Source organism: Anoplopoma fimbria, chromosome 12 (assembly GCF_027596085.1).
Source record: "Anoplopoma fimbria isolate UVic2021 breed Golden Eagle Sablefish chromosome 12, Afim_UVic_2022, whole genome shotgun sequence".
In the NCBI taxonomy this organism is placed as follows: Eukaryota; Metazoa; Chordata; class Actinopteri; order Perciformes; family Anoplopomatidae; genus Anoplopoma; species Anoplopoma fimbria.
The window spans coordinates 2,869,355-2,941,443 of record NC_072460.1 but is presented as its reverse complement, the minus strand read 5'-3'; the positions used below and the strand labels follow the sequence as shown (position 1 = coordinate 2,941,443).

At 40.0% G+C, this 72,089-nt stretch overlaps 3 protein-coding genes across 6 annotated transcripts in view; all 3 read left to right on the top strand.

Moving 5' to 3' along the window:
* mib2 (MIB E3 ubiquitin protein ligase 2) overlaps nucleotides 1–17,588 on the top strand; it is a 41,311-nt gene extending 23,723 nt beyond the window's left edge. For all 3 annotated transcript variants that reach the window (XM_054608843.1, XM_054608842.1, XM_054608841.1), the window contains 11 exons: nucleotides 341–503; nucleotides 1,162–1,295; nucleotides 2,520–2,668; nucleotides 3,205–3,361; nucleotides 4,457–4,611; nucleotides 10,707–10,833; nucleotides 10,972–11,232; nucleotides 13,993–14,171; nucleotides 14,428–14,621; nucleotides 14,902–14,967; nucleotides 15,636–17,588. In XM_054608843.1, coding sequence (XP_054464818.1) covers nucleotides 341–503; nucleotides 1,162–1,295; nucleotides 2,520–2,668; nucleotides 3,205–3,361; nucleotides 4,457–4,611; nucleotides 10,707–10,833; nucleotides 10,972–11,232; nucleotides 13,993–14,171; nucleotides 14,428–14,621; nucleotides 14,902–14,967; nucleotides 15,636–15,877 — 1,827 coding nt within the window. In that variant the 3' untranslated portion in view covers nucleotides 15,878–17,588. The remainder of the gene's footprint in view (nucleotides 1–340; nucleotides 504–1,161; nucleotides 1,296–2,519; nucleotides 2,669–3,204; nucleotides 3,362–4,456; nucleotides 4,612–10,706; nucleotides 10,834–10,971; nucleotides 11,233–13,992; nucleotides 14,172–14,427; nucleotides 14,622–14,901; nucleotides 14,968–15,635) is intronic.
* A 35,604-nt stretch (nucleotides 17,589–53,192) lies between these two features.
* ttll10 (tubulin tyrosine ligase-like family, member 10) lies at nucleotides 53,193–60,990 on the top strand. The gene is made up of 12 exons (XM_054608611.1): nucleotides 53,193–53,505; nucleotides 53,695–53,851; nucleotides 54,155–54,273; nucleotides 54,431–54,551; nucleotides 55,897–55,982; nucleotides 57,252–57,438; nucleotides 57,604–57,775; nucleotides 58,420–58,560; nucleotides 59,787–59,903; nucleotides 60,005–60,098; nucleotides 60,326–60,511; nucleotides 60,851–60,990. The coding sequence occupies exons 1-12, from the start codon at nucleotides 53,193–53,195 to the stop codon at nucleotides 60,988–60,990; spliced, it is 1,833 nt and encodes a 610-aa protein (XP_054464586.1).
* Nucleotides 60,991–63,938: 2,948 nt separating this feature from the next.
* On the top strand, nucleotides 63,939–71,862 carry LOC129100200 (pleckstrin homology domain-containing family N member 1). Of its 2 annotated transcripts, XM_054609773.1 has the most exons (12): nucleotides 63,939–63,988; nucleotides 64,300–64,560; nucleotides 66,594–66,726; nucleotides 67,417–67,563; nucleotides 67,873–67,959; nucleotides 68,492–68,579; nucleotides 68,654–68,790; nucleotides 68,893–69,039; nucleotides 69,834–69,920; nucleotides 70,153–70,228; nucleotides 70,346–70,422; nucleotides 71,355–71,862. In XM_054609773.1, the coding sequence occupies exons 2-12, from the start codon at nucleotides 64,466–64,468 to the stop codon at nucleotides 71,475–71,477; spliced, it is 1,197 nt and encodes a 398-aa protein (XP_054465748.1). In that variant the 5' UTR covers nucleotides 63,939–63,988; nucleotides 64,300–64,465; the 3' UTR covers nucleotides 71,478–71,862. The 2 variants fall into 2 exon arrangements, with proteins under 2 accessions (XP_054465748.1, XP_054465749.1); XM_054609774.1 differs by lacking the exon at nucleotides 63,939–63,988 and having other exon boundaries at nucleotides 64,133–64,560; nucleotides 66,594–66,702.
* The last annotated feature ends 227 nt before the right edge of the window (nucleotides 71,863–72,089 follow it).

Sequence of the window (72,089 nt, the reverse complement as noted above, 5' to 3'; positions counted from 1 at the left end):
TTCAGGTTACCCCCTGTCTGTGTGCATGATGTAAACCATGTCACAGGTAAAGTCTTCGTTTGGCAGACCTCCCTCTGAATTAAAAAAGTGATCTACTTCCTGAAAACTGGGCTTACATCAGGATGTATAAAGTTTAGAGGCACTTCCTCAAATGTGGCCTGGTCATTTACCTAGAGAGGCACAGAGATTGCTCCTGTAAACCCTGATGGATCATTTTTTCCCGCTCGTAGTTTTTTTTTTATTTCACCATGTCAGCCTTCTTCCTTGTTTTTTAACTTCTTAAAAGGCCCTTTCTCACAGACCCATGCCACATCCACCTTACTTACTGTTGCTCTCCTAGGTGCTTGGCCAGGCCGGAAAGGTGTTGAAAGTATATGCGGATGGTGACCTACGGGTGGCGTTTGGAGGCCAGACGTGGACATTCAACCCAGCGTGCCTCTCGGCCCAGACCGTGGAGGTGGACGCCAACCTCATGACAGCCGAGAACCCCAACGAATCTGGAAGTAAGCCGAGACGAGGGGGCCCATCTCTAAAACTCCAGCTCCAACTTTACCTTCTGCGTGCATTCGTTCGTTCTCCCCTGCACTCATTGCAGCTCTGTCTCTGCTTCTGCATGCTTTCACATACAGGCTGCAACTGTGGTATTCATGTCCACCGGCATTCCCTGTCTGTCTTTTTTTCAGCAGTGTGTTTACGAGGGTGTCACTTCTTGAAATGTTCTTCTCCATATCATGTCATGATCCTGCATGTTTACAGCGAGAGGCTTTTACAGCACAGCAGACATTTGTCAGCGTGTCAGAAGTTCCCAGCAGTCTCCTAATCATGACTAAATCTCTTCTGTGCATGTGTTCACCTCAGCGGTCGTGAGTGAGTGTGTGCGTGTGTGTGTGTGTTTGTGAATGTGTGTGTGGTCAGATTGAACTGCATGGAGGTGCATTTTGACCCATTCCTGTGGTTTGAGCTCATCTTTGACAAGCCCATTAACCCGTGTGTCTGCTGTTTTAACCATCTGTTAAGCTTTGCGCCACCATTTCTAATTTTGTTCTCATTGGACCGATTACGATGAATTATACTTATTTTTCTCTCTCTTGTCTGTCCCCTTTTCACAACCTTTCCCTTCTCCCTTTACCCCACTCTCCATCTGCCTATGTGTCTGTTCAGGTACTGTCATCTCAGTGTTGGAGAAGCTGCTGTCTCAGTCCCCAGAGCAGGACAACCCCAGCCGGCTGGTCATTGAGGCAGCACACGGCAGTGCCAACAAAGTGCGGGAGTTGGTGCTGAAGTATCCTGACAAGGTTAGTGCAGCACTCCTTCTCTTTGCTGCAGTCCATTGCCCGTTCCAAGAGCTTTTTCCACCAGGACACCAAGACTAGGGGAGGGGAATTTAAGGGCCAGACTGACTTATCTTAGTGAACCAGATAAGGGGAGGGCTCGCTGTACACTGACATTAGCCTGTCTGTTCGAAGAAAATAACGACTCTAGAATGTTCAAATTTACCCAAACAACTATAATATCTCTAAAAACTCTATTGACTTTGTGCTGTCACTACAGGGAATATCAGTGAGTCCTATATTAAAATATTAGTCTATAGTTTCTCTCATATATATATATATATATATATATATAGCTTTTAATTTACTATGTTTACACATATAATGAACAGAGAAATGACATGGATAGTCAGATTTGAGTTGTAATAAGTAATAGTTGGTCTGTTATTAATTGTATAAATTGATTTCTCATAATTCCGTTGGCTTGTTTGGTTAAGAAGCTCAAGACTGATTGTTAAAACAAAAAGGTGGGAGAGCAAGAGAGTGATCAGTGACTGAGCCAACTGAAGGTATGAGAAAGAGAACTGAGATAACTATGACAATTTAGGGATGCTACTACATAAAATGGTGAAAATGATAAAATTGTATTATGTCACTCCTGTTAAATAGATTTTCAAACAAACATAGCTTGTTATAATCATGGTGGTAGAACCAGAGTCTGGCCAGAGCACATGTGTGCAACCACAGTTTGAACTCAATGCTAATTAAGCTAAAATGAATCACGCTAATTTGGGTCAGCAACCTAAGTGAAGTATGATTATTTTTCTAAAACATAAATATATAGACTGTATTTATCAACCATCATTACACATAATGTACTTAATACATTGCTTTTACTTACTGTGGGTTTACAACACATGTTCTTATTGCCTTTCCATATGACTTATGACATTATATAATGTATAATATTGTCTGACATGTTTGTTTTTAAGTGAGAAAAGTAACAATGTGTTGATCAATTAAATAAAATATATTTTTTAGTCCTTGTTTTGTTACATTCTACACAAGCACATTTCTACTAAGCGATGACTGCACTACACTACTTATTAGGATTACGTATGAAGAGTATGACGAACGTTGTTGTCGCTCATGCTCAGATTATTCTCAGCCAGTCTATGTTTAGCTCTGTTAGTGTCTCGGCTGTCGCCGCCTCTAATGAACCTTCAACTGCGGTTGTGTTCCTGGCAGGTGGATATAAAGAACCAGGGCAAGACTGCACTGCAGGTTGCAGCTCACCAAGGCCACATGGAGGTGGTGAAGGCCCTGCTGCAGGCCAACAGCTCCATCGAGGTCAAGGATGAAGATGGAGACACAGCATTGCACTACACTGCCTTCGGGTAAGGACACACACACACTTTTCCTGCTCACAATTGACAAAGGTGCATCACACACACACACAGAAGTTGCAGCTCTGCTCCTTGTGGATTTAGGAAGGAGACTGACAGATGTACAGAAGAGCTCTTGCCTGTCTTTCCTTGTTATGTGATAATCCCTTCACAGAAGTGACAGCATTAAGTGCTGCACTAATCAGTCAGCTATATCTCCTCCTCTCACCACATTAACACATGCTCAGGAAGTCTCTTCTAGAATCTACTCTTGTTGTTAAATAACGTTGTTGGCTTGCAGCAGTGGTACGCCATTCTAACAAAATGGCAGGGTTTAAAAAAGGATATTTGTGGGACTTAGCCTGCAAACCTTTGAGCTTTGTGTAGCTCCCAGTAGGTTTTCAGAATAAGCCTTTGAGATTTGATGTACTGGTTTAAATTAATTTAATGGAACGCACTTTACAGACATGAAAGAATCACTAAACTCAAGTGGATGACAGTGAGGATTAATCTGCATATGTGTCTTTTTCTGTTTATTGTTGATGTAGTAATCAGGCAGAGATCACACGGCTGCTATTGAGCAAGGGGGCAAATGTCAACCTCCTAAACAACTCCATGTGCACGGCGCTCCACATTGCCGTCAACAAGGGCTTCACGGACGTGGTGCGAGTGCTGACTGAACATTCAGCTGACGTCAATCTCCAGGTGAGAGGGCCTAGTATATCAAAAATAATTTGTTGCCCTACAGCCGCAGTGAAGATTTTTGTGTGTGGAGTTCTGTTGTAGTTTAAGTAGCGGTACAGCGTACCATTGGCTTTGCAGACATGAAATGATTTGTCAGTTGCTCACATCGTTGTCTTGTGTGATAAGAGAGTACGGTTCTTTTGAGACAATAGCCCACATGAATGATGACACAGTCACACTTTAATGATTTATATGCTAAAATAGGCTGAGAAGTGTTAGTTGATTTTGCCGACAGTAATACACAATTTGCACAAATACGCTTTTATAGACAAATCTAAACAAAGAAACTAAATCAAAACATCCGAAAAAAGAAAAATACTTGTGCAACAAAGTCAATGTTTCAGGGATCCAGTTATATTAATTAAGTCCAAAATATGTGTGTTTAAAAAAAAAAATATATATTCCTACAAGCCCTTATCATGCCCCTCCCCAGCTCAGTCACTGGTTAGGAGGAGTGCGCTCATGACTTAGTAGCCACCAAGTAGCCAGTGGTCAACCATTGAGTGAGCATCTGTGTAGCCAACAGTGACAGTCATTCTCTATACAGAAGTCATGAGCCACTCACATATTGTCCTTCCAAGCAGATTAAAACACTCACACATACAAACATTTATGGTGTTTGACTGTGACCCTGCTTCTTTTCAGCCCTCATACTCATTCAGGCAATTTAGTGTCTCTTTAAAAGCATTTTCCAGATGGTCTGACGTGCCTGCAAACAGGCCCCGAATCCACTAACAACATTGTTTTTCTGCTTGAGTTGTGTGGCTACTCAGTAGAAAATATGGTGTAGCAGCCGACAGTATGTTTTTGTTTGTGCCATATATTAGGAGAATGGACTGTAAGATCCATCACATTAATATAGACACAAAATTACAATAAACAGTCTAGATTTCAGGATTACAACAAAGTATTTTAGTACAAAGAAAATGAGTAAGGTAGCTATGCTTATATACACTTTATTTTCCAATATATGCTGCAAACACATGTATGGTGGGTTTAATGAAAAACCTATAAAATGTTAAACAACAACCCAAAAAATGTTTCTCACCCAATCAGGATTCATATGGGGACACACCGCTCCATGACGCCATTGCTAAAGATTTCCGCAACATCATCGAGATCCTGGTCTTGGTGCCCAACATTGACTTCACACAGCAGAACCACAGAGGCTTCAACCTGCTGCACCATGCTGCCCTCAAAGGAAACAAACTGTGAGTAGAGATCATGTCCAAAACTTTGTCCACGTATGTTTCAAATCTTTGTTTTCACTCAAGCGCCACACTAATTATAAGATTGACATTAAATATTGAAACCCAAACATTTTGGTAAAAAAATCTTCAATATAGTTGGGATTTTCTTGGACATGTCATCTCGCAGTATTAGGGGAAGTGCATTTTATGGTACTTATGTAATGGCTCTAACATTCAGCCTTGGTGGACCCATATGACTGACCATAAAAAATGGCCAAAGGAGGAACAGTCTTATTTTAATATATTTTTGAACGGATTCAGTGAGATAACCAGAATCATCAGTGTTATTTCCAACATGTTTTTAAAGACACAAATCTGCACAGTCTCCAATATTATGAGCTTGTTAGCCAATCAGTATGGACTTATGACAGCCATGTTTTCTGGGTGTGTACTCCCCAAATCTAGCTTGCCATCAAGCATATGTGCACCAGATACATCCAACTTGCTCTAAGATGCGTAGGGAAAAAGATCCAGTCCCTGTACAGAGTGTGATGTTTGTTCTTTTCAGTCTGCTCACTTGTTCTCAGTGTCTTGGTAGTTTGAATGCACTTATCTGCCTGGGAAATGATGGTTAATGGGCGTGTGTGTGGGAATCTCTCCTGTGTGTTCAAATGAGGACTCGCAGGTCAACTCTCAACACTATCCGTTACAGATAGCGAGCTCATCTCCCACACAGCTTCTACTGCCGTCAGCAAGCCGGCAGTCAATATCAGGCAAAAATTGCAACATTTACTTTTGCACCGTGGTTCCCTACACATCGACTTGTCCTTAGAATTTGTCCCAAACTGCATTCTGTGTAGTCATTTTTAGCTACGCAGAACCAGGGATTCATGATTGGACAAAGGGTAAAAAAGATCTAAACAAACTGTGAACAGTGAACCAGATCAGTTTTCCCAGGAAAGACCTACTCATCACAGCAGTCGTGAAAGCTTTCATGACTTGGCGAGATGTTGTGTCACTGCTGTGATAAAGAGCTTATTGAGAGCGAGAAGGGGAACACATCCATATTTAATGAATATATAAAAAATTAATTCCTCCAAAAAACTGCTCCCTGTATTGTTTTACACACTGAAATTGAGTCCCTCCCCCAGTGACACCCATAGAATGCTGGTGAAACATCAGCTCAGCTATTTTACTCGACACTGAGGTGCTTGGGGCTAAACATCCAGGCTGCCTCACTGACACCTGTCACAAAGGCTCCATTGTCTCCAGACTGTGTTGGTTTTTGGCTAGTTAACTCTGGAGGTGCTTAATCACAAGCTGAGCCTTGAGGCCACGCTGACCAGGCAGGCGAAAAGCATTCAAAGGTAGAGAGAACAAACCAAAAGGGAAGTTATCCAAGTTCTCAGAGGCAGCATTGGTAAACTGAAAATCTAAATGTTACATATCAGCTCATACAAATTATATAATTTATATTTTTTTTATTCCATGACTCAAACCAACCTCAACAGCTGTGCAGTTTGTCTTTCGATATGTTATTCATAGTGTTTAAATTGTGCACTGTGCAGATATAATACATGCATTACTGCAACTGCCCTGATTTAATTTAAGCTGTAACATATTGCATTTTTTTTTATTATTATATATTTTTTTGCAATTTTAAGCAGTACAATCAAATCATTACAGTGAAATGCTTTGAAAACGACATTAACAGGATTTCTTTGCAACGAAAAAATGAACAAGATAATAAGTCTCCTCACCGGCCGAAGCAACTACTTGGAGTGGATTCTTTTCACAGTTCACCAAGTCTGCCTGGCCATGATGAGGATTACTGCTTCTTTGCTCCAGGGCTTTTACGACCTCATATGAACTCTCCTTCCAAAATTATAACAAAACCATGTAATGGAAAATTGTCCCTGGCTCTATTTAAAGAGGTACCATGAAAGACAGAAAGCAGAAATGAAAAACACAAGCATCACCATAAATGTCCACCCTTTTAATGTTTCATTTAGAGATTTTTTTGCATTTTATGTGCTTTTTTTAATTTTATGTGTATTGTTGGATAATATCTTGGAAATGTATATTCCAAAGAGTGGGAGCACTGTTTCTGTCATTTCTGAGTAGATCACTATAACTTGGTCCTGTGGTTATTTGCCTGCAGACTCTCCATTATCTACTTATTCCAGTCTGTCAAGTACTAAACCAGCGAAAAATAACCTTAAGTCAGTCCATTTTTCTCGTCACAGGAAAGCTTTGAAGTGCTAAATTCTGCCCTCCCAACTTCACCTCCCCTTGACCCACATTTCTACGTCACTCCCTAACCAGCCCGCTCCGAGCTCACATTTTACTCACCTTGAAAATGATCCTACTAAATATTTAATCTCTGGACAGCCCTGTACATCACTGCAGTATGTGGACAAATGTCAACCGAGCAGAGGGGGGGAAATAAAACAAGCAGTAACAGAAAAGTGAGAGAGGAAAAAGAACGGAAGTGGAAGCCGCGGTAGACAGTTGCTTAATAAATGTCCAATCTGTTCTGGCAAGTGTCATATGTGCAGTGCTGGGAGTTTAGGCTGCGCTCCCCGGCATTCATTTAGCTTGACATCAGCTGCTGCGCCGAGAGGAGAGACAGAGGATTTACAGTGTTCAGCCTTGGCTTGGTTCACCAGTTCTATCATTTATCATCAGCAGGCCTCCATTCATACAGCACAAGTGATGTGTGTTTGTCGTATGTATTCCTGGTTTGCTCTGGAATTGCAAATTTTAATGTTGAGTTTGAATGTGTGCTGGCATTAGATTGAGGGTATATCTGCTATTTGAGATGAGATTAATTAAGATCCTTTGTGGAGTAAATTTAAAAAAAAGTTCCCCTAGTTGGTCAGTTGATGAGTGAAGATTTACTGTCCTCCGCTTTAAAAGAAAAAGATCATCCATAAAATAAGATTTTTTGTTTTGTTTAATGCAGCACCGTTTGGAGTTCCCGTCAGCAGCTGTGGCTCTCCTGTTGTTTTTTGTGACAGAAAGACGAGAATGTTTTGCTTATTATCGTATTTATTTATTGTGAGGAAATGGAAAAAGGGCTAGAGGCCAAGTTCACAAACAGTCATGGGAAAGAAAAGAAACAAGGCAAGCAGCCAGATTTCCTCTGGAGTTTTCAATTTGACAGAAGAGGCAAATAGATAGTTAGGATAGGGGGGTTAGTCTGTTGTTACTTACCTGGCTTTCTCCATCCTTTCTAGTTATCTAATTTCTTTGTGGCTTCTTTGTTTTCCTTTTTGTCCCCAGTTTCTATTTATTCCTTTCTGGCGTTAAATTGTGCCTTTTGACACACACCGGATAGATTTCACAGCATACTTACTCTCAGTGGTAAATATACATAAAAACCTTTATTTTTAATTTCTTTTGCCACCTCAAGAGTCAAATAAATTACTTTTCAGGGTACATTTCTTTTTCTTTTATCAAACTTTGATCAAGAAGCAAGTTGCAAACGAGCATTATGCAAACTCCCAAAAATAACCCAATGATGACTCCAGTCTCCAGAGAAAGTCGTTACCAGCGTGCCCGAGATGGTGTGTGTGAAGGCATGTTTGTACAAAACTGCCCCAAAACCTCAGCCCAAGTCTGAATATTCATGAACACACAGGAGTAACGATTATGGAAAAAAATGCAGAGAAATGAGGCATAGTGGGTGTAAAGGGGACACAACTGACACGGCTGAGGGGGCGAGCTCTTTATCTAACCAAGGTGATATTTCCCTCTATCAATACCTTCACCACACACACATTTACACACACACACCCACAGAGCTGCATTGCAGGTACAAATGACCTCCAACACAATGCCCCCCCCTCAACAGCCTTCATCATCAGTAATCCACCCAGAGGAGATCTCGACCATACGTGACTCTACATGTAACAAAGCAGCCTGTTCTTTCGGCTTACAGGCACTCGGCAATGCATTTGAAATGTTTCAGCAATCTGCTGCTAATGAGCCTGTAAACATTGTAATTGGTTAGTAATCATAATTAAAAATGCATTAAAACTGCCCCTTTTTACTCTGATGCAAAAATAATTGCGATTCTCATGTTCCCCGTACAGTACTGGGAGCATTTGTGCAGTGTAATATAATTATGACACTTTCTGGATGCATCATTTAAGGGAGTTGGTGTGTTGATGAGCAGAGATGGCTCAATTAGTTTCAGTGCATCTGTCATTCAGTCTATGATTTTGTTGTTGTCTAAGGTTGTAGTCAAGCTTCAGAAATTATCCCTTTGAATCACAAAAAAACTGTTGTTTTATTGATTTTTAGTTAGCCAATTGTTAAATATTAAAGATTTGTGTTTCAGGTAGAGATTTTCTTTTAACTTGCAGTAAAACTTAGAATAAAAGTTAAATAGTACGTAGTAATAGAAGGATAGTTACAAATTAGTGATATGGAGATGCTAGGTAGAGATGGAACGATGAAAGATTAAATACACGAGTGGCATGAGAAAAGCTGTCGATCTCGCTGTCATGGTAGAGGAGAAAAACAGTAACTTTTTAAAATAACATTACATAATGAGGCAACCTTAATTCTGAGGAACATTTGCATACAAGGCAAAAATAAGAAAATAATAGATTTAGTTTTGGCGTAGGTCATCTCTGTCCCAGCTGTAACGTTTGCTTAAGTAGGAATACATATTGTAAGTATTGCATTGTGTTCTGTTTCATAGTAATTGGCTTTTTATTGCTGTATTTTCTATGAAGTAGCTTGTATACATCATTAGTTAGTCAATGGTTATTGATGTTCTGCTTGATTTTTGCATGCTGGTTACTGAGCGATGTATTGACATCCTCTAGCTGTGTTGTGTTCTTTATTAACTTAGTTATTATTTAACTAGGGGGTAATAAGGAGCTTTCTTTCTGTTGAGTTATGAGAGTCAAAAAGTTAATGTTTAAAGCAATGAGCATCCCTTGTGTGTTGTCCATCAGTCGGCTTCATTCTGATCTGAAAAACAAAACAAAAAACTTAACCACATCCTCATCTATCAGCATCAGCAACACCAGTGTTTCAAAACTGTGAATCCCAGCGTCATTAGAATTAGCTTAGCATCAATAAAGTAAAGGTTGGGTCACGCCAGCTTCCTGGGTGCTGGCTAAGGCTGTCAGCTCCAATTTCACATCTCATAAAGCAGACTCAGCTACCGAGCAGGGGACGAGTCAACGGTGCAGCCCAGCCCCACGCTGCAGAATCATACCTCTGTGTGAATCACAACATAATAATAGTTGTAATAGTCTTACTTCACTGAATGTGGTGTCAACCTCCAGAGAGCCCCTCACATTAAAGATGACACGCTGTTATCTGACAAAACTAGATGGATGCCAAAGAGGATGGTTCAAATGTTTGACCTGGAAAGGGTTTAATGTTCCCAGTTGCCTGAGCAGTGTGGTGTTGATCTTGGTGTTCTGTCCATATTACAGCACACTGGTTTAGTAATGAATATGATGATGGCAAGCTTTAAGGATGATGGCGATCTTCTATCATTTAAAGCTTAAAGGAACAATTTAGGTGTAACACTTAAGATACGGGAGCATTAAAGAAAGGGTTAGCTGTACATCAGGAGGCCAGTCGGCGGTGTTTATTGAGAACTGGCTGCCTATTGTGCCTGTTGAGTGTTTTCTTGTTTTATCGGCTTGTTAACAGCTCTGCAACAGCTGCGTCTCTGTCCAAGCTCGTGTCAAGTCCACTGTGGCACAGGATGATGCAAGCTTCATATTCTGAGAGGTCTATACAGTGTGCAGTGTTGTCGTTGTATATGCACTGTCACTGTGTCTGATGATGAGCTTAAATCAACATGTGTGTATGAAAGTGGCTTCTTAAATATTTCTGTGGCATCACATTTAATCAGACAACATTTATAATCACCTCAACAATCAATATCAGAGTATTTTGTATTACTACTGGGCATTAGGCAGTTCTTTCTGGTAACTGTAACATTCAGCAGCCTCAATTCTTTTTATGTAAGAGATGATTCAGTAAAAACCACTGGGGCCACTGTTCTTATTTTAATCCATGAGCCTTGAAGAGTGTTGTCCACTCTGCCTAATTGAGTTTTATGTTGTTTGTCGTGGCGGCAGGGCCACGGAGAAGATCCTGGCCAGAGCGCGGCAGCTGGTGGACGTTAAGAAGGAGGACGGCTTCTCCGCGCTGCATCTGGCCTCCCTCAACAACCACCGGGATGTCGCCGAGATCCTCGTCAAGGAGGTGAGCTCGAGACGGGAGCACATCACAGTCCTTGTAAAACTGTTTCTGATACGTCTGTTCTCTACTAAATACAGGATTAGCACGGACAGTATGCACCCACCACTGTTTTATACATCCAATTCACCTCCACTTTAACAGGGACGCTGCGACATCAACATCCGCAACAACCGGAACCAGACGCCGCTGCAGCTGGCCGTCACGCAGGGCCACGCCGACCTGGTGCAGATGCTGGTGTCTGAGGGCGCCGACGTCAACATGGAGGACGAGGACGGCGACACGGCCATGCACGTGGCCCTCTCTCGCCCGCAGCTGGCCAATGTTATGCTCAGCCCCGCCGTGGGAACCGGCAGCACCGAGGAGAGCAGCGAAGGTTGCTCCTCCGCATCGCTCCACTGCAGGGTGAGAACCGATGAGGAGGTGGCATGTTGTTGACTTCTTACTTATTTTTTTGTTTCAAAGTATTATTATTTATTTTAAGAGGAGCAACTAGAGTGGGATTAAGAAAACAACTTTTCACAAACCAGTAACTTTTGTCAGGGTTTGAGGACGATCGTACGTTCATGCACACTCGCCAATACAGCACTTTGTTTTATCTGGTGATTTAAAAAAGAAAGGAAGCTTTACAACCTAACTACTCTTCACCAAGCTTGCTGACAATATGTCTGCCCACACTTACAGGCCACAGCAAATACCACTCATTTTATTTATCCATTCAGGATTCTTAAATGATATTTTGCTGTGATTGTTGTCAATACTCCACTCATAATAGGACGGAGCTATAATGTAACTACAGCTGTTGACCATGGAATTCTTGGTATTGTTGGGACCGAATGAGCTGGAGAAGAACAACACAACTTTCAAAAGACGTGATCACAGTGAAAATATATGAACTGAGGGTTAAATACTTGAGATTGGTGAGAGGGTTGCTATAAACAGAAGAGACGGTTGCTCAAGAGAAAATCCACAACATATAAAGAACCAAAGGAGTACATAAACATCCAAAGAGGTGTAAATATAGACTGAATGAGGGGTAAATAGACACTAAAACGAGGGGTAGATTAGGACTGAAGGAGGGGAAAACAGGATTAATGCAGTCTTAAGAAGATACAAACAGGCTCATAGTAGAGTAAATAAAGACTTAAGGGTTGAGAGGGTTGAGAGCAGACCTAATATTGAAGCAGGGAGGGAATAGTAAACAAAAACAGAGAGAAGTGATGTAAAGGTATTTGTTTATAGTCTGAGTGATCGAATTAGGATAAAGGGGTTAGTTGGCTTTACCAGGTAAATGAAGGGATGAATGGGTAAGAGGAGGGAAAAGGGGTCAGGTGGGATTACTTAAAGGTGAAGGTTAACTGAGGAGAAAGGACTTTGCTTTGTTGTGTAAACAGGGCAGGATAGAGGGGTTAACTGAGGAGAAAGTCCTCAGATAGGAGTGCACAAAGGGAGCACGCGGCACAGCTCCGTTTCCTGGAGAAGAAAAACCCCCAACATCTAAAAAAAGAATTGTACATCTTAATAAGAACCAGATTACGTTTTTAAGTCTCATCATTGAAGATTTATTTTCTTAGAAATAAAGGTTACCTCATCTTTGATTTTAATCTCTTATCGCTGTTTTAAAAGTAAGTACTGGCAAGAGACCGAGAACGATGGTGTAATGAATGGAAAGAGGAAGTACTGAAAGATTAAGAAGGGAAGAGGGCCCACTTAGTGGCAATATATAGATTTGGCAAAGATGGAGCTCTAGATAAGATGTCTGGGATACATTTAGGCGTTGAAAGTTGTAAACACACCATGCCATTTTTTCCCCCTCAGAGGATGTCTAGAATTTGCATGTCTTGAACCCAGCCATTAAAGGCATGTGGTATCATTAATAGGCCTCCCTCTAGTATGTCTAACCTTAATGTGGCACTTTGACATTTTGAATTGTAGTCTGTTTTTTTTCTGTTAAATTATTTTATGGGGGAGGAGGAGCCCATGCATCACCACTGCACTCAACAACAACTACAAATGGGAATGGTTAATATCAATAATGGAAAGCTAGGATACTGCTATTGCTGACAGATAGACAGTTATTTAAATTAAGCTCAACACAGCCTTGAATGAAACTGAAAGACGCTGTGATTGTGACAGAATTAATAGATTTTTTGGGGCCACTTGGGGAGAGCACAACAAGCTGTAGCTGTAACAGTACACTGAACAGTAACACTTGAATGTGTGAGCACACAGCACACATAGAGGAGCATTATAGCAACATTATCTCAGAGGTGTGCTTCAGGTGACCTGGTGAACGTCAGCCCAATATTCACCTTTTGTTTTACTCTGCGTCTGTTTCCCACAACTCCTGAGGAAAATATCTGGTTCTTCAGCTGCTAAATACTTCACTATGTTAAACAGCTAGATGCAAACTGTGTCTGGCTGCTGTTTGTTGCTGAGCAGGTTGTGTACAGGGGGCGAATCTAAGCTTTTTCGCGGTAAAGTTGTAGGTCATAAAACCAGAAACAAAGAGCTGAAAGTTGCTAAGGTGCATTGAAGAGCTGAGGGGACCTTAAATAATAAAGTAATCTAACCCATAGAGAAAAGAATCTGGGCACTACACGTCTGTTTTGCTAGTTTCAGAGCAATTTACTCCCAATAACTAGTTTAATATTCCTCATTAAGAGTCCTTGCTTTGTGCAGAACCTTTTATATGACTGTTACATTAGTTGGGGTTGACATCATTGCACCAATGAAGAATGTCCTTTCCAGTCTACATGACCGCAAACACTGCAGCTCCACTCAACATCCTGGGCACCTGCCAAGGCCCCCCCCCCCCCCCCCACACACACACACACAGAAATGCACACACACACACCCATGAAGGTGGCTAGACTTAAGTGCTCAGGGCTGTTCTGGCCACTGTCAGTAGATGAGTTATAGGGGGAGTTCTTCAGTGCTGATTAGATTTGGATTTATATATCAGCCTTAGGTAGATTGCACTGGTTTTACTACCATTTCCTTTTTTTGTTGCTCACTATCAGCTCTGTCCCTGACATAAAAGTAACTTCTACCATTTCCACAAGATCAGTCCTTAGCCTCAGCAAGAGTACATGTTTGCAACTTATTCTCTCTTCCTCTGTCTTTTCCTCCCTCTCTTCCCATCACCAACATGTGTATCCACAGCTGAGCGCCTCAGGTCTTTTGGGGACCACCGAGCTGAGCGTTGGCACAGCCATTGCTTGTTTTCTAGCGCAGGAAGGGGCTGACATCAACTACGCCAACCACAAGGGAAAGAGTCCCCTAGACCTGGTGGCCGACGGCCCCATGCAGCAGCTCATCAAGAGCTTCTCGGAGAAACACAGGTAGGTGTCTGTAAAAGCAGTGATAACCTTTATAATGCCTTAGGTTAATGTTACTAAATATGACGAATTGTTAAACCAAAGAGTAGATTTTTAAGGCCATGTTAATACTGTATTTTTACATGCAAAGTAACTATGAATTTAAAGATGAAGAGAAATCCGCTTCCACAGAAAAAGTGTTGTTGTGTGGGATTCACTTTAGAGACAAGACAAACTGAACTTTAGGTATTGTGCGTAACAGCTGTGTGTTGCTTCTCAGGTTGCAGCGTCTGCAGGCCATCACATGTGGGCAGGGCCTGAGCAGCGCCAGCCTGCGGCGGGTCCACACCACGCCGAACACCATGACCAACCTGGTTCTTCCCACACCGCCGGGGCCCAGCGAATGCCTCATCTGCTCCGAGCTGGCTCTGCTGGTTCTCTTCTGCCCCTGCCAGCACAGCGTGGCCTGTGAAGGTGGGTGGAGACTGGAGTTAGTGGAGGAACTCTGTGATGGCCATCGTTGATGATGAGGCCACCTGCAGAAAAGGGCCACACTGTTATCGATAGGCAGATTATGGTTTTGTGTATCACGAGAAAAACATAGATAACAGCCTTTTTCATATTTAAAAAAAATCTGAATATTTCTCCACTGTTTCCTTCATTTTCTATCTTGGATTTAAGTAAAAAAATGTCTGTGGTATTCTCTTTAAATGTACTCTGTGTCTCCTTGCTGACCTGGTTCTTTTCTAAACAGAGTGCGCCCATCGAATGAAGAAATGCATCAAATGCCAAGTCACAATCACCAAGAAAATTAGACAAGGTAAGAATAATCCTCTCTTTATGGTTATCTGGGATATTTTAATAGGAAAATGATACGATGGAACATTTTCAGACAAAACAATAAAGGTCTTCTATATAAACAGAAATACTCCAAGTATTAGGGATTTAACAGATTTAATTTCTGGATTTGTTTTTGTAAATACAGCAAACTTTTTAATATTGCAATTTATTATCTGCATGTATTGTATTTTTCTTTTATTGAAACCAGGATTAAATTGTGCTTTCAGTGTTATGACTGACGAAATATTTATTCAAAATGTTTTTTTTTTTAAGGTTTTAAAGTCACATATACACTCAGGTTTTAAAGTCACATATACACATACAATCTGTCTGTATTAGCAGTGATTGCTTGTCTTGAGGTGTCAATGAGACTCAGCTTTGGATGGAAGATTAGAGCAGCTGTGGTTATTGAGAAGAAGCCATCAATTAAATTGTCAGCCATTTTCAGCCATGCTACATCTATTGTCACTTGCTGTAGTATGCAGCATTATTATTTTTTGACCAGTGGCACGGTGAAACAGCTATTAAATCAGGAAACAATCACCTGTAGATGTATTGTCTAGGTCTGTTAACTCAGTTCCTCATTGCTTTGTCCCTCATTGCTTTGTCATCATCCATGTTTATGACCCTCCCCTCCCCCCTCCACAGACCAAACGGAGGTGGAATGCAGCCCCGGCACCGAGAACTCGGAGCAGCACAACCTGCTCGAGCAGCTGCAGTCTCGCTACCGCCAGATGGAGGAGCGGATCACCTGCCCCATCTGCATCGACAACCACATCAAGCTGGTCTTCCAGTGCGGACACGCCTCCTGCATCGACTGCAGCGCCGCGCTCAAGACCTGCCCCATCTGCCGGCAGACCATCCGCGAGCGCATCCAGCTATTCGTCTGAACAAACCCAAAGAGGATGTCCAGGGGAGGGGGGGGTGGGCCTGGAGAGAAGAGTGGGCTGGGAGGGGCCAGCTGTTACCTTTTGACCCAGTGACCTACACCTGCTCATCCCTCCCTCCTCTCCCCCCCTAATCAAACACTTGCTCAGCCCATAGGTTGCTTTACCATAAGACGCTGTGTTACACCGCTGAGAGTCCACTGTTTGTTACATTTTGAGTAGTTTCCCTCTCGAGCAGCGCCGCCAGAAATATGTCGTTAACGTTAACTTAATTTTTCAACGTCAGATCACAGCGAGCCCGACAGGAAGCAGACGAGGCAAAGTTGCGAGGCGCTGCTGCCTCTTTGAGTACTTTGATCGGTAAGCCGGGAGAAAAAGGTCCCCCCACCTCCTCTTTTCCTCACTCCCGCCCAGCCTCCACCTCCTGTAATCTGTCCTATCTTTGCTGCTTTAAGTGGATGTCTGTTACCCATCATCCTCTCTGGCTGTCTGGCCTCCTCTGTTTACAAGGCTGCGCAGAATCAGTCCCCGTCCTCTCGCCCCTCAGCCTGTCCTGTGAATTCTGTTTGCTCTCATTTGTACCAGTCTCTTAATAATCAGTGTTAGTCTCTGCAGAGGGAGTTGGTATAACTAAAGGCTCTCTATATAGTCCCCGACCACTCGCCTGTATGCAAGGGGAAATACACACTATATATGCATGAATATATGCATATTGTAAAGCTGAAAATGACTGTGTTATCATGGGTGATTTGTCGATGTTGTTTTATTTCTCTCTGGTTACATTTGTGGTTTTTTAATGTAGCGATCAGTACAGGTTTTTATTTATGTGTGAAAGGTGGTATTACTTAGTAATGTCCTTTTTTTTCAGTTGATGTTTGCTTGGCAAAAATGTTTTTTGTTTCTACTGAACTTCACCCCCAAGCCTATGTCCTCTACTCAGGGTATCAAATCAATGAAAGCACTTGTGATATCCATAACAGGTTAAAGAGTCCCCCCCCAACACACACACACACACACACACACACACACACACACACACACACACACACACACACACACACACACACACACACACACACACACACACACACACACACACACACACACACACACACACAACATTACAGAGCTACAGTGTATCAGATCATTTTACTGGAGGATCACAGAAAGAAATGCTCATAAAGGTGTGCAGTAGTGACTCCAAATTCACTTTATCAACCCTCAAAGTTTCATTGTCATCAGTGTAATGAATGTTTGTAGATGAGTTTCTGCAACAAAACTGTCATTTTCCTCCCAAAAACTCAAAGCAATGTCCTTGAAGCATCCAAGTCAGCTTTAAAGCATTGTGTTGGTCGGCCTGTTTGCGTCTGAAGGCCACAGTTTTTCTCATCTGACTGGTGTAGAGACCCCAACAAGCAGCGGATACTCATGTTTTGTTATTTACCCACCAGATGCATTGTAAGATATAGAATCAGAAGGGCAAAACATGACATTGTTTTGTTGCACCTCTAGTTCAACGTCTACTTTCCCAAATGGACTCATTTCAAAAGACCCCGCCACCTTTTTCTCCTCTGGAGTTCTGGATTGTACATCATCTTCATCCTTTCTAATGTGTCGGTGTGTTTTCTTGAAGGGCTTATGCATATGAAAAAAAAAAAAAAATCCTATCTATTTTAATTGTTATTTAATTTTTATTTTCTATAATAAACTTCCAGAGACAGGAGTTTTTTTTTTTGTTGTCTTCTTTAGATCCCAAATTTTGGGAGAGCCAATGTTTAAGATGTACATTTGAATGTCGGGGGAAGAAAAATGTATCCTGTCTCACTCTGCCTTTTTTTTTTTATGTGTAAAGAAAAAAAAAAAGATGTAAGAGAAGCAGCTGGAGAGACTGAGACATGTTTTACCACAAGTTTTAATTTGAGGAAAGAACTTCTACATCTGTGCCAAATCGCATGAGGATGTGCATGGGCATGCACGCCCGAATTTATCTAGACGCACTATGCTAAACCCCTCGGAGCTCAAGTGAGGGTTCAATTAATCCAGCAGTGTGAAGTCAACTAAAAGCAAACATTGATATTTTATTTAGTTCAAAGTAAGAAGCGTTATCTCAGCACACTCAGTTACTGGTGTTAGAAGTTGAGCTAATGGTGTTAGCCTCCTAACTTTAGCTGTAGTGCTCTGAACCTCCTCATGTTCTCACTGACGACTGACGCGACCATCACTTTCAAAATATGATCAGTCCCATATTGTTTGGAGCTTTTTACAAGTATATATATATTTATATTTTGTGAGACATTATCAATCAAGGGACACGTTTCTTACAGAAATTGAGACCTTCTTAAGGATTGTCCATTGGTGTCCTAAGTTTGATGGGTTTCCAGACAAAGGCAATAATGTTTTAGAAAAAGGGGAAGATGTTTGAGTTCTTTCTTTTTCTCCCCCTTAAGGAGGTCTCTGTGAGGGCGGGAAACACATTTATGTACAAAAATACAAAGCAGCAAATGTTACTATTGGTGTTTGTACAGTTCAGCTCTTGGAGTTCTGATGTTGGCCTTACTGTCCATTCCTCCTCTGTTGATGTTTTTTCAGTTGTATTCTGTACAAAAATATTTTGCAATAAATATGGAACTGTTTTATAAGGACTTACAAGGATTGTAGTGTTTTTCTTTTCTTTCTTTTAATTATTACATTTTTTCAAGGTATACTGAAGTCAAATTTTGAAATTGTCTCATAAATGAAGGCCACTGCATTCAAAAGTAAGAAACAGATCAGATGTTTCACTGAAGATTTAGTCCCAATATAGAGAGATTTTATATGTTGAATAAATCTTGAACAATTGTAAGTGTGATGATAATTGTCAATAATGTTCCTTTACAGTCATGTTTTTAATTTTACACTTTAGCATTGTAAGTTAAAAAGTAAGTTAGTGCCTTTACTATACGCATCTTGCGTGTCTCAAGTAATGTAAAGTATTTTCAACTGCAAAATGTTCATAGTTAATTGGTCATGTAACAGAAGTATGAATTTCCTCATATCTCACCATGATGAAGATGTTAAGTAGCTTCTTTCTCACCATTATTACATTCAGGAGGAAGTTATTTTTTTACTTCCTCCAACTGGTGTTTAATTTGACAACACTGCACTTTGAAGTGTTAATAAAATCAAACTATTATAGAGAAACTTTCACCAACTCTAATAATAATAATAACTAATCATTACATTTTACATATTCAAATATAATTTAAAATTTTCTGTCAAATGTCCTTGTTTTGATCTGTTTCTCCTTTGTATATTTTCACTGTTCTTGTTTATCACCTTTTGATGACAGTTGTATACTGACTTAAGCTAATTGATTTCTATTGATAATAATTATAATACAACACCATCATAAAGTCATTTTTAGAGAGTCAGCTCTTCTCTAAAACCCATCTTTTTAAACGTCATATAAAAAAGGTGTTTAAAGGTAAACTGTCCTATTATTTTGTCCACCTCATTTGTGTCAGAGTAGCAGAGCTCGTGTTGACAGGATGTGATGAGACCCCCATCTAGTGGTACATGTAAAATCAAAGTAATGGAAATTATTTCCTGCTGTGAAACCTCAATGATTATAATCTAAAGAAGCAACAAATCACATTATGTAAGAAAACACAAATATTAGTTTTTTTGTAGAGCTGGAAGTCATTTTCAACAGGTAAAGGGAGGAGAGGAACAATGGCACCCCGTTCTCAGGTGTCCTACAGGGGGCACACTGACTCACACATCTCCCTGAGCCTCACCTGGGCTGAGCTTCCTCTCCTGTCTGGTATCTGCATTTACTGCTCTGCTGCCCAGTGCCTTAATCAACACTGACAGGCTTTTGTTCATTACATGCCTTCAACTCACAAGCAGACTTTTTAAATTGAAAAAAAAAGCCAGACTAGAAAGACATGATACATTTTAAATGATTCACAAAGAATGACATATTTCAAGAAATACTTAAGTTGAAATGTTTCAACATTTAGGGGAATGCAATTATTCGCTTTCTTGCTGAGAGTTAGATGAGAAGATACCATTTGTATGTAAGGTTGCTTTTTTGTGCTGTCAATCAATTTCTTGCCAAGAAGATCAGTACGACTTTTACAGAACAGTTACAGAAAAAAGGACTTCATCAGATTACCAATACATTTAGTAAAAATGGGGATTATAAGCAGTTTTTTAAATATATTTTAAAATAAAGAAAGATAAACTACTGTGCACATGTGCAGACATTCAACACTTTATGACACAAGTATCACACAGTTAGTGATGAAATGCTTTAACTGTCTAGAAATGTCACCATTGTTTGTAAGTAAAGCAGGAAACAGGAACAGAATTACAGTATATGGCAAGTTTACACAAAGCAGGACAGTTTGCCAATATTTTCAGTTTATCAAGATTATTATTTTACCGAGAGGCATACCAGCATGATAAAACTGGTTGTAGGAAATGAGCTAACCGCTTCAAATTCCTGATCTGGCAAATGAAATACTAGACAAACCGGGAATTTGCCTGACTTGTAGTGCTCTGTAATGTTCCATTTTCTGCTTTACATACAAAATAATTGCAGAATTTCTGCTTTTTCACTTTCTCTTGTCTTCATTTTCAAATTTGTTAATCCAAAAGTAATGCAAAGTAATCGAGTTACATTTTTAATATTATGATACTTAAGTCTATATTCTTTAACAGTTAATAAGTGATTGTATCCAAACACATTTCAGAAAAAAAAGTAACCCCTCCCAACGCTGGATATAAGATATAAGAGTAAAATATATAACATGTTTTTATATGTGAATTAGAGAGGTAGACTAGCTGGACAAAAGTCTTACAGCTAAAATAAGCTCATTTTGTAGCTTATGTCTGTAGCTTCATATCTACTGTACAAACATGGTTAAAAAGTAGCTCACTGATTAACTATGTTCTCTTTTTGGTTATAAATTTGCGTTCATGTGAAATTATTCAATGTTTCCTTCAGAGCATTACTGTTCACGTATGCAGCATTAGAACTTTGGTTCCTATAATTTCCCAGGAATCCACTGGTTCCTGACTCAACAAGGAAGAGACGACTTCTCTAACATTACTGACAGGGTGTCAAATGTTGATGAGACATTACAAAATAATCATATTTAAAGCTGAGTAAACTGGGCTGGTGTTCTGTCACTTGTTCCTGTATTCTTTCCGAGAAATACATCAAAAATGGATGTAAAGACAATAAGGGGAAATCATTTAGTTTAGAGGTTTTAAATGTCTCACCACATAGTTGCGAAATTATTTCATCGGTGGGAGGAAAACAAAAAAGTGGTTTCGAGGTGGTGTGCCGTATATCTTATGTTCTAACGCTTATAATCCCTTATATCTTTGGTTTTATGTTAATAAGAGAATCATGTAGAGGATGAGCCATTCATTTGAAACATACAAATACCCCATTCATTTGTTTACTTGAGCATACTTCTTATGTAGGTATTAGATCGTTATTTTAAATCATATGTAGCCTAATTTACCCAATGTGCTCTTTGAATGCAAGCTGAATACTCGATTCTGATTGGCTGAAGGGTGTCCATTAATCCCTGATAATGGACACCTTGACAGGCATCCTTAAGGTGTTCTTGAAAGGTTTCTCAACATCTCCAGTGCCTGTTTAGGCATGAACATATTCAATATACTTTTTTTTGGAAAAGTGCTCTGCCAATTTAATTTATTCAGGATCATTTTGGTAATTCTGTATTTCTGTTGTTGCCAATAAATCCTACGACAACATCACAACAAAAATGTAATCGATCCTACAAACAGGTATCTGTGTATCTAGACTGATGTATTTTATTCTTCTTAGCCATAGAGCTCTGTTGTCCTTCAAAAACAATTAAAGATCATCAATGAGCCACACTGTTGCACTGGATGACTTGCACATTACCATGACTTTGGGTATTGTAGTTTATTATTTGGCCTTTTTTTTTTAATTTTTTTTATTTTGTATTTTCCACAGAGAGGGTTGGAATGCATAGACAGACAGACTTAGGACTGTATGATTTTGGTCATTTCATAGAATTTGCTAACAATAAGAAAAATATCGAGCCTTATTCTTTAAAGGTCCCCTGTGTGGTGTTTGACCTCTAAGTGACATGGAGCTGTTTTCCTATGAGTGGGCATGAGTTTTGTTTATCTTCTGTACCAGGACGTTCATGCATGCACGTGCGTGCCCACACAGGTGATGTGATACACAGACCTACAGTACCAATGGTTTCACGTTATTCTACTGATCAATAGGGGGCAGTAAAGCGTCGAGATTTGCTGCAATGTGCCCGCAAAGCAAGGAAAGAAGATGATTGCAGGCTAGTAATGCTGGGAAGTTGCTGTTGCAAATGTGTTAAAGGGTTGGAAATGCATTGAACACGTTTGTTAGACCTCAAATAAACATGTGTTATGTGAGTAACACTGATTGTAAACATAACTTTTGTTTGTTTACAAGAACATTCCACAGAACCCCTTTAATTGATCTCTGCAAGGAAACTGAGCCAGAGAACAGCATCCATAAAGATGATGGAGATTCATCCATGAGGTAGCTCTAAGCAGGATCCACTGTAGCTGACTTGTCCCTGGCCGCCTCAGATACCAGATCGAGGTTGTCGGCAGGTTGAACCTGTTGGTTGGCTCAAACATGATAGCCTGATTAGAGTGAACAGCCAGGTTAAGGTACAGTAAGTTTGAATGTTACATTTGTTTTCCACCTAAGGAACATTAGTCTGTGATAAGAAAATCTGTTAATTTACTTGAAGAAGAGACATGGTTGAATGCTGCGTTATCACAGGTGATAGATGGTAGTGGTTTTATTAAACTGTGTGGTTTGCAGCAACTTGATGTCACACATAACTCCTTTTTCAATGATTTGCTTTAGAATAAGGTTAATGTTTGGTAAAACAACACTAGCGAAGGAAACTGTTATTTATTATTTTATGGTTTGTTTTCACCAAGTCAAATTTTGGACACAAAAAATAAAACCTAATTTTAACAAAGAGAGGATGACTTTGCACTTTTTGCTCATTATGGTGAGCAACATGGAGGTTTAATTAATTATAAGAGATCATTTTATAACTCCTGTTTCCAGCCAAGCACACAAACACCCCCCCAAAAAAAAAAATCAGGAGAGCATTTATATAGTTATACACTATAATTATATGCAGGCAATACTGATTTATGATCAATTAGTATTGCCTTAATCGGATCAATACTATGCATTTACTGAATGCTAAAGACTAACTGTCACAAAGCTGCCTCCAGGTCCGTGACCCCCTGAGAATCAGCTGTTTCTTATTCACAGTAAATTGACTCCTCATTTACTTCTGTAGTTTCATCATTCAACTTTATCAGGTTCAGAGTGGAAAATAAAAATAACACAAGATGACAGGACTTTTCCGTAGCATCGGACTTAGTGAATCAACTCTCTGCAGCAGGAAGAAACCAGCAATTCAAGATGAGGTGGCTTTGTTTACACTGTCACTAAACACCTGTTGTTCCATCAACAAGTTGCGCCGTATCGGTTGTTTTTCACTCCACATTCGAATGAAAAATTACCGGCAGTTGTAGAATTTCTGAGGATTTGCTGATGTGGCTAGTGTGATGAGTGGGAGGTTTGGGTGGAGGGAGATGGTTGCTATTATCTTTTGCATGCAGCAACTGAGTGTTCCCCGAGGGGTCCCAAAGTTTCATCTTACGGCAACTCATCTGAGAGCAAAGAGCAGATGTTGATTATGAAAGTTGGACGTTATTCTTCTTTGAGAATGAAGTCGAACCAGCCAGATAAAAATCTGACAGTTAATAAGACAAAGGGAAAGGAGATGGAGAAGGATCCTCCACCGAAACCCACACAAACAACAGCCTCAAGCCAAACTGTGAGAGAATAATGTGCATCAATTGTCTATTACACTAACTTTATACGCAAAGCTTTATTTAAATGAAAAAATCCAGCTAATTACTATAACAGTTTTATTATGTCTTTGAAGTGTTTCTGCCTCATGGCTTAAGATAGTCGTGCACAAGAGGAATAACAACCAACCCCACGAGCCAACCTACTATATCACCAAAGTACAGCCACACCTTCACCTGAAACATGCAGACATCATACAGTTAGTTTATCAGTGTTGGCACATGACTGTCTTAACTTGATGATTATCGTGGGAATATAGAAACTTTTCAGTCCATAGCCTGTTGTAGACAAAAGGTGCATGGAAGTCCAAAAAATCAATATGCTGCCAAACGCCAGTACCATTTATGACTTTGAGTTAATATTACGTTTTCTATATTTGTATCCCTGCTTTGTCCAGCGATTGACGTCAATTTTTTGTCATTGGACGTTAATGATTAATTACACTCAGGTTTAGGGTGCTTTGTTCTACCCTGTTGTATCCCAATCAGTGTACCGGTACTATAACAAGATCAGGAGGTGAGATGTACAGTAAGCACCTTGTTTTTCTCCATCTCCCTGTGGCTGCAGGCACCTGGTTGCTATGATGGGATTCCCACTGATGCAATATCAGCCAGGCTCAGCTCATCTCTCTGGGTACATGAGCATAGTTTAATTTTGGTCGGATGTGTTTTCGCTCACGATGTACCAGTTATGAAAAGAAGGCGAGGAGCTGGTTTCTTAAACCGCTTTTTGTTTGACAGTGAGTCACCTGGACGGCCGTATTTAATGCACAGCCTTCTTTAAACTCCCTGCAGACCAACCCCACCTTTGTGGTCCTGCTTAACACTTCAATTGCACCCCACACCCCCACCCCCATCCCATAAGATCCTGCCTTCATTGTAGTCTACCTGCTGTCGCCCCGGCCCAGAGTGCCTCTGTTAATGCGGATTTGTTAAGAAGGTGGTCATTACATTTCCTATAGGAGAATACAGCCCATATGTAGAGGAACTAACCACAGCAGATGGGTAAACTTGATGGGAAGCAGGTTAATGAAGGCCTGATGACGCCCAGAAGATGACATGTGTTGCCCTTTCTTCTGAGATTACCAAATTTAAACGAATATATACTGTAGGGATTTAAATAATATCTGATAATGTTTTGTTAAGATTTCCTTTGTGGGGGCATTTGGTTCACATCCCTTTCGTTGAAAATATAACACACTTTAAGAAATGATGCTGTTGCTTTTTAATATACGTTTTCCAGACTTTTGAGTCTAGAGTTGCTGCTGGTCGCCTCTTGTCGGTTTCCTCGTACAAACTGGAGTGGACAAAAGGTGTTGTCTTAGTCATGTCTGCTGCTGAAGCCAGTTTTGCATCTTGGTTTGATTCGAACAAAAGAGGTCAGGAAGTGACCTGAGCACGACAGAGCAGCCTTGTCTCCTGCAGCAGCTACTGCATCCGCTCAGTCAATGCAAAGTTATTTGCATAGGAAAATACAAGTGAAGTCTTTGGAAGTGGAGGTCTACCCATCATTGAAGGATTCAGTTTCTAAACTGAATTTCAACATAGATGTACACAGATACTCTTTCTGTACTTTGCTATGAGGAAGAACATTTGTATATTATGTACATTTACAATACTGTTACATACTACTGTGACTTCTACGACTAGTTTGACTTTATCCATTCTTGTGGCTAAAATTTAAACTTTGAGAGTTTGATGAATATGCCCGTGATATACAAGCGTTACTGTTACTGTAAGTAAAAATAACACTATTAAACAATTGGGGAAATCCAGTATTGCTACTGCTTCCCCAAAACATATGGCTCATATGCTCTGCTGCTGGACACACTCTCATAGAGGCTGACTGATTTGCCTCTGATGCAAATATCAACTGAAGATGTGCTGCAGTGACGATGCAGCTCAGACAGCAGAAAAAAGCTGCTTCAGGCAAAGAGAGAGAGATTTGACTTTCAATGTCAGACAGGGATTTTCAGGAACACCTGGTGAAACTTTACTTCTACTGAATGCCTGGTCTCATTAGGCCTACTCCATGGTAATTTAACCATTATTATTATATTATCACCCCAAATCTGAGATAATTATGGTATCTACACTTATTGTATTATTGGCATTGAAATAGTAAAGTTTGGATAATCTTCACTTTTTAGACATCTGACAGCTATCATAATACAGTTGCTACTTAAGTTTATTAAAGTGATAAACTAGTTATCTAGTGCAAAAAATGAGGCCATTTGGTTTAAGAAATAGTTTCACATAAGTGGAAAAATGCCGACAGTGTTGCTGGCAATAAAACCATAGACTATGTAAATCAATCAGTAGTTTTATTCATCTCGTCTCGCCACTCTCTATGGCGATAGAGATATAGCGATTTGTTTGTTGTCATTGGGAAGAGTAGTTATGGATAGGCTACATGGACCGATGTCATTTTGTAAAAACTGTGGTTCCAAATCCGTAACAGTTTTTAAAACCTTTATCTCCAGGAGTCATAAATGAACAAGTTATATCATGCAATTAAGACAGTTACTTCCAGTCTTTGTGCTGACTTCAGCTAACATTTTGTGTGTGCTGGACACACTCAGATGAGAGTAATATCTTCTTACACACCAACAAGGGTATTTCCCTAAAAGTTGGACTGTTCCTTTAAAGTGCGGTGCCTGTCCCAGGACAGGAAGTAAGTTATGACACCTAGCAATACAGGGAAGACTGTCAAGCACTGTGGGTGTCACACACTTTCGGTGTAAATCATACACGGATGACATTAAGGTTATATATTGATATATATATTGAAATATAACGATCACAATTTGAACCTGTTGGGAGAAGTCACATACACACACACGTGTACATACATGTTCCTTTGAAGTGTGTGTGTATGTTGGCGTGGTCTCTGTCTGCGGTCCCCCCCCCACATGAATAGAGGCGAGTCTTGTGCAGTCGACAGCTGTCTCCTTTGAACGCCCAAAGACAAAAGGCCCTTAAATCCAGGGACCTCCCTCTTTCATGTGTTCATCTGATACGGCTCTTCCTCACCTTACTGTCTCTCCATTCAGCTCTGTGGCCCGAGGCTGCAGCTTGTTTCCACGTTCAACCTCTGGAGTCCATGGATTCATTCGTCGCCTCTGAATGTTTCCGAGAGAGAGAGAGGGAGAGAGAGAAAAAAAGCTTTTAGTTAAGAACAAAGTGCAGCTGGGTGCAGTGCTGCAGTACCATCAGAATGCGTCTTAGCTGCTGGTTTGGTGCTGGTTTGATAAAAATTGTTATAACTAAGACCAAAACTTTATGTTATGGTTATATCCACTCTACACAAAATAAACAACTAATAAATATACAGCAAAGGAAGAGATTATGTGTCTTATGTGTGATTAAATGATTATTTCCTGGGCATATATCCCTCTTTTCCTCAGAAAATGTATCATAAATGTTATGTCATTCCTTTTTAGATAGATTATATGAAGAGAAAACACAATGGCGAGTGTTTGATCTGCTGTTTGGCATTATTAGTTCAGCACAGGGATGGAGCCCCAGGATCACTGGGTTCTACAGGCGGCCCAGAGCAGTTTTTATCCTCCTTAAGTGTTAATCTGGCCATGGTTGTGAGATACAAATATGCACTAGGAAAAAGTTAGAATATCTTAATAAATAGTCAAAATGTGTAAATTATAATGCATCAATTGAAAGAGGAGGCTTGTACTGCAGCCATACACGTTTTTTACTGAACTTCCAACCAATAAATCAAGTACAAAATGTTTTTTCGGGTAACCTCGTAAATGTTTTTTAAATTTCAATCGCTGACTCAGAAACATCTTCTCATGAGTTCGTCCTCTGTGAAGAGGAAGCAACTGGCAGCAAATACTTTAAAGAAAAGTTATGATTTTGGCTTGGGTTACAGAGTTCCACTTAAACAAATCTTTTTCTCAAAATGCCTCCCATACACCTTATGCCCTCTGAGGGGAAAAAAAGCCACAGAAGAAAGCTAAAAATAGTATTTCCCAAAGAAGACTGGGGAGTCTTGGTGGTGTGTGTGATAACCCAGGCTGTCGGCCCTCTGTGTGTCCGACTGCCTCCCATTCACTGAGGGTAATTAGAGAATCTGCAGGGCAGGATCTACTTGTCTCTGTGTGTGTGTGTGTGTGTGTGTGTGTACCACCATGCTGTTGCGTGTGTGTGTGTGTGTGTAGCCTGTGTGTAAGGAGGCTGAGGCCCAACACTGTACCAGGCAAAGGTTTCCACCGGCCTGTTCTTGCATAACTCAGTGAGTGATAACAACGGTGAATTCCTCTCAACACACATCACAGCTGCCAACATCTTTCCCTTTGGTTTTTCCTAGTTCGCATCTAAGTGTGGTCGGTCTCGCAACCCTCGCTGAGCTTGAGAGTACAAGTTGAAGATTCCCTTGCAGCCTGCTTTGCCTCCTAGAGATGGAGAGATTGGGTGATCTTCCGGGGCAGAGGTCACGTTCATCAAGAGGTAGGTCAGCTGGGGTTAAAGCTGAGGGAGTTCCCACATCTATTATCTATCGCTATACCCTCCAACCTGAAGGGAAGGAGACTGCAAATAGAGCATTTGAGATCATGAGAGATGCACAGGCAGGGACTTTGTTGTCAAACTCTGCACATATGTTATCCTTAAGATGCTGGTATGAAGTGTAGTTGGAGGTATCGTGAAGAAAAGATAGAGGTAGATGTTCTATCATGTCAGTGCATACATTTAAGCTGTTTTAATGCAGCATTGGCTGTGTTTTGCTCTCTTTGTCTATTAGGATGTTGACTCATAGCCTCTTCAACACTTGCATCTTCCTGAATGATCAGATTAGTCTCGATAAATGCACTGCTTTGCAAAGTAGGCTGGGTTAGGATTAAAACACCAGCATCACACCAGTATACACTCTGATCGGCAAAATTGACCTGCACCCTCAGGCCTCAACACTCCCTCACCCATCACCGCTCACTCAATGAGCAGCTGGTCTCCATGGCTTCTGCTCTCCCATAGACTCTCTCAACGGACCATATCTTACCTTGCTGCTTCTTTTTGATTGGCTGTGAGGTCTAAATGAACCTGCCTAGTGTTTGGAGACTGCAGTGTTGACAGAGCAGCGCCCAACTGTTGTAAAAAACCCTGGCTGAGCTTTGAGAAAACCGGTGAGCCGAATGTGTTAATGTGTAGCTCCTTTTCAGTGACAGGTCTGCATAACAGGGAGACTCAGGTAATATTCTGGCCTGTGGACTTTGATACTCATTTAATTCATACAACAGAAAGAAATCTGCCATTCATTTACTTGCATTCTGACCCCTATGAATTCTGAGCAGATTCAGGGTCTGTCCTGGATGCATGTATTGAGCAGTGTTCACCTCCAATCTTACTTCCACCTTCCCCTTGATATAAATCAAATATATATCTGTGTTTCATGACTGTAGCAAACTGTCCCAATTCAAACTCCAAAAAGGAGTGTATTTCTGCAAATTCTTGATATCTTGTTCATCAAATATAAAAGTTTATAGATAAAAATATCTATAAACATGTTTCAAAAAAATGTTTCATCATCCAACAGTGAGGAACCTGAGCATTGTCGGCATGAGGAACAAAAACTACAAATGTAACCGAAGTCATTAACTTTATCTGCATAGATAAGATATGCAGCACAAGAGCCAGTCATTTAGCAGCAAGTAACACTTTTCTTTTTGAATTACTTATCAGTGCTTCTCTTTACAGATCGATATGACGTTCTGGTTGGACATAGTTACCTTTTAATAATAAACATAATCAGTTAGAATCTTTACTTTTACTGCTTTCTAAGGTGTCTTTTCTGATATTCTCCTCCCTTGAATCACTTTGTCCTCTGAGTGTGTAGGTTGGAGATCTTGTTATCTCTCTGCTTAGGTCAGATGTATATTTTGGCCATGGCCATCAGCATTACCCAGAACACTAAATTATTCTGAGCTATGAATCTAATTTAATTGCAACCTTTTGACATTGCTCAGCAGTAATTTACTGCCAACAGACAGTGATGAGAAACAATGCTTGTATGGGGGTTTTATATGCTGAGGTTGTGCAGAAACATAAAACACTTTTAACAGCAAAAAGTTGTCAAAAGTGTGATATATGAACAGTATGCATAGAGACAAACAATCTGTTTCTTCCTTCAAGATAATTACATGAAGTAAATGATTATGGCAGTAGCAAAGGATCAATAATAAGCAAGTGGATCCAGTAAAATTAAACAAGAAGAAGGAACAACAAGCTACCACTGATAGACAGTGAGCCAGCCTCACCGCTACGCTAGCTAATGCAGTGTGCACATCCTTTGGTAGGGGCATGGGACAGAGGGGAGAGAGAGGAAAGCTGCAGGATGAGGGCTATATTTCCAAATCGGCCTTTTCTTTTTTTTTTATACCTTTTCCAATAAAACTGCCTACCCTGGGGTACCACTTGAATAACAATATGCTGGAAGGTTATTATAGAATTCTTTCCTTATAATGCCAACAATTGCCCAAAAACTGCCTACCGAGCTTTGAGTACTATGATGGACAAACCCTCTCATATTGAACATGGTGGTTTTAATGAAAGATGCTCCTTCGGGCACATTCAACAGAAGTATTTGCCTCTCAATTTGGCCCTGTTTGTGGGAGCACTTGTTTGGGGTTTGATGTGTTCTACTGGTATCTGCTGCATTGCATCACAATTGTTTTATGGTGAAAGGTTGCTGGGAATTTTTTTCTGACTTGGTGATTGTTTTAGCGAATGATGCAGGAAGAGCTGGGGAGAGTTCTGGGAAATGCAGTAATATGGCAATTACACCAAGGTGCTTCTGTTTATTTGACAATGATAAATTGATTTTTAAAATGCTGCACTCACATGTTTAACCAGATTAAATTTGAGTGACTTCCGGTTTTCTTCAGCCATTACTAAATGTCTGACACAGTCTTTGATTTTGTTTTTGTCATGGCCCTCACCCTGACACACAGAGGTGGAGGAGAGGTACAGTACAGCTGAGGAGTGGAGGAGGGTTGTGCTTCTACCTTGGTAACTGGTCCCAGTGGGCCGCTTCCTTGCCGTCCCTTCACCTGAACCCCGCTTCCCCAGAGAGACTCCACATCACAAACACATCTTGCATCATTAGCAGGACCTGCTGTTACCCTGCAGCCAGAACCCCATGATACACTCTGAGGGAGAGATCAACCGTTACCCGACACGCAGTGGATGAACCGTACATGTGCAAAGACGTAGCTTCACCACTAGCAATAACAGAAATAGTAATAATAGCAATTGCAATTTCTTTAATGCTGCAGGTTACACCGATATTTATTTCCTTTGATGTAAATGGTGTTTTTAACACTACCAGCATCACAGAACCAACTACATTTTGTTTTTAAGCAAAAATGTTCAAAGATATTTCCGATCACTTTAAAATAATCTATGTCAGCATCTTTAATCAGCTGTATGGCCCCTAGAAATTCCACATCATTGCAGTCCACAGTTGTCAGTTTCATGTCCCATTATGGAGTTTTCTCTCAAGATGTATCATTGCCACTGTATTTAAATATCATAACTTATCCTAAAAGTAATGTATTAAGCCATTAATTGTTTGTGTGCAGTTTATAAAGCTCACACAGTCTCACATATCCAGGGCATCTGATAGATGTTAAAAGTTATGAAACGAAACGAAATGTCGACCTAAAGCGTCCGTCACTAGTGGCATATTTCTGCTGGTTGTCAGCAGTTTAACCAAAAAGTCCCTTTTTCTATCCAAATGTTTTTTGAGCCCAGGATAAAATAACTCAGAAATTCACAAGAGATTAAAAAAACATTAGAGCAAAGTCATTAAATAAAAGTAATTAAAAAGTATAATATTTTCCTTTTCCACCACCAGGAACCCACAACCTTTTAGGAACTCTGGGATTTACCTGCATTTAAAATGGAGGATCCTAGGGTCTACATTTAGTTTCTCTGCCATAGTTCCTGCCACCCCCAAGTTTCTGCCACTGAGAGACCACTCAGACTACTTGATTGGTCAAACACAAAGCTTGACGTCGTTGCAAAAAACGTCACGATTCTCTCAGACAGTAAAACTGTACTGCCTGTCAGTAGTGTCAATAATGGGATTAGGAGAGACAATTTCTCATAATGATTAATGATATAAAAAAATTGTGTAGCCAACTTCCCGTCAGTTGACAAGAACAATGTGATGACTGTGTGTTCTTGTTACATCATTAGCAAAGAACTATCTGTCATTGTTCTATTGGTCCAGTCATCATGGTTGTTCAAAGGCGGTGCTAATGTAAATAGGATTGCACAAGAGGGACTTTTTGTTCCAGGGACTACTTAGTTCCCTGGAACAAAATTTTAAATGGTAAATAGTCATCACCAACAAAAATGTATGAAAAATAAGTTTGACCAGGAAAATCCAAAGTGAAAGCAGTACCATGTTTTAGTGCCTGGTAACCGTTCCTTATGAATCAACCTTTATCTTACCAACACTATTCAAAACCATTGAAAATGTTTTGCCATAAACATCTAACCTGACTGACCTGGATGAAAACAGGAGTTCTTTGTCAAGCCAATACTATTATTATAATAACTGTAAATTCACACACGGCCACTGACCTGACTGACTTATCAGCTGTGTGTAGAGATACAGAGAATATCTCCCCATCCAAATTTTTTTTAAAAAGGCTCGAGCAATGGGCGCTCACCTTCTGTTAGTGCCATTCATTATGTTTCATGCCTGGACGAATTCAACATACACACAAACTAAAGCGTATGGCTCTACTTCTGAATATCTAATACCTTAGTAAACACATTACACAGCCAGCTAATTACATGAGACCAAACAGAAAGTCTTTTGGAGGGAGCAGGCAGGTGTGTTTGGAGATGTACACGATCGTAGCGCCTCATAATGCCCTCAAAGTGAACACACACAAACCCTTTAAAGCTTCAACAATGCCACATTTTGCCTTGAGGCGGGCGAGGCTGACATGCTATTTAAAGTAGCTGAATGAATGATGACCTTGAGGTCAGCATTTACGCTCATTTCCTAAACAAACTGCAACGTCTCGGCTGTGAATGACTGAAACTGGACCCATCCGGCAGCTCTGCAGCTGTGTTTGACAGGCAACAAGAGTCAAACTTTAGTGTGTGTGAGAGACGGCTTAAGGCAGACATTCAGAGACATTGAACCTAACCAACAAAGACTTTTTGAAGATTTGCCTCAGCCTCATTTGAAATATCATCATGCACTTCTCCAGTGAACTGTATATGTTTAAAATCCTTAACTGTGTTGTACTCCACCATTATGTTTTGCTCTTATTCTCTTGTGAGAAAATAGTGGGCACACTTTTTTTAAACCTCAATGAAACATAGAAAGTCTTAAAGTGACGACTTAGATAGAAACCATCATGCATTGCACATGACCTGATTACTGTCTAATATTGATATTGACATCATACACATAGAATAATGACCATTTGTACTTCCCACATGTTTAACATTCAGTTTAACACACTCCTGCTTGGGATTTTTTTCTTTTTCTTTTGGAGGTGTGGTGGCTAGCACAGTTGTCTCACAGAAAGAGGGGCCTGGGTTCCATTCCCGCTCCAGACGAGCTTGCTGTGTGGAGTTTGCATGTTCTCCTGTGGCAGCGTGGGTTCTGTCCGGGTTCTCCGCCTTCCTCCGGCAGTCAGAAGTCATGCCGCTTAGGTTAATTGAAGACTCTAAACTGCCCGTAGGTTTGGATGTTGCGTGAATGGTTGTCTGTCTATATATGTGTCAGCCCTGCGATAGTCTGGCGACCTGTCCAGGGTGAAACCTGCCTTCGCCAAATGTCAGCTGGGATGGACTCCAACCCCCCTGCAACCCTAAACAGGTTAAGCGGTTAAAGATAATTGATGTATGGATGGATAATACTAAGTGAATTTGAAATATATATTCAAAAGGATGAGAGTGACAAGATTACATAACTAGTGTCTCATCTTATATACATGACGTCATTTTATTGTTTACCCCTTTTAATAGCGTTTTTTTTATGTTATTGAATCCATCTCTTCTGATCCACACGTATTTTTATCAGCTGCTATGATGACAGAGAGAGTGTGACATGCACCACAGGCCCTGTGTGTAGACTCAAAGTGGGGACATTATGGTTAAATGCACTCCTGGCACTCCTGCTCTTTTTGTTCACTATTTTTTCAAATATTCTTGGGATATATTACAGGAAGCAGAAGATGTATTCAAAAATACTGTTTCCATCAGCTTTTGTCTCTTGTGCCAACCTTTCCTCCTCCACACGAAAAAAAACTAACTTTTTGGTATATTTTGGCAATTGCTAGGGTTTCTGGAATTTTCACTGGTTTCATGCCTCTGTGCCAGCGAAAGCCGTGGCTTGAGGTATTATGTTCTCAGGTCGTCTGTTCGTCCATCCATCCATACGTAAAAGTCACAATGACCTCACAAATTTCTTCAAATTCAGCACAAACATCCGGTTGCACTCAAGGATGAAATGATTTGAATTTGACGGTCAAAGATCACTGGGACCTCACAAAACACATTTTAACTCATTAATTCATATGCTTATTTTTTACACAAATGTCCAATGGGTTAACATTATGAAGTGATAGTATTTTGAACAGATAGAGTGGTTGCCAGATGGCATACGTCCGCAAAGTGGTAATTCATTTTATGTCTGTGATCAATGGTTTTAATATTTTTTTTATGTTAACATTGCCATAGATTAAAAACCCCTGCTAGAATCTTAGTGACATCAAAATAATTACCTCATTCATATAGTGAAGTATGGGGACAGTGTGTGGAGGTCTGAGTGTTTGCCTTCAACACCAGCGTCCTGAATCACATCCTGTTTAAACACGTTGTCAGTGACGATGGTTTTCTTACTGTGATGATAAACTTTCCTTAACAATAACCATTAACCCAGTACTTTTAGTTCCTAATCTTCACGTTAATAAAACATGAAGGAATACTTAATAAAATAATGTTTAAAGTGCATTGTTTTGTACAATATTCACATTGATATGATCTTATGATATCTCTACAGATAAACAAGTATTTTGTTCATGCTAAATAGATGCATTCATATTCACACGATGTATGGATTCTGTATATTACTCCATTTATCTCTTTGCATGTGGATGATGTGAGACTGATCACAGCGGCAGTTTGTTTCTAAACCAGCAGATGAGCCAAACAGGTGTGTTGTGGAATAAGATGCAGTAATAATTGGTATGCCTCACTTTGCTTCCCTATGGCAACTGCCCCATTGGAGATTATGGGATACGACAGCACCATCCACACACACCATCCCGCCCTAAATCCTTCGGGGCCAATTACCCGCTGTTGGTGGCAGGCCGCAAGTCAGAGCACGGCTGGGGCTGCTAGACAGCTTGTGTGCACCCTGCTCCCTTGGTGATTCTCTGGCTTTGTGAAAAGAAATGAGGCTCGTTTCTCATCACAGCCAGGCAAAGATAAAAGTTCAATATCCAATTTTCAATATTGTAATGTAGAAAAAGTGAAACACCTACAGGACTTAGGTATTCCGTATTGTGTTTATCTACCGTAAGGAGGCAAGGGGGCTTGCTGAGGAGGAGCTAATTGGCGAGAGACTTGGTGGAAATCAATGGTTGAGTGCTGATCAGTGTAATGAGGGGCCTTTAAACATCACACCTGGGCTAAATCCTCCAATTTCCTCTAAGACAATGTAAATCTCTGTAATTATCCCATAGGCACCTTAGCAGAAGGGCAGACCAAGCAGACAGGTGGATAAAACAACAGAAAAGACTGAACAGACAGATGCTGCACATTGGCCTCTAATTTGGGAAAACCTACGAGAACAGCAGCTATTGATGGCTAAACATTAGTGTCTTTGACCATTCGGAGACTGTGGATTAATGTAATTCACTATTCACCACTGATGAATGTGTTATAACATATATATATATTAACTTGTTTAATATCCATAATCCATTTAAGTCCATCTGCATACAAACAATGTTCCGATTGGCAGTTGTAATGGTGGTTACAATTTTGGTCTTAGAATATGCAATAAAAACAAGTTTACACAGGTTTTACATGCCCTTCACCAGGGCTTGATAGTGATACTCAAGATCAGTCTTGATCTTGTGACACTTTTTTTTCTTCTGTTTTCTCTGACTTGTTTCTGTAATGTGGATCTGAGTGTTCAGACCTGGCCTTGTGTTGGATTCTAGTCAGTAGTCTTGACCACAGCCCTGCCCCTCATTCGAACTAAATTTCATGAGCAAACAGCACTCACGTAGAACTCTCTTGTGTTTTAAGGAGACATAGTGTGCCCTCAAGGTCACCTCTCGATCTGTGATGATCCGTTGGCTGAGCACCGTAAAAGCTCTGACTTCAGTTAGAGGCCTGAGGGAAGAAATGTGTCCAGGTTTACTAGTCACCTTGGATACTGAATGCAGACTATTGAAGGGCTACATGGAAATGTTGTGCAACAGCACACTGGGAAAGATGAAACAAACACAAGTCATTGTTTTCCTTTTTTCAGTTGACAAGCTCTGGCATTTATCCAGACTGTGCTCCAAACGACTGCTGTCAGGTGACTGTAAAGACATAAACCCTGCTGCCCGGACGCTTGTTAACTTAAACAAGTTTTACAGTGAGCAAGGTTTTACTTGTTACAGTTATTATCCCATCTCACCATTTAATCCCCCAAATGTCTGATTCTGTGAGTACATCCAGTGTACACAGACCCGTTTCAGATTAAAGTGTATGCGTTAAGACAAAAGGGAGGTGAGTTTGGGGAAAGTACATCATAAATCACAGGCCAAATGGCAAATTGCAACAGAAAACGTAAAAAACTTTTTAACAAAGAAAAGCTTAAAGCAAAACACATCTATGTCTATTTTATATGGAGCTTGTTAGGCTTAATATAGAAAGAAAACTAATCCTATTTCTTCCCACAATCTAATAATTTGTGTTCTTGAGTAAAAAGGGAAATTAATAAGGGGGCACTTCAGTCAACCAGAAGTTGAGATACTGAATTCGGAAATGCATAGTAAAAGGGGCTTATAGGGATTGTTATGAACTGTTAGTTTGGATCTCAAACACAACTATAAAACTGTAATAAATGTGAACGAGTGAAGGCAAACGTTATGAAGGTGATCATTTATGCAAAATCAAGAGCAAGAATTATAAATTCGAGAGCATAAAGTATTAAATCGTCTTCATAGAATATTTCTTCGCCTCCATACGACCTCCTCGGCTCTGTTATTTTAGGTTTTTGTACGTTGACTTTGGCAGGTGGGAGTTGGAGCATGTATATGCAGGCAGATGTATTTGCCTCTGGTTGTTAGTGTTTGTTGTCTGAGGCTGTTGGGTCAGTGCTGCTGATGGATGTCTAACACCCTGACTTGCGTGACTAGTCAGCCAGATAGCCATCAGTACCCAAATAAGTTCGGATCAGGCCACTGCCTTTGCTCCAAACCTAATTTGGTATGCAAATGAAAGGCCTAAACAAAGCAAACCTTTCAGAGCAGGGCAATTTACTAACTGCTCCCTTTGAAGAGACTCGGGGTCTAAAAAGCTTATAGGTTTGAATGCCTAAGCACAGACTTTCTATCACTATCGTCTTTTTTCATAAGCACACAGCCTGAATCTGCTCATTGTCCACAGTACAGAACCGAGGCTGAGAATTTAAAGGTAAAACTGTTTGATTGGTGGATAATGAGTGGTTTTATTGTACTTTGGGTCAGTATTTCACAGACTACTGTTTGTTTAACCCAAAGATTCAAACAATCGCTTGCATCCATCTTTGCAAATGTGGTTCTGCAGCAACCTGTGCCACGCCCCTGCTGAAACAGGATACGACTCTGGCATTGTGCTCATTGTGGAGAGACTAATCCCGACAATTACACCTCGAGACCGAAAGTGGCTGCCTCATGAAGCATCCAGCCAAGCCCTGTCCAGGCTTTGGATTAGGCCCCCCCGTTTGCCCCTGGGGGCCAGGAGCCCCTCCAGCCACCCCTTGTCACATCTCCCATCTCCCACTTCTCAAACTGCTGGTGTGTCTTTCTGAAGTTTTACTCACCTGCACTTTGTTCACCTGTCGCTCTCGCTGTAACTCAGCCAGGTTATTGTTGGGACAAAAAAAAGGTGTGTGGACACAAAGACAAGCATGAGAGCAAAGGGCAGGTATTTCAGGTTATGGAGGGCTTATACAGCCGACAAGTAGGCAAAAGGTTTATGCATGTGAATACCTCACATATACAGGTTTTTCAATACCTGGCCCTTACGGTGTCTCGGCCCCGATGATTTATTTTGTCTGCTTGGACAGGATGGGTGTTTTCGACAGTTGAGGCTGATGGTGGTTTTAGCTGTTGCCTGCGTTGTAATAGGAACAGAGGAGGTTGTTCCCACAGAAGCCTGAGCTGACATCATAAAAAACACACAACAAGGTACCTGGGGGCTGATGGGGAGGGCGGAGGTGAACGAACCGGTGTGGTGGGAGTCGGAGGGTACGGTAGGATTGGTGGGGTGGGGGCGGGGGGGTTTCATCTCAACCACCATTGGCTGAAGACAGCGCGGGGGACACACCTGTGGGCGCCAGAGGCTAAGAGATTGGCTGCGACCTGAAAATTACACCTGTGGGGGAAAAAGGGAGGAGGGGGGGTCAGGCTACATGTAAACCAAGCCCTTTACAAATTCAGCCTCTGTCTTCTTGAGGAGCTTAACCGCCTAACACCGCAGACCGGAGCTCCTGGAAAAAAACAAGATGTTCTCGGGCTGCAGGAAGAGAGCTGACGCGCTTCAAACTGGTTGGGTTTGTTCCGGGGCTTGGCTCGTTCTCCGACTCCACGGCTGCGTCTACCTGAAAGGGACGGCTTTTTTTTCTTCTTCCTAACTGCCACTCCAGAGGTCGACTGTCCTTCAGCAGGAGCAGGAAAGAAGAAGACTAGCCAACGGGGCGTCAAGAGCCCTCACACAATGATGCCTCTTGTCTTTGGGTTTCTGGCTCGGTGACCACACCTGGGAGAGACTTGGTAAATTCACAAATGTGAACCCTTCTTTGTCTTCATTCTCCATCTTTAAGACTCGAGCTGTCGTCATAACCTGTTGCTCGGTGACGGTAGAGTTAAAACTTTTACGGGCATTATGTTCGTCGGCTAAGATCAGGAAATGTACGGCGAACAAATTAGGTCATCGCACGAAGCCAACTGCGATTGTGTGCTGATACCGGCTGGTCGAGCTAGTTTCGATGGGAAGCGAAAATAATGTGTATCGAATTCCAGCTCCTTTTAACCAGAGAGAAAGAAGAGGAAACAATAGAAGCCAACGCTCATTCCTAAACTGGATAGACCAGTTGGGGCAGGTAAAGGCAAACTGCCAGGCTTGTCAAAGGATACGAAGACAGAGGCTGAGTCCTTCTTTTAGAGCGTTATAATGCTATTTACAAGGAGACGTACACGGTATGAAAGCGCTTTAACAACTTATTATCTGATAGCAACATTATTAAGTGTTGGTTCATACGAGTTCAGAGCTCATTTGGTAACTTTTTTCTGCAACCTGTTGAACTCTAAAGCCTCGGGTTAATCTCTTAAGAGTTTTTATGTCCACGGTAAACATGTTATTGCTTTCCTTATTTTGGGTCTTTTTCAGGTAGAGATGTGATAAAATAATGCCTGTTTCAGGCTCTTTTGAAAAAAAGGAAGTCCGGTATGCTGAATGGATGTTTGTTGGACGTAAAATGTCTGCTCATCCGTTTTCCTTGCCTCTGAGGTTTGGTTAAGATAAGACAGACAGCAGCGTTGGACTTTTATCAGAGCAGATAGTTTACACCAGATAGAAGGTATACATTATTAAGGTTTCTACGCTGCTCTTGAGCTCTTTTTAAGCCGACAAGGACCGTTGCAGTCTGGGAAGGAGAAGGGAAAATGGAGGGAAAATGTCGACCACATACTGTACAGCGGCGACTGTAGAGCGAGGTGGAAGGTTGTGATTGGTGGAAAGAGCGACATTTGTTCATTTCTTTCATACACCTGAGTAGCCGCAAGTCACATGAGTGCGTGTCGCTCTGCCAGTGCGTGGCTGCAGGGTGGGAAGTGCAGAGCAGAATTTCAACAGAAAGCGAGATTTCATGATTGGGAGGCCAGATGAAAAGGTGGATAGATTTTATGTTGTTTGCTCGAGTTTAACTCACAGGTTTGGAATAAAAGGAGACTGTAGGCCTTTTCCCCTGAGAGGTGAAGTTAGGTTTGATTCCGCTGAGAGGGTGAATGACACTGCATTAAGGGCCAGAGCCATTTTAAAAAAGGAATGCTATGCTAACATTTTAAAAATGTTGTTTACCCTTTTCTTTAAGAAGCCATGACGATTCAGTTATATGATTTAAGATACATTCTTCTTACAGTTAACATTTTTCCTCTTTTTGGCAACATTAAATCAACTTTAACAGATGTAATGTTACATTTTGTGCCTTGAGGGAGATGACAACTTGATTATGACATTATTCAATGCAGTATGAATAATTTACATTTTCAATTTTTTTCCAGATTTAGCTTTTCTTTTGTTTCTGAATAGATAAAGCATAAATGCAAAAGGAATCTTTCAGTATGGGGGCTTAAATTCAAATATGTAAAGAAGTTATAAGAAAAGGAAAAGTCCAAATCCCTTCTGATAATCGAAACTGTTGAATATTTTAGTGCTTCAATTGAAATATTCAAAACTTAATGGTTGAGGGAAAATGAGCACAAGGGAGGAGCTACTGTCTCTAAAATGACAAATGTAAATCATAAAGTTTACATTTAGACTCACAACCAAAAAGCTGCAGTGGCACATGGTAGATAAGCAGTATCATGGCCTAAATATCACAGTTACCAAGCTGCTCATTGGTGGTCTGAAGGCCCAATTAGGTCGTGCTGAGATAAGGTCCGGAGTTAAATAAGGTTTTGGGTTTCCCTGCCATTGTTTTCTCACAATGACAGCCACTATTGATTAAGGGCCAGGCCCAGTTTACCTATCAGGTTGTTGACTTCACAGTGGAGTCACATTCCAGCACAGAGGGCAGAGTTACCTGATCACGCCTCACTTCAGACAGGCAGAAAGCGTGGGCAGCCGTAAGCGGTTGAGACTCCCACTGCACCGAGCACCATGTGCAACAATGGCAAAAGTTCTGCAGGTTTTTGGCCATGACGGAGCAGGAGAGGAAGTATTTGGACAAATGGAGGACAAATTGAGACCGTATAGTTTGTTGGTTAAATATTTCCAAAGGTAACACAGGACATCCTCTACATTGATCAGGTACTGTTATTTTCAAAGCTTGTTCCTACCAGGTAGAGTTTTCTTGGCTAATCTTTTTTCACTCTTTCTTTCTCTCTCTCTCCCTCTTCTCTTCCTCAAAGGGCCTGCAGCACTGGTTTATAATGCTGATGATTAACTAAATAGAGTCTGGGAGAGCAGGTCTGCTTGGCTTTCTCATTTCATGGGGCCTGACTGACCGGGAGGAAGACGGAGCGTTCTCAGGCAGCGGGGTGGAAATTCAAGATCTTTTTTCCCTTTCTTTTTTCAGCCCCTTCCCTCTAAAACGTACTCACTTTACTTTGGTTTTGTTGCATTCTTTCCTTGGGGTACCTTTTCATGACGGTAAGGTTACAGGTGCATTCTCCATTTTCCTTCTCCACCTTCTCTCCCTGAACTTTTCCCTCCCTTATACTCGCTTTTCTTTCTCTCTTTCTCCCTCCCTCCCCCACCCCTCTCTCTTCTGCTCTTCCTTTGCATTGCTTGCTGGATGACTGGAAACCTGTTCTTTCTCAATGAACACAATAATGTCTCATCTTTTCATTTGTGCTTCTGTTCTGAGAGACATTTAGTCACTTTGTAAAAGATTTTAAAACAAGAGGGCCGATTTTCATTGCTTTGAACAACCAAGTCTTTGTTGAGACAAAAGGGGAACTCTCCATTGTTAACCTACACGTCATTTGATCAAGTATATCGTATGCACTTATACAGAAAAGTAAGTTTTTATGCGTCAAACTCCCAGGCACAACTATAATAAATGAATAACTAGAAAATGCGCTAAGATATGTATATGATGTTTCATTTAGAGAATAATGTACTTTAAAATGTCAGTATGTGGTGTGAGGATTTCACACGGCGTACGTGTGAAGGATCCACGTTATTCAGTAAACGAGGGCTGTTTCAGTGACCTTCTGCATACACGGCGTCTGCTCGGGTCGAGCTGAGCAGCATTCCATCAGCCTTTCATCATTCAGCAAACACAAAGACAACGGCCTGAGAGTTCAGCCAACGGAAAAATTGGCTTTTCCTTTCTTCAATTCCATAAAACATCTGCTGAAATGGATTGATTTGACAACACTGCTTTGTTAGAGACAGAACAGTGTGTTGCAACGTAAAAAAACCCACAATCTGCCGGTATATGATGTGAAACGGAAACAATCCACACGCGGCTGAGGTGCTTTTGAGGTGAATGTGCGCGATGTGCAGTGTTTGAAATTACTAACTGCCATGTTTTGTGTGAAAAGCAGGCCTCCCAACCTTGCGTGCCGTACATTTAGACCAGTTGGAACAGGTTTGGGCAATCATTAACAACAACTGTGGCCCAGTCTTCTGTGACAGTTTATGCTGAAAACCACAACAAGGGCTCAACAATTATACTATGGAAAGGTGTTCTCCAAATATGGACTTCCCGACTCCTATTTACGATGCTATTTTTGGGTTGTACATGGCCCAGTTTTACTTAAAACCACGTAACTTACCTCAATAATTTAGGCCATAGTTTGCGCTACTCACTCATTTAATTCTAATATGCACATTTAATCAAAGAATATAAGGTAGAGTTCCCCTTTTGTTTTCTTTTAGACCAAGGCATTTATGGTTAGGGGTACTACTAACACCCAAATCGGCTTCAGTAAATTTCATTCATTCATTAACCTTTACTAACTGGCACTGATGTCACATAATGTTCTACAATCAAACACATATTAACCCTTGTATCAGTGGTGTCACGAGATGTTTTGCGTTTTGGGTGATTATCTCCATCTTACGAGGCAGCATTGGATATCATCACTCTCTCTAATACTGCCTGGTAATGATGATGATAGTCATCTACGGACTGCAACCAGACAAACCGCTTTAGCAACTTTAGCAGCAGCGTGCTCCTGGCCCAGGCCCCTGGATCGGCTCAAATACTTGAGCAGCGGCAGAAATGGCTCTCAGGATCCATCTTACCTTACAGTGCTGGATTGTACAACTGTTGTTCTAACACTGTCTGGTAACGATGTTTCCTGGGTGGCTCTTTGGTCTACGGTAATAGTTGCTCATCAGATGTTAAAAAACCCAAAATGTGTATGACTGTTGAAATCTGTGAGACTCCTCAGATGTCGTCACTGAAGGGTAAGCGTAATACGCATGTTAAGCTCTGTGTTCTGTGGTAGCGCGAAAGTGTCTAACTATTTACTTTGAAATCAATACCAAGAAGGTTAGCTTTCTTTTGTCTACCACACAAAGCTGTCAATCAGTGACATATTAAAGGTCACAGATGATGCACAGTGTTGAAAGATAAGACATTAGGTTATTTAAAAATACACAAACATTTATCTCTGAGCCTTTTATTTTGAAAACAGTTTGAGATTGTGGAAGGGGAAATGAGAAAGTGGAATTCCTTAATGCACTAATGGTCCTAAAGGTCCGCTTTTATGCATTTTTTTTTTTACTTATTTACTCACTTCCCTGTCTGTTTTTTTTTCAAAACTTTTATTGCAACCCGACCCCACCCAAGTTAAAGAATAGCAGTTGGTTGATGGTTCCACCGGTTCTGCAGGGCCTTGTTTCCTTGTTCCCTCCCCTGAACCGTGTTGGTGTTAGTGTTGTGTGGCTGTGATTGGTCCGACTAGCCTTACCTGCGTGGCACATCCTGAAACTGACACATGAGCACACCTGAGAGTGCTTAATGAGTGAAAAACTGAGCTACAGACGCTGTGGCCTCCTCTCAGCTTTCCAAGCTTTTATCCACTAAAGGATATAGTCCTTTAGTGGATAAAAGCTTGGGAAGTGCTTTAAGTAATCATAAAATGGAGTCTAAACAACAAAAAAATACTTTTTGTATTCTGTTAGGCATGTTATGAGTAAGCCTTTTTTTGTACCTTAAAACAATGGACATTAAATACTACTGAGGAGGTTGAAAAATTGTCATCAATGTCTGGACTAGAATGTGAATTTAATGGGTAAAGCCTTCAAACAGACTTGAGAAATAGGCAAATAATAGACATGAAGCAAGCAGAGACCTAGTGTTTGTTTAAGGAGGGAGAATTACCCTGCAAATAATGAGCCGCACCTTTATTTGCCGACCCAGCTCCATTATCCAAGCCACAGAAACATGAAATAGCTTTTTTTCCCTCTGTACCAGTTGTCCCCTTTCTTTGTGTTGGCGTCACATATTTTTGTAACAATGCAAATTGACTGGAACAAAAACAATTCACCAAGCTTACTTTGCTTCAAGCCTTGGTCTGCTCACTCATGGCTTTATTCTTCCTCTGCATGCTTGGCCAATTTAAATGTACAGGTGAATGAAAGTGTAGGGTGTATAGAATCTGTGATTGCAACAAAAGAGGAACTGCTCGTTTCAACCTGTTTCTGCTGCGCTGCTCTGTTCACCGCCGACTCTCTTCTTCCTCTTTGCACAGGTGAAAGCTCAGAGGTCATCCTTCCAGCCTGTTGATAGGCGTCTTACCAGACATGGTTAGATGTAATTAATGGTGTCTAATACTGTCTGGTAATGCCGTCCATTAAATGGCATTACCTTCTGCTCTCTCACTTCCTCCTCTCTCGCTCTCGCGCATCTGACATGCAGTGTATTGACAAAGGGCAGTGCAGGGAAGCACATATTCATATTTATAGCAGTGACAGATGGGGCCGAATGATGATGACTATGGAACTATGATCCTTGCACTGGAAGATTGATTGATTTCTTGGGGTTTCTTCCATGTGACTTGAGTCAAAGTTTCTCCACTGAGCAGCAGTCCCGGATAAGGCCGAATAGTCGTTTTTTGACGAAAATTTGTTTCTATCAGGAATGTTAATGTGAGTGCCATGTAACCAAAAAGTATTCCCGAAAATGCTGTGACTTTTATCTGTTGAACGATCTGCTTTCTTCCTCCTATCACAATCACTGAATTCCTTCTGGGGACTTGGCTTTTCTCCATGTGCAGTAGAACAATGCACACAGTTTTTGAGACCTCATTATCTACGATACACTATGTACATAATGTTAACTGTAATTACTAAGATATGATTTTATGTAATGCCAAGGAAAATATTCAATAAAATGGGATGAAATGTAAAATGCCTTTCTTGGTCATTTGTTCTTTCTAAACATTTTTAAAATCAGTTTTTATTTTATACTTTTTAGTCGGATCTACTGTGTGCTGGCCCTTTGTAGCAGTTTCTCTGGTCATTGAGAACTCTTCCTTCAGCAACACCGGAATGCCGAGCCCCAGTCAGGTGTGGATCAGGTTACCGCTGAACAGAGCTTCTTTTTAAATGCCTCAATTTACCCATGAGGTCCCCCCATCAGCTAAGCCCTCATTGTGTCCCAGTCTATGGCAGCACACAGTGGGCTAGCTTGATAAACCGAGGAGCACAAGGTGTGTTTTCACTGCCAGCTCCATGGGCCACTTACAGTAGACTGCATTTGTCTACTGGAAACCATACTCTTAGTTTTTGTCACTGGTTGCAACGCCAGAGTTACAGGGAATGTTTTATATTTTATATTTTATTTTTTTAACACTGTTATCTCCCTCTCTCAGCAACAGACACACATACATACAGAGTCAATAGCATGGCTATGGTGTTTAATTAGGCCTGTTAGCTCAGGGTTTCAGTTGACTGGTTAAACGCAGCTCTGATTTTATCAGTTGGAACGCAAACACAAAAAACATTTAGCCGTTAAACATAACAGACCCCAGGCCTCATTGATCTCCCATGCTGGGGGGGACTTACATTCAGGCTTTTTCACAAAGAAAGAGTTTGTTAGTCCCAGAAATATTCTACCCCATTTTTTGTTTAAATGTGGAGAAAATTGGGCCTGATAAAAATTTAAAGTTGAATATATTTACCTTTAGTTTTTTTCTCCTTCCAAGTATACCATTGTCCTCAAATCATCATATTTCTGTGAATCATGGGTGATTCAAATGGTTTCCTGTAACAGCTTATACAAATAAAGATATGAGTCCTGAGAAGAAGACAAAAGCCTACTTAATCATTAATCGCTAGCATTAACAGCAGCTTTCATAGGACTGAGATCTACAGACGCAAAATTGCATCTATTTAGGAGAAACCACAATGAGAAACATCATTTTGCCAAATAATTCAGTGTGTAGGCCTCTATAATGTACTATTATGAGTATCTGTGTTTAAATGATATATCATAACAAGCATGTGTGTGGTTTTTTTTTTGTATCGCCCTTAGGTCAGTAATATAGTGTTGATGCAGACAGGTGTATCCATGCTTAAAAGGCCTTTTCCACTGAAGATAATTTGACATCACACTTGGAAAAATACATATGATATTAAGATGAATGAAGGCTGAATTGTCACACTATCATGGCTTACTGAGATACTTGATTAGAACAGAGCCATCATTTATGTTATTAGTAACACCTGGGCTTTTCCTTTAATGTCAAGTTAAAATGTCTGCTGCGAACCGGCCTTCAACGAAAGCCATTGTGGACTACATATTTCATACATTTCTGTTGGTGTGAATGCTGGGCAGATCTGTTTTGAGTTTAGTAATTAGTTTAGTACTTGTCCAGTATCAGTGTAAAATGTGTGTTTTTGGCCACATACAACAGGTGGGCAACCATCTTGAACATATGCGATACTCTATGCTGGAAAAATTTGGGAAAGTTTATCATTTTGTGCCAAAAAGAAGTGAATTGCTGCCATAAAAATCTTCATAGGTAAAAAAAAATTATTCAGTAGTGTTAATTTTACACAGGCCAGTAGCTGACTGGATGGTTTATTTACTCTTTTAGCATTAGATAAGGTGAAGCATTTTTCCAAGATGGACACTGACACCAACAGTGCAGTTCAACTGTAATTGTTATATAACAAAGAAAATCTGGCTTAAAATATTTCAATAAAGAGCCGCCATCTGACGTCATACTACTGAATCACATACCTGAGTGGCAGAGAGCCTGTAGAGGATTCCTGCACTGGTCTGTGCATGCTTGGTGCAGTAGAACTAGTTTCCTGCACTTCTGCCGGCTGTGGATGAGGAGGCTGGATTCACTTAACTGTGCTCGGGGTGGAGCAGGAGAACACCAGAGGCTGAACGGTTGTGACATACCTGCAAGTGTGCTTACGTACAGTAAATCCGAGGAGCTGTCGCCCAGTCATGCAGGGAACTCCTTTGGCAGTCTGCAGTCAGTCATTGAGGAGCGAAACTAATTATAGTTTAGGGCAGAAGCCACATTTAAGTTAGATTTTATTTTTTTATTACTTGAAGCACCACTGCAATCTGTGCCTTGTATACTTACAGTGTATTCTGCTCTCATCATATTAATAACACACTTTTATGTATTGCATATAAACAAGAAACACCAGTTCTGGCAAAATATAAAGTAATTTCACTGCTTGAAACTTATGGTATCACATGAGAGCCTCAATGTTAAGACACAGCACACATATAGGCAATGTATGTTCAAATATTCAGTCCGGAAGAACAGAATCTATTTGGCAATTTTCAGATACATTTAGACAAATTATTATCAAATCAACGTCTGTATTTCTTTCAATGCAAAAAGTGGTATGATGTGATATTATGTAGATGACATTTTTCAATTGAAAATGTAAATGAAAATAAATAAGTTGTCTCTCAAGGGTTCCATGCAAAACCAATTGCTTATTATTTTATCTTATCCTCTATCATATACTGTTATATTCTATCACATTACGTGTGAGTTGTCAACTCAGTCTCTGAACAGATGAATGAAGGAAAATAAAGCTGGCAGATAAAGAAAATGAGATGTGAAGAACTGACTTTACCCATTACACACCTGTATGGAGTGTCCATGCCAGTCTAAACCTAATTACACAGGATGTTTATCACTATTTTACATACCAAAAAACCTCGCGAAGGCAATCTGCCTATGCTGTAAGCCTTAAACTAATAGTTGCTGTACTTTAGCTTTAGCTTAAAGCAACGGGGTAAATTATAAATAACCACTTGATTAGACAAGTCTTGTTGAATGTAGTTTTGACTTTAGCTTTCTTTGGCACACTTGCTGTGTTAGCTTTGTGTTGAACATGAAGACTGGCAGGCTGACACATTGAAGCTTCGCCTCGGACCCAGGAACATCTGAGGCATTTGCACTGCTGCCAATATATGTATCTCTAATATTCTCCTGATCTCATTTTGAGCAGGTATTTGGCTCCCATTTCTTTGTAACTGCTGGTAAAATTCCACAGCAGCTGAATGGACTCACCTCAGGTTACATCATTTACATAAATGTCAATATAAATAAATGCCACTGATTGTAAATTAAACAGTGAAATATAACATGGGGATGAATGATTTTAATCAGGGAATCATGGATGGTAATTTGAAGAGCTGAAAATGTGATACTGTTATTATTACAATTATTTCCTTATCTTGCTCATATCCCATTAACTGAGGCCTTAATCTCCTGACCGATAAGCACTCATACACCTCCAGTAGTTTGAATACCTAACCATCTGTGTCAGTGATATTGCTTTCCTCCCCATCTCTGTAAAGATATGTTGATGGATTTCACCTGACTGGGTGAATTATTTCTGAATTGTTGACTGGCACCAGCACTGGATGCATCAAGCACCTAGTGGCTGTATTTTAAGGATTTGTAAACCTGGAGCATCTCTGCCTCTACCGACTCACCCCATACTGTCGTGTTCTTGCCAAAGTCTGCTATCAGTGAGTCATTTTCCACTTCATAATCAAACTGTATTCCTCTTGTGTCTGTTCATAACTGTGGAGGGCGTAACCAACATATTGAATGACGTTAATCCAGGAGGTTGCCATACGCATCACGTACATGTTTCCCTGCATTTGGAGTTACCACAGAGGCTCAGCTGGGTGGGACTGAGGGAGCAACTTCAAACTTCATCACCTTATAATGATAGTGTGAAATACCAAAGGTGTATGAAGTCTTTATTTAAGAGCCATGTCAGTGATCATTAAATTGTAAACCACATAAACTGTTTCCCAATGTCAAGCCAATTTTTTTGATTATTAATCGCTGCAATGGGTTTAAAGTGTCGCTGAAAAAGACTGTGAAGGTATTCAATCAGCAAAACACACAGATAACGTCAATCATTGTTTTACCTGCCTCTAGACAACTGTTAATCTGTGGCCAGAAATGTGCATATGGCATGTAGATTTTACCATTTAAAGCCATTCTTGGTGAATTTCCATGTCTTTGTGTCTCCAACTTGCATTAATCTCCAGTGAGAATGAGTGAATACAGACCCTGGGAACAAAATGTCCCCCCCCAACTACAGCCCCCTCTGCTTTCCCGCTGTAATTCTGTAAGGAAAACATGAATAGCAGGAGACAGAGAGACCCTATTGAGACGAGCCTTTCTTTACATCGAAATTTAACTCCATTCCTTCCACTACAACACCTTGACAAGGAGAATCCCTCCAAATAATGGGTTGTGTAGGGACACCATTGCTGCAGGCTGCATCCCTGTAATTGCAGAGCACTTCCTGGTACAGGAGGCAGTTGAGATGACATGGGATTGGGCGGGTCTCCAAAGACACACACACTTTATGGTGTAACCGCCCTGACACAGACATACAGACAGACACACACACATACTTCTCGTCTAAAGATATGTAATGATTTTCATTGTTTTTATTTTCATTTAACGCAGTATATATTTTTGTTACACATTATTCATTTTTAAAAAAAACACTTTTTACCAACCATCTTTTGTTGGCATCGCTCACGATTTGGAGGAGTGATGTTTATTTTATGTGTGTGGTTTGTTTGGAGTAAATAGGAAAAGAACATGGCCTGTTACCATTAGCAGTGGTAGCTGCCATGGATGAACCGAAAATGAGAAGAGTTCCACTGCAGAAACTCAAGGAAATCAAAAGGAAAAGTTAGGGGAAGGTAAAAAAGTGTCCCACATTTGACCACACTGTTTGACTGACAGACAAAGCTCAAATCTAAATAGAAAAGGTATTCATTAACATTTTAATTGTGTAATATGTAATACAAAACAGGGAACATGCAGATAGCCACACAAAATACACAAGCTTGTACACCTATTCTCATATACACACACACACACACACACACACACACACACACACACACACACACACACACACACACACACACACACACACACACACACACACACACACACACACACACACACACGCACAAAGACTCTTGGCAGATGGTGAACCATGAGGTCGACAGGGTTGTAAAACAAGCCTGTTCTCTTTGTCCACCTACGCAGCCCTTTGCACAGTGTGTCTATCAGATGGCGGCTCTTTATCAAGGTGTGGCTGACGCTGGCTTCACACAAAGCTCTGTTAAACAGGAATATGGGAAGCCCGCTTCTAATAACTGGGGTGCTGTGGCTGCACTTGCATCATTGCCAAGCAGCTCTCTCGTGCAGCTGCCATTTTGCAGTGTGTGTAAATGACTAAACTGACATGACTGTCTGGTGACTACTGCTTCCTTTTTAAAAATGTTGTAATGTGTGAAATGAGTAACGGCACATGCTGTGAGGTGTGATGACACCTACAGTTTGCATTTCGATGACCGTAGAGGTAAAGTTGACTTGTTGTTTTGGCGTATTGTTAAAGTAAAAAAACTGAATAACTGTTGGCTTGTCAGTTTGTTCAGCTGCCAACATCAGTGTCTTCTTATACCCATAAACCCTTGCATTTAACACCTTATCACATAAAACTTTGCATTTTTGGAGGCCGTTGTGCATGGGACTCAGTTAAATTCTCATCTGTTAAATCACTGCAGAATTTGCTTGGAATGTTCTACATACATTCTAAATTTAATAAAAAAATATAAATGCGCGCCTAACCCACAGGTGTTGGGCTGTGTACCCAACTGTAGGTGTAATTATACGGTTGCATGGATACTGGGTCTACGAGGCATCCACCCCTGTCAATTATCAGACTGTTGGGAGGAAGAAAGGAGATTATGCATAATTGCCAACCGCGGTTTGGCCTGGGTGTTTCCTCCCCAGTCAAATCACTGAGACAGAAATGTGATAAGTGCATTAGCCAATGCGAGCGGACAAATACTGTGTTGCTCAACTGCATACCTGCCACTGGATTTGGCTCTAGACATAAAAATAATGATTTCAACATTGATTTAGCTGGAAGAGTTCAAATAAACTGATGTTCACAATACATAGAATATATAAAATAATGTCTGGGGGCTTTAGGTTTAATCAAATGCTCAGGTTAATTTACAGCAAGTTATGTTATCTCTAAAAGTTTCAAGGTTCATCTAGAGAAACTTTGCTAATAGTCTAGTATTTAATTCCGCTACTACACTTTTCTTACAGAATCTGAAGCAGAATATAACTTTTCTACTTGTAATGTATAAATAACCATTCAGGCTTTGCTTTTCAGTGTGTAAAATGGACCTATAGATGTTGGGCACCATAAGATACAAACAACAAGTATAAAATATAAGGTAGATACCATTTTATCTACATTAACATATGAACCCTGGACATCATTTTCTGTTTTTTTATGAGACTTCTTAAATTGACTTTTTGTATGTCAGAGAGCCTGTAGAAATGATTATTTTGCTTTTGGTGTGATATAATACCCCCCAAAACTGGCAAATCCATTTTGATTGACACTCTGCTCTCATGTTACCACAGGGTTCACACAACAGAGGCTAACAGGCAATTAATATTAAATGAAGCTAAAGTTAGAGGTCGGGTAGGTGTGGGATACATAATCTTGAGTAGTTGGTTTGTCTTGAGCTGCTGTTGTTTCAATCTGCAAGCGGCAACTGTTGCTAAGGGTCCCATTACCAGAGTAACCGGTGATTGTTTACTTTGCTCTAGTGGGTTTGCATACTAGCAGTGTGATCGACTACGGCTGATTTTAGTGGGTTAAACTGCTGACACACCATGTGATTTCACCTCTTTCAAGTCTGTCCTTCAGTCTTTGGGTTTGCTGTTTGTGTCGGGCCTTGCCTTCGGACTGCAAGGTTGAGTGCACATGGCAGAAGAGGGGTTTTATGGAGTCTGGCTGTCCTTGTGAGGGACTCTGGAGTTGCAGGTAAACCCCTTTGCTTCTAAACGTACCTACAATCAGGTCAGAGTTCAGCTCCTGTCTTCTCAAAACAAAACACCACATTTATTTTAAAGTAGCACATTTTCTTCACACTTTTGTTATTTTTTATTTCTCAGGTTTGCCAAATGTTATATTAATGAGACCTCCCTAGCAGGGCCTCAGAGAATTTCAGGGGAGGCTCAGTTACAGGAAGTGGAAAAAAAGTATTGCATTAGTTTTTTAAAGAAGATTATATAGAATAGCCTAAACGTGTGTTTGTCTTGGGGGGATGATGGGATGTCCGGATGTCCACAGTGTCTTTGAAAACCCCTACCTGTCAGATTAAACCGAACAAAACTATACAAAGAGTTTTATTGGTAGTATGCCTTAACATTTAAGGCTGATGGTGGGGCTGGAGGAAATGTAATACGTTCATTATATTACAATGGGACCATAAATTGAAAATTTCATAGCAATCTGTCTGTCAGATTTTGACTTTTCAGCACGACAGTGTTGCTCAAGGAAAGGGACCACCACTCTGGGAACTACAAATATCCATGTCCCTAAGCGAAGGTCAAGTGCATAGTTTTTTACATGCACATAGTGTCTACAGCCATGCTCCTCCTCTGTGAGGCTGCACTTAAGTACTTAAGTACAGTACAATTAGTGTGTTTAACATTTTTCTAATTAGTTTAAATTATTATTATTATTAATATAATTAGAATGAAATAGCTCAAACACACAGTACAGTTGATGATGGTGGTAATGTTATTAGTTTTGCAGGCATTCCTGTCAAAATATCAGACAAATTAAAAATGTAAACTTGCTGATTAGGAAAGTTAGGGGTCTGCAAAATGTTTACTGAGGAGGAGATAAATATCTGTACCAAAGTTGTTGAGGCATTTTGTTCCAACTCATCCATACATGTTGAGATATTTGCTGGATAATTGAAAACTATGAGCTGCGTTGGCAACAGAGGAAAATCAGGGGATTGTCAAAGCCTTTAGGAATGATCCTGCCTGTAAAACATCTTTTTGGAACATTTTCAGCCATAACTAGCAATCTGCACCAGCACAAGGAGATGACATCTGCGTGCTGGGTGGATCCCTGCAGTGAAGTCCAGGCAGAGGAGACCGGACTGGAGAGGCCACAAGGGGACGAAGCAGAAAGGGAAGAAGTTGAGGTTCCCTGTGGGGACAACCAGCCTGAAGGAAGCTTGGGACAGGAGGAGCCAGGAGGGAAACAGACTTTGTCACCTAAACATAATGGCATGCAAGAAGCGACACCAGAAGGTGGGCTAGAGCGGGTCCAGAGGGAGAAGACACAGACTCAGAAAGAGAGGGAGAGGTTTCCCCATATGACGATCAACCAGAAAAGCCGGGATAGAGGGTCAGGTGTGTGGAGGGGAAAGCGGGACGTCAAGTGTGATGTAATTTGTTACTCTTTCCATATGTTGATCCTTTATAAGAGCATAACAAAGCACAATTCATCAACACCATTAACATGTACATAGTGATAGAGCTTATGCGTTTCGTATAAGTGTCTGTGTGCATGCATGATTTCTGGGTGTTTGTATGTAAAAGTATCAGGTGCCGGCCCGAAGGAGCGATTCCTCCGGAGGTCCTTCCCCAAGGGCTTGTTGACCTGCTCCTACCCAGACCGGTACAGGCAGCAGCAGGCAGAGGAGCCTCGGGGGCCTGGGCCTTTCTACTTCTTTGGAGGAGCCAATGGGGCTGAAATGTAAGTAGAGAAATATGAAATAAATGATCAATAATCTGTTGGATTTTAGATAATTCAATCAGTCAAATGTGATCACATATCAATTTAAGTTTAATTTAGGAATACAAAGGTTAAGAAAAGTGATGATTTCTAAGGAGAGATTTACTTTCAGGCTATCAAAAAACATTATTCACCAGCTGCATATTTTGTTTTGGGCCAATTATTTATATTATTAGTCAAAACCCTGGTTTTACACCTGATCTCTGGATTATTGTCTGATGAATACAGAAGTGTGATTGGTTTCTTTTGGGCGTTTTCCTTTAGAGTCAGTGGTTACTGTGAGAGCAGAGGATGGAAGAGGATTGACAACAAGCACAGGCAGGATTTTAAACTCAAGTGGTGTGAGACCAAATCACCAGCCACCTACTGTAACTTCAGAGAAGGTCCAGTGCTATAATGATTACAAGACACAATCTGAATGCTGTATTTTACTGTGAACTGTAAAAAAGTACCAAAATGTTGGTTTCTTTTAGTAGAAAGAGGTTTATTGCCATCTATTCTCTGCAAGTAGACTCAAACATCTGCATGTGTTGTTCCCAGGTGAACAGCTGGTATACCAGATTCCCAACAACAAGGTGCTCACCACCAAGATCGGCCTCGTCAGCAGTCTGCGGGAGTATGAGCGGGTCTGCAGCAAAGTCAACCACGGCCAAGCACTGAGGTTGTGTGTATTAAAAACAGAGAGATATAACAGCTATTTCCTTTACAGAATGTATAGTTGTGTGATTATCTCCTAGCAACAATCTGGTGCCATCATGGAGGTTCAAAATAGGCCTGGCTCTTTAAATACTGATTAAAAGACATATCAGCCTTTGACACTATTTGATAAACATGGCAAACCGGCCTCATTAGAAATCTGGCCTTCAATTCACGCATGATTGGTATTGAGTATTATGTGTGTCTCTTATATAAACTATAATTATTGATAGTAAATGAAAACACTTTAACAACCTAACTATTGTAACCTGCACATGAAATATCTGGTGAAAAGAAATAAGTCGTATATCAAAGCACTCCTCGAAGGGAATAAGATGTAAAAAATTATGACAAACCTTTTATAATACAGTACAGTTTAATAGCAACCACCCATAAAAAAAACAACAACAAGCAAGCCTCAAGTCCTATTTCAAGGCAAAGAAGTAAAAGGTACCTTGTGGAGATTTTGACCACTAATTGTGCATGCAAGCATGTTTGTATGTCATGTGCATGTAATAGGACAAACATGTATTCTTACACGGCAATAAACATTTTGGTTAAAGGTTTAGCTGTTGGCTGTAATGTGCCAACAAATGTAGCGATGCTCCAGCAATGGTAAGGAAGAACCTGGATGTAAATAATGCAAGATCAAAATCATTTACTTATAAGTATCTCACATACAGTAAAAGTAGGTGTTCTTACAATAATTAATTAGTTTACTAATAAATTATTACTTTTTAATTACTTCAACAGTTTTTGAAGTAATTGCCAAGTTTATATATTCAAAAATCAATTTTTAGAGATGTAAGACTTCACAATCCATCAGTGACCATTATCTCTGGGATCTGAATCAATCTGTGCTGACAGCACACATGTCATACCACACACGACAATGTAACTTTTCAAACATTTAAAGCAATCTTGATGATCACTGTATTATTAGGCTCAAGTACGTTTTCATACTGCAGTTAAATACATCAATAGGAAACATTGATGTCAGAAAGGTATGTATTTAACATGTAGAGCACTACAGCATGCTTTGAAAGGTGGTCAGCAGTAATCTAGATTATGAATCATTTGAGGAATAAAACACAGGTTGGGTTTGTTCAACACACAGGATTTTGATGTTAAAAATGAAGGGGGAGTTTATGTAATATAAGAAAACTCCGGAGGCTTTTGATTGTCAATATATTACACAGTTTATCATAATTCTGATTCTGATTTCTATCCTGCTCTAACGGCAGGTTCAATCAGCTGAAGACACACAGCCATTCATTTGTGCACCTTCCTTGCTTTTGTGTACCTCACAGGAGGCTGAAAATGGAGGAGTTTATTCCCACTACCTTCCGCATGGATGTGAAGGAAGAGAGGGAGGCCTTCTTCGCCCAGCAGGAGGGTAAAATGCTCAAACATCTCACCCACATTAACCTCTAGTAGAATAGAACGACGTCAGTAGCATCCTGATGTAATAACAACACAACACTGGTTTAACTGGATTTGTGTTTATTTAGAAGGCTCCAGTTTTAAAATGAGATCAATCCAACTGGACTTATCATACATCCGGTAATGAAAGAAATAATAGTTTGTGCTTGGCAGTGTTAAGACAACAGTTGCCTTGGTGATTGTTTAATCAAGAGGCTGAGGACGTTGGAAAATAATGCACTTCACCTCCCATAAGGCCCTGATTAAATCACCAGGGGAACATGCTGTTGCCATAGAGATGAGTCAGCAGAGGGCAGGGCTGAGACACAAACACGAGGAGAGCCGCTCAACAGGATTTGGATGTGGATCTGCTTCAGCACCGAACAGGACTGAAGCAAATAAAATACATTTAGTATTAAAGCTGAAAACATTTTAAGGACTGGAGATGACATGAACCACTGGTTTCTGTATAGTTTGTAGTAATACTGAACAGACATTATGATAAGTGGTGTGCAGGTTATGACAAACATGGTTATCACTATGTAAACAGGAGAAAGACACAGACAGCTGGTTTAGATCTCTGGGTGACTGATAAATCAGTGGAAAAGAAGACAAGAGCAAAGAACAGATCAGAACACAAAAACTGACAAAGCTGTGTGTAAAATCTGTCTGAAAGCATCATCTCTGCCAGTGGTGTGGGAAATATTGATAATTAGTTAAAAATGCAATACCTCAAAGTGAGAATACTTCATTATGAATACAATTCCTGCTTTCATAGTTATAGCTGCAAAAGTACTCATTATACGGTATGATAGCATCTGTCAGAGTTATATTATACATACATTGTTTTATTACAACTGATGTATTAACATGTAAGGAGCATTTACATGTTGTAGTAAGTTCCACTGCTGCACAACGTTAATTTACACATGTGGCAGTCTTTTGTTCATTTTTTAAAATTCAAACACTCAAATAAAGTGGCGGAAAGCACCCATGGTGTCCTTAAGATTTCAGAAACAGTTCTCATTGTCATTCATAAAATAAAGAAGTTAATATAACAGAATTACACAGAGCAGAAAGACACAACAATAGAAAAAATATATCACAGGACACCCCAGAACACAACAGAAAAATACAGAAGTCTCCTTCAAACTGTCTCTTTACAGAGAAGGACTTTATATTTCATACCTGTGTATATCAGAGATTGTTGATTTACCTGATGTCCCTTCATGACCGTTACCAGGTGTGAGCAACAATGAGAGTCACATGTGGATCTGTAAGCCAACGGGTCTGAACCAAGGCAGAGGGATCTTTCTGATGAAGAGCCAGGAGGACATAGCCGCCTTCAGACTGAAGCTGCAGCACGCGGAAGACAGCAAGTCCAACAAGACGATGCACCACAGGCAGCCCCAGGCCCGCATTGTCCAACAGTGGGTGAACATACGTAACTATTGGGTTGTTGGAATAAATATCATGTCATATTTTATGTCTCCAAAAAGGCAACATCTTCTCGACAAATGAAAGATTTCATTTTCCTATAGAAATGTTGATGTAGCTGTTGAAAACTTTGAATTAAATTGACATTTTGCCCTCAGTTACATCAAGAGGCCGCTGCTCCTGAAAGGGAAAAAGTTTGACGTGCGCTCTTTCCTTATGATCGCCTGCACTGCACCTTACATGGTCTTCTTTCGCCACGGATATGTGCGTCTGACCTGTGACCTCTACGACCCCAGCTCCAACAACCTGTCTGCCCACCTGACAAATCAGGTACGGTAAATACTGTTCAAACTCAAAATATATAGGGTTAACTAGCAGGTGAAAGTTGATAAATGCTGTAATCGCTCCTTCTGTTCATACTGGCCTTTGTATGTACTTTCAATGTAAGTGAATATTATATTTATCCATAAATATAAAGCTTATAAGATTTAGCCATCTGAATTAGAAATATCCTGTAGACTTTGGCAGATATCCCCTTCTGTGCAATTGCTGTGTGATAATTATCTTAAGTGCAAAGCTGAACAATCCCCACACACTGCTTCTTTAATTCCTTTTTTTTTATTCTACGCAGACATAATTTCAACCATTAAGTGGTCTGGGGTCAAACCACAACCCTGCATGTCAATCACCGGTATGCCTGCATTGAATAAAAAGAACTGGGAACTAGACTGAAATCACTGTTCATTTTGGGGGTTTAAAGGCATTCTATAATTAATTCACACATGCCATGTAAACTTCCATTTAACACCAGTTAAAAAAGGTCAAGATATTTGCATCCCATCCTTCTTTGCATACTTGTCCTCCTTTATTTAAAGAGAGGTTGAATAGATCAAGCATTAGCTGTGGCATTAACTGTCTCTGGGCTCCTGCTGACTGTTTCATGTGTCTCTGGTCCCCCTGCTGTCCATCTCCAGTACATGCAGAAGAAGAACCCTCTGTACAGCCAGCTGAAGGAGGACACTGTCTGGTCCATGGAGAGCTTCAACACCTACGTCAACGACAGGTTTCGGGTTGCCAAGGGTCTGCCCAGGGACTGGGTGCTGGGCGCCTTTGCAGTGAGTATTGCAGTGTGTTGTCGCTCTCTGGGACCAATTACCATTATAAATTGGTTGTTGGCGCTTGCAGCTAATTGAGATTGGGGTTAGGCTTGGATGATCTCACTCCAGTCTGAGGATGCATCATGTTATTGTTAACAATACTATCATGTGCTGTTTGGTGGTTATTTTTATTCACAGTGCTTTACAGTACAAAAAACAGTACAATGTACTCATTTGAATTATTATCTGTTGGAGAGAACATACTGTGCACACTTAAGAAAAAAAAAATCTGTTATTAAAGTCATCTATGTAGAAATGAAAAGTGAATGCCATTAGAATTACTTACATTTTTTTAATCACAAACCAATTGTACATATAATGGATTTTAGCATTATATCATTTAAGAGTGATAATTTAATTTTATGTTGAACTAATCCTTCAGGTTAGACAAATTGTGGTCAAATTTATTAAATTATAAAAAATCTGTGAATCTGATCTGTGAAATTGCCGTGACTGATCATAGCTTCTATGCTAATGCTTTATATTGTGTGAGGAGAAAGATGCTTTTGCCCACCAGTGCTATGTGCAAGCTCCTTCCTTAACAAACAATGGTTAATCATCTAATACACTAGCAAATTTACAGTGTAAGCCCGGTGTACAGGGACGGTTAGTGGCATGAAGACAGATGGCTAACGTGAACTGAAGATTATAAAATAGCAGTGTTATTTTTCAATGTCGTTGACATTTGCGTACTTTTGACTAAACTAACTTAATGTATGTTAAGTTTAGATGGTACAGATCCAGAAAAAGAGGTTAAATGCTGCTCCCTTATTTCTTTGGAGCATTTTTCCAATCATTTAAAAAGAGCAGATAAATAAATCTTTGAAGAAATGCAACCACAAATTTTCAGAAAGCAGCGCGGAGGGGGGATTTCCTTTAACCACAAGATTAACGGTTTGATCTCCAGCACTTCCTGTATGCATTTTGAAATGCCATCATAAGAGACACTGAACCCCAAGTTGTTCCCCAGCAGCGGCCCATTGCTCTGAATGCTTAGGATGGGTTAAATGCAGAGGTCACATATCATGCATGTATACAATGTATGTGATGATTGAATGAAAAAGTTAACATTATTGTTGCTAAGAGCTGACGAGATCCAAAATGGCTGCTGAAAGAAACTGCTACATTGTATGTAACTTAAGCTTAGTTTGACAGTCTGGTTGTTTTTCCTCTCCATGCATCAGAAGCGCATGCAGCAGATAATGACCCAGTGTTTCTTGGCAGTCAAATACAAACTTCACTGCCGCCTGGGCTTCTTTGACTTGATTGGCTGCGACTTTATGGTCGATGAGGACTTCAAGGTGGGTGATACGTGGCTGTATATCTGGATGGCGGCCAGTTTTCAACCGGTGTGTTAATGTGCATGTGTTTTGGACTAATCGTGTCTTCATGTCTATAATAGGTTTGGCTGTTGGAGATGAACTGTAATCCAGCTCTCCATACCAATTGTGAGGTGCTGAAGGAGGTGATACCCAGCACTGTTGAGGAGACGCTGGGTGAGCTTACGTTATCACATCTATGTAGATTTAAAAAACATTTCTTTATTTTCAAGTTACTTTTTTATTCAGGTTCAGGTAGAAGTTTAAGTCAATTTAATAGCACACTCAAACAAAAATGTTTTCACCTCATTTCACTGCATTAATGGTACAGTCATATTTTCCTGTATTAAATATGTTACTTTTCTAATTTGTTCTTTAACTGCTGTCCCTCCTTCATGCTCTAGATTTAACTCTGGAGATCTTCAACAAGCGTCGTCTCAATCAAAGGATTCTTCCTTTGGCCAGTCAGAGGGACTTTGTGTTGCTTTACAACAGAGTTTTTCCTCCTGATTTACTGCTAGCCTGCAGCAAGAGCGACACAAGCAGTGAATTCAACCCGAAAAGCACCAAAAAGACTGAACCCAAAAGTTGTAAGTCAGGGACAGAGGGGGAAATTGTGGCCTCATCACCCCTTGATAATGTGAATGTCTCAGCAAGTGGGAAAGGAAAAGGTAGTTCAAAGTCTGTCCAGTGTCCCACCACCTCCACAGCCCCCTCACTTTTACATCAAAACTCTCCATCAGTGCAGGGATCTTCACATTTACACAGCAGCTGCCACAGCATACAAACTGTTAGGAATAAGAATCCCAGGCATCGGGTTGAACTCAAGCTAAGCAAATGTACTATGCATGATTATTCAAAAGCTGCAGATCACTTGAAGGACTCTAAGCCTCAGCAGAAGACTATAATTATGTTGCTAACGTCACCAGGGATCACCGACTGTGGCTTTCCAGAGACAATGACAACATTCCCTCCTCATTCTGGACCTCCGCTCTGTGGAAAAGAATGTGAAGAAGAGCTCAAAGAGGACAAAAACAGCCTGGTTTATGAGACAGAAGAGGAACTGTGATGCATTAAAAGCAACAGCTGGGATCTGTAGAGCTTTGTATAGAAAAAGATCACCATTTGGACATCTGGGGATGTTTAATATTACAATAACATGGTTCCCACTGGTCTTTGAAAGTTTGTGAATTCATGGAAAAATCCGAAAGAATGTTTCTGAAAATATACATAAATAGATGTGGGTCATTGAAAGTGGTTGAATTGATGATTTAAGAAATAGAACAGAAATATATCGATCACACAATATATTGTTTTAATTTTCTGTGTTAAAGAAGGCAAGAGACCACATAGACTGCCATCACTGCAATGCAGTCCAACTGAAATGTTCACACATTTCAGCCTCTCTGTTTTAAGTTGTTGTCTGTGAGGTTCTGTAAATCCTGCTAGTTCTCATTATGAACATTCTCAGTGTTGTAACAGTAATTCACCTTGATCCTTGGCTCAAACTATGCCGTGTCAGGTTTTTGAATTTGAGGGAGTTGGAGGTCCTTAAAAAAGTCATGGGGCCTCATTCACAAAGTCTCTGCCTAAACTGTGCGTAAGAATGATTTATGGTCAAATCTGGGATTCATCAGTATTTTGGTTCTTGAATTTCTTCTAACTCTGTGAACAAATTTAGAACTGCTTCAGACCATGCACATGCAAAAATGATGAAGGCCCGGCTGGCTGTTGTGCAATAATTGCAGCGAGGCTCTCATCTTGGGCTGATAGATCGGATGATCCTTGTCCTCCTCCATCTGTTTCCTTATTTTCCCCTGGTTGGTGAATATTTTTTCTTTTTGCATAAACTATGATATCAAACCATAGTCCGTATCCCAGGAAAACATTCACCTATTTGCAGCCCAAGACTCTTTTAAAAAGAAATACTTCTGGGAAGTGTGGCTTTTCTGCCCTCCACCTTGGACAATATTGTCTCAATTTCTTCAGTGGTTGTTTTGTGTTTTATTTGGTGGCCATGCTTCTCTATTTTAAAAACACTTCACTGCTCCCTCCATGATCTTTCTTTATAAAGAGAACTGTATACTGACATACTGACTTTTTAAAAAACTATTATCGACATTCTTTGGGACACTATACTATATAGCGAAAAAACTTGGAAAAAGGACAGTATGTCGAAAAAAAATCAAAGCATACTCTGTCAAAATGAGTCATGAATATCAAAATCTTAGTATAGTGAGTCGAAAAATATCTTTAGAAAGTCATAGTACAGTATGTAAAAAACATCATAGTATAGTATGTTGAAAAAGAGTTGTAAAAATGTCTTACTATAATAAGTCAAAAAAGTCATATTATATATTAAGAAAAGTCATAGTATATTATGGCGAAAGAAAGGATTTAAAAGTCATAGTTTAGAAAGTCGAAAAAAGTCATAGTATAATATGGCGAAAATAGTCATGAAAAAGTCATAGTTTAGTAAGTTGAATTAAGTCGTAGTATAGTATGTCCAAAAAAGAAATGAAAAACTAAAAGTTTAGTAAGTCAAATAAAGTCACAATTTAGTATGTCCAAAAAAGTCATAAAAAATCAAAGTATTGAAGGTCAGAAATAGTCATGAAAAAGTAATAGTTTGGTAAGCCGAATAAAGTGATAACAGTCATAGTATAGTATGTCCAAAAAGTCATAGTATAGTATGTCAAAAAAAGTTATAAAAAAAGTCATAGTACAGTGTGTCGAGATAAAGACATATTATAGTATCTTGAAAAAATGTAAAACAAATTTCCTAAAAAAATCATAAAAAGTCATATTAAAGAATGTTGAAAAGTCATAAAAATTGTCAAAGTATATTAATTTCAAAAGAGTCATTAAAAAGAAAAAGTATTCTATGTCATTATCAACAAAAATGTTTTTTTGGGGGGGGGAGTCAGAGCATTATATGTGAAAAAGGTAGTATAGAATGTTGTCCTTCTGTATTTAAAAAAAACTCATGGTAAAGTTCATACATAGCTATCGTATAGTTAGACGTAAAAAAATAAAAAATAAAGTCATAGAATGTCATAAAAAGCCATAATAAATCATATTCTAGTAATCTATAAAATGCCATCTAAAGTTATTACATAGAACATTTAGGTCATAGTATTGTTACTCAAAAAAAGTTCTAAGAAGTCATAGTGAAGTATGTAGAAAAGTTATAGTTCATTTAAAAAAGTAATGATAAAAAAAGTTGATAAAAAGCCATAGAATAGTATGTCAAAAAAGGCATGAAAATGCCATAGTTTAACATGTCCCAACAAGTATTATATAATATTGTATCTCCAAAAAGAAGTCCTAGTATAATACGTTTAAAAAAGTATTGTTTAGTATGATGAAATGTTAGAAATCAGTATGTCAAAAAAGTAAAACCATAGTAAGTTGAATAAAGTCATAAATAGTAATATAGTAAGTCTAAAAAGAATTCATTAAAAAAGTCATACAAGTTAGTCAAAGAAGCCATTAAAAAGTTTTGCAAAGTAAAAGTTGCAAAAAGTAATTGTATAGAATGTCATAAAAAGTCACAAAAATGATATAATATTGTCTCATGAAAAGTTATAGTGTAGTATGTCGTAAAATGCCATTGTACAGTGTATTAAGGGTAGACCTGTTTACTTTATTCAAAGCAGAAAGACACATGGAATATATATTAGTCAGTCATCTTACATCAAGTCGCCTCACTTCACAGAAACAGCTCCTGCCCTGTGGAAAGCCAGAAACACTCATATGTGATTGTGTACAAACCCTCCCACCATCTTACTGTAACTTTAACCAGGAAGATCAACACACAGCTACAGTTGTTGTGACTTGCTGTTTTGACTGCAGCCCTTTACCTCTCTATTTCATAACTCATAATTATTCCCCCTGTTTATCAATATTCATGAGTTCTGCATGTAAACACTGTTCCCATATGTCCCAACAGGACGCTTGCTTCATCTAAATGCTTCTCAACGAGGAGGCTGGGAGCATCAGAGCCTTACTGATCAACATGAAGAGGTTTAGGAACTGAAGCAGCTGCATTTTTACATCTACAAATGGTAAGCTTTAATTAACAATAGAAGCAGTTTTTATGTGTCATGGTAAAGCGTCAGTTCCAGTTGTGAGTTCAGACTGTCAATAGAAAAAAACCACTGAGGAAACGGCTTAGTTCTCTGCAGACAGCCAACTGACAGGAAGGAAGGAACAACTACAACGCTGTGACTCTACAAAAAACTTTTTTACATTTTTATCTTCAATTCCTCTTCAAAGTCTTTGACACCTTTCGTTCTTTATTTAAATTCAAACTACATGCTGGCAAAAAGGGGGAACTAGTGCCTAGTGACACTGCCCCCTCCCTTCTCTTCTCTAGCGCACAATATCCTCTTTCGGACCCAACCAGCCCCCGTGTTTCTGTTATCTCTGTGGTTTAAGTGTGACACACTCACACACAGCAGGGATGACAGTCTGGGCAGATGGTGCTCAGTGTGTGGACTAGAAGCTGAGACAGGCGGAGAGGGACAGACTCCTCGTCCGACATGGGATGCTGCAGTGTGACCCAGAGGCATACTGGAGTGGACGAGGTGGGCCCTGATGAGATCGAGCTCCTGGAACTCTCTGGAGACAATTTAGGGTAAGACATGATTATAACTTTTATAATTTAAAGCTGAGAACTGCTCCGAAATAGAAAATTAAAGGTGGGGAATTTACACAGTTATGACTGTTCTTGGATCCTGGAAACAAAATGCAGATTGAGTCAATTTTGTGTGTTTATCATCACAGCTTTAAAGAGAGTACCTTTAAAGCTTGTTTAAATGTGGTTTTACGTGTCAGTGAGTGCAGCAGGAGGAAGCAGTCACTCTGGGAAGTGAATAAAGTATTTTAGCAGCTTCTCTCTCAACCTCTGTGGTTTTTCTTTGGCATGTCATGCGTCATCATTTGTAGCTGTAAAATGTAATGCAGAGCAGAAAAAAAACAAATCCCTTTAACCACGATTAAACACCTGCAGAACAACACATTACATCCATATGATTTCCACTCATCAGCACACAGCAGAAGAACAAGACTGGATAACTAATTGGCTCCTATTTACTAAACATGAACTTGTGGACTCTGTGATGCTGCACTGACGTGATTATCAGCTTACTATAAGAAAATGGCTGAAGCATGGAGGGGTTTAATACAGAGTCAGGGCGGGACAAATCCCCTTTTGTTCTAAGGCTGAAGGATTACCAGAGGATAATTGCAATAGTAACTACCAGTTCTTATGTGTGGCTATTCAATGATTACTACTTATCTGATAGATTACTACTTATGGTCGCAGCCCATTCACAGACAAAGATGTTATGGAGATGAATACTTTCAAATAGATATACACTATATCACTAGTGACTGTTTGTCACTTAGTATAAAGTACAATTTACTAATTGCCATAATTACTGATTTTGACTCAACATCAGTCAAACTATGAATTTGAAACGGAACTGCTTATTAAACTTTACAAAGGGAAAGCGTAAAGTATTTTCAAAAATGTAATGCTTCTTCTTGCTACCATCGGCCACACGTTTTCATTTTTATGTTTTTCATCATTATACTAAATTCATGTTTTTGGCATGGACCAATGTCACATGCAAGCATTTATATCTTAAGATTGCAATGTGAGCCTGTAGATAGGCCCCTATAAAGAATAAATAAAAACTCAATACGGAAATACATTTATCATTAGTGGCCTCACGACTGATACCTTTTTAAAAACAGCTTTGACTCCAGTTTAAAATGATCCATTGAGATTCATAAGGAGCTTCACATATTGATCCAGCAAGCAGAGGTCAACATATGTCCAAAGAAAGATTTACCAAAGTACATCTAACAATGTTCTCCATAAACACACTCAGAGTTACTGAGCCAGAAACCCTGAGAGGTGCCACCATGTCATTGCTTATTTATGGCATTAGTTTCTTAAAATAGTAGTAGTAGGATGTTGTCCGCTTCCTGGTTACAATGTTATTTGGGGTATATCATTTATCTGCATATCATCTATTTTGAGAAGCTCCTCTGCTTCCTTTGTGCATTGCATTGTGGGACAATACTTAACATAAATATCATAGTAAAAAATCAACCATTTTCTGTATGCATGATTGTTTTGACTATTTGACACTTTTTCCCATGTATTTTACACTACAGTACACATTCAGAACCTGCTTGGAATTAGTATGTGCGGCATTGGCTACAAAATATGGCAGTAAAGGGGGGTCTGTCTCTGGTCTGACTACTGTAATCTGATTACGTCTGTCTGCAGCTGGGCTGAAGGAGGATCAAGACCTCATTTAAATTGTGATATGCTGTTGCTCTTCAATCCCTATTTATTTCTATGAGGCTCACCGGGGCTGCAGTCAGTCAGAGCACAAGTACCATTAGGGAACACATGCAAAAAAGGGTCCACAATCATAGTTTGAGACTGATTAGAATCTCGGGCCTGCTTACTCACATCTGTTGAACTGCAGGACGGAGCCAAACAGAACATGCTCTTTAACATTCACATTGCACAGACAGGACCAGCAACTGAACCCACATCCGTGCAACAATGAGGCCACGCAGCTAACCACTGAGCCAATGCTCCCTCAGCATTGACTGCTGCTACATGACTGATGAAATGTGTTTATTCAGGGTGTGGAGTCTGGGAGAGAGCAGGCTTCAGCTGTCAGTGAGGAACAGCAGAGATGATCCGCCCCCGCCACCACCGCGCCAGCCTTCAATACGGCACCAGGAACAAGAGGTCGCTATGCATTTGATGTGTGATGTGAGTATGATTGATGTGTGATTGTGTATGTGTGTGGCAAAGACACAGGCGGAAAGTTTATCATGCACTTTTCACAGTAAGAACCCAGCATGTGGCTCACTTTGGACAAACACTGTAACACTTTTTAGAGCTCAAGCAGAGTGTGGCGACATGTGCCTCACATGAACATGAACAGTTTCCACTGTTCCACAGTACAGTTATTTGTGTTGAGGCCAGACACACACTATTTACACACTGTAGGAATTTCCATGACAAAAGTAAGAGATTCTGTATTCCCTGTTTAGTGTGATTCAAACTTTACAGGAAATAAAGTTGAGTTTTCGCACTTCTTTCCACTTGAATGATAAATTGTCTAAAGATGAAGCTTCCAACCCCCAACAAACAAACAATTTTAGATACCAAATCCACTTGATTTTGCAACATTTTGCTCAAATAACAATGACAAACTCTGATGTGCTGTGTAATGCATGACTCATCTTTCTGTAAAACATGTGGCAACATAAAAATACTGATGGGGCAGTGACATTAGATGGCAAAAATACATCTAGTAACATACAGTATGCAAGAGCAGCAAAATACACAGTTTATTACAACTAAGGGGAAATGGCCCACCAATGGAAAAACTACAAAATATTGAAATGTACAAATCATATTCAATAGATATGGGCTGATACAGTTTTGTGTCTGTAGGTGGTACTGTGGGGCAGGAGCAGAGATGAGTTACATCACAGGATTTACTCCTACCAGCCAATCAGGGAGTGGGAGGGCCAACCTGCCCACATGTATGGAGAGATCATCCACTCCTCCCTGGTCTCTCTCTACAACAGCTACACACAGGTAACACTGGGTTACACATAGGCGTCAGCTGTTATGAGGTGTGGCTCCACCCAAACATCATCCTAAATAGTATATTATTTGTTTGTGAGTGTGTAATACTTCTCTAGTTGTTAGATTCCATACAGTACCCTTAACTTCCGTCTGGCAAGTAACAGCTTTTATCAGAAAAAATAGTAGTTTTATTATATTGCCTGTGTGAACTGTCGATGGAGACTCTGACACTATGAGCCAGATCCTGCATCATGTTTGGCTTTTGCTGCTTGTTTGCTGTTAAATCGTTGTCACACACCTTCATTTTTTCCCCAACAGGAAACCAGGGAACACTTCCTGGTGTTATTCTCTTTCCACCTCTTGATCCTTTCCCTGGACCACGCTCGACAAGACTTCATTTATGAGGTATTCTTTGTTGCATTTTACTTAAAAATAAAAAAGTAATATAGTGGCTAAGATTCAAACACACTTTAAAGGGTAACTTCTGTATTTTCAACTTGGACCCTATTTTTCCTTTTTTTTTGTGTGTCTACAGTGACTAATGTTGACAACACTTTTTTTAAATTGGTCCAGTATTGAACAAGAACACTGAAAACAAGCTGCAATGTTATGTTTTTTCTGAAATCTAATCTCACATCCCTTTCACGTTTCAGCGATTACATTTAAATATTTTAGATATACTTAGCTATGCTTTTTTCCCTCCTCTCACAAACTCTGACAACACAAAAATATTGGCAGATAGGGTCCAGGTTGAAAAACACTGAAGTCGGACAGGAGCATAGGAGCTCAGTATCTGCTGGATGTGTATATCGGCAACCACACTTGAGCCATAATAGCTTTATAGGGGACAATAATTATAAAAATGCATAATGATCATTTCTGAAAAAGCCAAAGCACATTATCTTATTCTGACACTTTGTGTTATCTTTTCTCGCAGGGCATCCTTCCTCTTTCTGGACTTTCCTTGGAAGCTGTCTCACTGGACCCTAATATGTCACATTCACCATACATGTTTGAGATCAGCGGTGAGTCTGCGGAAAAGACCAACTTAAATACAGTGTTAAGTACTGAGCATCTGGTTGTTCCCTCTTTCATCCAGGTCCAATGTTGGACTCCAAGGTCTTCATATGCTCCAGTGCTGCAGAGCTACAGAAATGGATGCAACACATAGAAGACAGGAGATACAAGTCAACGGCACAACCCATGAGTCCCTCCCACTGCGCTCTCTCCTATCTTGTAATGACCAATTGCTGTACATCTGGTTAAAACTCTACATGAAAAAGTAGACTAGTGAAATTGTAATGAATAAATTGATCACATATCGTATTTATTTCCTAGTTACCCTGTGATGAGCACTGGAAAAGAGAAGAACTGAAAAAGTACTTACTACAAGCTCCCATTTGGCAGTGGGAGGGGTCGCCTATACAGCACATGGGTCAGCCAGGATACATATCTATGGTCCATATCATCAACACACAGAGACAGGTAATACATACACTGTCACACTGGATTACACATCTGCAAATGAGCATGGATAAAATAATTAAAGAGCAAGAATAACTCATTTGTCAGCATGAAAACAAATTTACTTCTGAAACTGTAAAGCCTCTCAGCAAATTAAACCGAAGGGATTTAAAAAATGTTTTACCCATGTCCTCCATGGCGTTGCATACTTACCACCTGATGCCAGATGAACCACCACTTACAAGATCACTTCTTGCTTTTGTAAGAGTATATGAAAATCAAGTGTAAATGAAAGTCGGGTTTTATGTTAAATTCGACCTACTGGCACACAATGTGGCATGTACTGTAGAGGCTTTCAGTTATGGTCTCTCATTTATACAAGCTTGAAGTGGAAATTATTTATTGAATTAAAGGATAATTAAGGTTCACTACAACTTGGGTCTTATTCTGGTTATTTGGCCATATTTTATTTATGATGATAACATTGTAAGTTCAGTCTTTACATCATCACAATAAAGCCAAATAAGGACAAATTGTTTTTCTTGCACCCCCCACCCCACCCCCCCCGACTGAAGAGCAACATAGCCACATAAGCATGTCACATTAATTAACTTGGAGTGCACAATATTATTAATGCTAATTGGAATAATGTACCAAATTAAAAATATAAGACACGTTGTGATTAACTGCAGTTGTGTCTTAAAAAATGCTACTTGTGGCACATGTGAATATTGTAATTATCACAGTATTTTGTCAGTGGTACTATCTTTTTATTGAACAGTTCATACAACAGTGACATGGCTTTGTTCTTTCAGGGACTCCAAGAAAGACTGATGGTTCTCTTCCCTCAAGACGTCCTGCTGCTGTCAGTGGACAACAAGCGTCTGAATACAAGATATGAGGTAGTGTAAAATGACTATGTGAAAAATCCACAATAATACCTCCTCAACCCCTGTGGCATAACTATCTGCCCCTGTAACCTTTACACAGCATTGGTGGAACATTTTGTAACTCACACATGCCTTAGGTCATATCAGTCAGTAGTTTTTTTCTTGTACAATCATGGTATAATTGTAAACTGAAAACTCTGAACAATTAAAAGCATTTCTATTTGTTCTATTTCATCTCTAACAGGGCAGGTTGCCCCGACACAGCATCAAAGCAGTTGAGAGGTCCGCAATGCCTGGACGGCTGGAGTTTGAGCTGATAGGTATACTGTGCAAACATCTGACATTAATACTTTTTTAAGCAAAATGTAGCATTTCAATATAGCAAAATAAAGTGCAGTGAGAAATACAGTCATTTCATATTCGCTGTTGTGTTTTAGGTGAGCTGGTGGAGCCGCTGCAGGTCTCTTGTACCTGTCCGGAGGATTATCGGAACTGGATGTTTCAATTACAAAAGGTTAGACTGTGCTGTTTGACATCTTTTAAGGAATACGAAATAGTAAAGAATAGTGTTTGGGTGTTAAAACAAGGAGCTAAGAGAGTCTGAAGAGCTATGTAGATCAGCCTATGGACTAGTAAGAGACTAGCTGGTGAACATAGTGAAGAATTTAGCAGCTAAAGAGCCATATATTTCCCTCAGCAGCCAAGTTGGTGTAGACCAAAAGAAAGTTAAAAGACGGTAAATAAAGGACTTACATTCATCACTCCAAAAAATGTTGATTTTTGCACCGTATCTTAATAATTTTCCAATTCTATTAAGATTTTTCAGTGCAATTTAAAAGGTGATAGGAGATTGAGGTGGCTGGGGCCCAGGAGGTAGAGCGGACCGCAATTAATTACAGTGTTGGCAGTTCAAACCTGGGCATGTTTAAATTGTCCTTTAATAAGATATTGAATCCCAAGTTGCTCCCGAAATGCAAGCAAGCGCCTTGCATTGAATTGTAATGGTGTGGGAATAGGTAAATGAGGATAAAAACACAAAATACAGTCCATTTAAAATTAAGTATGTAAATGTTGTGTGTAGTTTGTTTCTATTGCCCCAATGGGGCCCAAAAAAACAGTTAATGTAGGTTTTAGGAAAACCACAAAACTTTCTAACCAGTATTAACTGGTTCAGAGAATTATTCTGCCTCCAGCTATGCTCCACTCTCAAAAATGCTTCATTATGTTTACTAAAAGAAAATTGGGCTGTAGGAGATACAACATGTCATGGTCACTTGAACATCAGACAAACACCTAGAAATTAGAGCACTTTTAAAGCCAGTCATGCTTTTGTTATTCTAGAAAAAGGTTGTTTTTGCAAGAAATATTTATATGTGCCAAGGTTATGTTGAATACCTCAAACCTGAATCGACTTTGCATCAACAAGATTTTTTCTTTGACCTGCAGCCAGATAGAAACGTTACTGTGAGTCACACTGCACCTCCAATCATGCCTAAGCTACAGAGGAGCAGGAAGGAGTCCCAGGAACCGATAACAGCCGACCAATGCCACATCAATGGTCGCAGCTGACTCATCTGAATGTGTAAAAGCTTGACTGTAATTATAAATAACATGTAGATAGTATTTACATATGACTGTTATGTATAATTGTGCCAGAAAATAGAGATACAGCAGTATGGAGGCTCTGAAATGTTCTCGCCCAATTTTGATTTACTTTGGTGATTTTGTTACTCTGAGGGTACACACTTTTAGTTCCCTTTAATGTGGGGACAAAAAGAAACAAGGTCATGACCCAGTTTAAGGCCAGACCACAGCTGAATAAATGTTAGTCTGTAGAGCTATAGGGGTTACTTGTTGATGAAAATACTGAAGCAACTGTACATATTTAGCTTTGATGTCTTTCCTATTAAATAGATATTTTTTGATTTTTTCACAATAAACTTTTTAAAAACTGTTAAGAATTGTTTATTCAACACAACATAACATAAAATGGAAGTATCTGAATTTGTTTTAATGGTTAAACATTTACAGTAGTGTGCTGAGATCCAGTGTAAACATTCAGTGTATTACAGTATTTATATGTTGGTATTAGAAAGGTATCAAACTGAAAACTTTATAGTTAAGGAATGTAATAACAGTTGTTGAATCTTAGTTCACATAAATTACAATCATAATAGTAAA

Coding starts and splice junctions, on each gene's coding strand:
- ttll10 (XM_054608611.1), top strand. CDS start 53,193: ATGACATCTGCGTGCTGGGTGGATCCCTGCAGTGAAGTCCAGGCAGAG. Junction 53,852..54,154: donor GGAGCCAATGGGGCTGAAAT/GTAAGTAGAGAA, acceptor GTTTTCCTTTAG/AGTCAGTGGTTACTGTGAGA. Junction 54,274..54,430: donor CTACTGTAACTTCAGAGAAG/GTCCAGTGCTAT, acceptor TGTTGTTCCCAG/GTGAACAGCTGGTATACCAG.
- LOC129100200 (XM_054609773.1), top strand. CDS start 64,466: ATGGGATGCTGCAGTGTGACCCAGAGGCATACTGGAGTGGACGAGGTG. Junction 67,960..68,491: donor GACAAGACTTCATTTATGAG/GTATTCTTTGTT, acceptor CTTTTCTCGCAG/GGCATCCTTCCTCTTTCTGG. Junction 70,423..71,354: donor GGATGTTTCAATTACAAAAG/GTTAGACTGTGC, acceptor TTTGACCTGCAG/CCAGATAGAAACGTTACTGT.